The 71,669-nt window shown below is 44.9% G+C and overlaps 2 protein-coding genes across 6 annotated transcripts in view; both read right to left on the bottom strand.

Moving 5' to 3' along the window:
* The window catches only part of Znf407 (zinc finger protein 407), a 380,263-nt gene extending 353,458 nt beyond the window's left edge, over positions 1-26,805 (bottom strand). For 3 of the 4 annotated variants that reach the window (XR_009589730.1, XM_021648769.2, XM_060376981.1), the window contains exons 1-2: positions 26,670-26,805; positions 1,219-5,932 (exon numbers count right to left, since the gene is read on the bottom strand). Coding sequence is in view for 3 of the 4 variants with exons in the window: in XM_021648769.2 (XP_021504444.1) it covers positions 1,219-5,872 (4,654 nt within the window). In the remaining variant the exon portion in view is untranslated. Of the gene's footprint in view, positions 1-1,218; positions 5,933-18,191; positions 19,272-26,669 lie in introns of those variants that run through there. The other variant, XM_060376980.1, reaches the window with a different exon arrangement.
* Positions 26,806-39,491: 12,686 nt separating this feature from the next.
* On the bottom strand, positions 39,492-71,114 carry Cndp1 (carnosine dipeptidase 1). 2 transcript variants are annotated; one of them, XM_021648773.2, is made up of 12 exons: positions 70,916-71,114; positions 65,383-65,508; positions 62,651-62,800; positions 61,142-61,304; positions 58,658-58,746; positions 53,366-53,566; positions 52,169-52,253; positions 49,048-49,208; positions 46,532-46,696; positions 45,243-45,384; positions 41,106-41,253; positions 39,704-39,840 (listed from the first exon to the last, which is right to left on the bottom strand). In XM_021648773.2, the coding sequence occupies exons 2-11, from the start codon at positions 65,467-65,469 to the stop codon at positions 41,123-41,125; spliced, it is 1,374 nt and encodes a 457-aa protein (XP_021504448.2). In that variant the 5' UTR covers positions 65,470-65,508; positions 70,916-71,114; the 3' UTR covers positions 39,704-39,840; positions 41,106-41,122. The 2 variants fall into 2 exon arrangements, with proteins under 2 accessions (XP_060232874.1, XP_021504448.2); XM_060376891.1 differs by lacking the exon at positions 41,106-41,253 and having other exon boundaries at positions 39,492-39,840.
* Between the last annotated feature and the right edge of the window lie 555 nt (positions 71,115-71,669).

Genomic DNA, 71,669 nt, shown 5'->3' with positions numbered 1-71,669 from the left:
CACCATGATTTAGAAAAGCTGTCTATTTAAAATAAAGAATGTATGGCAGGTTTATAGAAACACTGCAGTGAATTTTTACATAAATTTAGAACAGTAGCTTATGCATTTTTAACCAAATATATATAATTTTTAATTTCTCCCCTAACTAAACATTGACATGTAATGTTCAATGTGTCAGCATACAGACCCTAAGTCAGGTGCTACTTCAATAAACAACAAATTCCAATACATATTTAAAAAACCATGTTCACAAATTCTGATCCTTGACTGTAAAATCTTATTGCTGAGACTCACACTTGTAGATACAAACTACATAGTTTTAAATTATTAATATCTTAAGAATTTTATTAGCTGGGCATGGTGGCACAAACCTATAATCCTAGCACTTAGGAAGGCAGAGCCAGGTAGATCTCTGTAAGTTCAAGTCCAACCTAGTCTACAAAGTAAGTCCAGGACAGCCAAGGCTACACAGAGAAACCCTGTCTTGAAAAACCAGAAGAAAAAAAAAAGGAGAAAGAAAAAAATGTATTAAGGAGTTGGAGAGATGGCTCAGCAATTAAAAATACTAGTTTCCCTTCCACAGGAGCCAGGTTTGACTCTAAGGGAACCCAATGCCCTCTTCTGGCTTCGTGGGCATTGCTTACATGTGGCACACAAACATATGTGCACGCAAAACACATAAAAAATAAAGATTAAAATTTGAGGGCATGGGGCGCACACCTGTGACCCCAACACTTGGAAGGCAGAAGCAGGTGGCTCTCTGTGAGGTGGAGGACAGCCTGGTCTACACAGTGAGGTTCAGGACAGCCAGGGCTACATAGTGAGACCCTGTTGCAAAATAAGAGAATGTTACTAAAGGCTAAAAACTACTTAATCTAAAACTGCAAAATATATACTTTAGAAAACTAAACACTTAAGACAAAACAAACGAAAAGCAGTAAAACACAGGCATTTTGTGAACATATGAGGTGGTGCTTTCTGACAGAAGTAAACTGTGTCTACTAATCTGCCTTTAGACTCTATGGCTGAATCACCTCTGGAAACATCAAATGCTGACACTTCTCAGACACAATCAGAACATCACGCAAACAAGAAACATGATTCAGGTAGAAGCCCATAAGCAAATTCAAGTGGGTTTCTTTACTTGTTGGACCCAACACCCCAACTTCATCATTCTCTTGCACTTCATAGGGAACAGGCTCACTCGGGGCAACATACCTGTGTGAGTCCGAATATGAGCCAAGAAGGCCATGGAGTTGCTACTCCGACACATCTTCCCACAATACTTGCAGACATTGCCCTGGTTTTCTTCTCTCTCCCGATTGATCTGCTCAGTGTCTTCCACGATGTACTTATTTACCTCCCGCAACAATTCCTCATGCTGTCCTTTAATATGCAGAAATAAACTCTGCTCAGAATCAAAGGGCTCTGTGCACTTGACACACTTGAAGGTGGCCCCTCCCTCTGGAAGCTCTTCCACACTGGCCTGTTCATTCCTCATATGACCAGCACTAGCCAAATGCTGGTGAAGGTTGCTCTCGGTGTAGAATGATTTTCCACACAGTAGACAATGAAAGTGCTTCTCCTTCGTAGGATGCTTCATGGCAATGTGAACATTCAGTCCACTCAATCCATCTGCTAAGAAACCACAATCGTCACATCGGATTCGTGTGGACTCACCAAAGGAAGTGCCTTCAACTTTCCTCTTCTTCACACCTTGAGCACAGTCTTTTAGGGGCAGCTCACTAACTCTGACCCCTGTTGCCATCAGACCCTCTTCAGACTGATCTACCAATTCACCATCTTCAGTTTTTATTCTAATTATGGAAGAATCAAACCTACCAAAACTGTACATCGTTTGCCCTTTATCATCAATACTTATTATAGTCTCATAAACATCACTACTGTCAACTGTGCCATCAGAGGCTGGGCCATCCTCCTCCAAAATGACAGTTTCCTGTTGTGAATTCACGAGAACTTGCTTATTCTCAAAAATAGTGTTGGCTTGCACCTCTTTTAAATCTTCCATCCTCTGTTCACATCCCACTTTGTTCTGGCCACCAGCATCCCCGTCCAGCTGGCCTTTTGGCATTTTCATCACCACCGGGGAAGCGGATTCAGCTGAACGGCCCCCATCTATGTCTCCAGGGCAGAGGGACTTGTCGAGAACTTCAGCTCCACTGCCCTGTGTGCTGGCCCCCTCAGCTTCCCCATGTATACCTGAGTCACCAACATCGGTCACCATGTCCTGGTTTGTCTTTGCTGTCGCACAGGCTACAGCAGAGCATCCTGGTTCTTCCTCCTGAAGGCAGCCTGGGGAGCTGTGATTAGAGGGAGGGTTAAGGGACACCATCTCCTTGGGTTTCATACTTCTGTCCTTAACAAGGGGCTGTTGCAAGGTCTCACAGAGGGAATGATCTTCGCTAAAATTCGATTCTTCCTCAGTCACAATCTTCACTGAGTCAGGGGCAGAGAGCACTTTAGACATATCTAAATGAGCACGGCCATCTAAAATAGAACAACCCGCAGCATTTCTAGATTTGGGAGTACCAGATGAGTGGTCTGGACTTATTTGAAATTCCTCAGAATTTTGGGAATGCTCCTCCTCGGGTATGATGACACTCCTAGATATTTCTGAAGATCCTGCTTCCACATTTGAGGAGTTGAGGTAGGACTGCCGTCTCATTCTGTGCTTCTCTGTTGCAGCGTGCCTAGTCATCTCTCGGCGAGTCACCGCATAGTAATCACAGGCCATGCAGTAAAACTCGAACTCTTTGGTATGCTTCCTTTTCACATGCAGCTCCAGCGAGGCAGCAGAGTGAGCACTGAACTCACAGTGTAGACATCTGTTGTCCCCTGAAACTGTGACGTCTCTCTGAGAGCACGTGTCATCCTGCTGCAGACAGTCCTCTGTGTCTAGAGGTATCTGTCCCTTTGTGTCAGAGAGACAACTGCTGACTTCTGCAGCTACAGAATGGAATGCACTTCCAGCTTCAACTTCAGGGGCATTTTGATCATCTACCACTGGCTTTTCCAAAGTAGAAGTATCTGCCTTAGCTGACATCTTAGCCTGTTCATCAGAAACAGTCACTGCAAGCGGGGTGTTTTTACATACTTCAAGATTACCCCCTTCAGGGCCAACAATTATATCTGAACTTTGTTTTCCATTGGCTTCTATTTCTACCCGTCCTTTATGTTTCTTGGTAGCACAATGGCGTTCCATATCTCCTTTAGTTACAGTATAATACTTACATACTTTGCACAAATAACTGTACTGGTGACTGTGTTTACGCCTGATGTGCACGGTCAAATTTGTAATACTAGAAGCCAGAAGTCCACAGTGCGAACAAGTCCGAGAAATGCTGCCCTTGGGCCTCCCTCTCTTTGGAGCGGTGGCTACAGCTAATTCCTCATCTTTGGCGACAGCAACAGACTGGGGCAGTTCCTTGGAAGGCAGCACACTCTGCTCAGGACAGGAACGCTCCTGTAACCGCACGCCAACATGGCCTTCGGACCGCCCACTTCCACAACCAGGAGACTCCTCTTTCTTATCATTTGCACCTATACATACCCTTTCAATGCACTCTTCAAAACTTAAACCAATATTGTTTTTCTTAGCATTTTCGAGGTGTTTGCTTCTTTTAATGTGCTTCTCCATTCCTTCTTTGCTCAATGAATAAAGATTACATGCTTTACAAAGAAAGTGATAGTCTTGACCATGGCGAAGCTTTATGTGTCTTGTGAGGACAGTAGAAGACCTTGTTTTATAAAAGCACTTCTTACACTGAAACTGAGGCTTACTCGAATGCCTTACTTCAGTCCCATGGCTTACCCTGGAGTCTGCAGGTTCTTCCTGAGCTGCTTTCCCTGATTCCCCTGTACAATCTTCTGTGGGTTTTGATTCTAAAGTACTTAAAGGTAAAACAGAATCACTGCTCAATGATGAAGCCATCTTTGGTTGAACCACTAAACTATCATGCATCTCAGTTGCTCTGTGCTCTTCTACATCTTTCTCAGACAAGAACAGGTTACAAGAGGTGCAAAAGAAGCCTTGGCCATGCTTTTCCTTCATGTGGTCTCGGAGACTCGCTTCATCGGAGGAACTGCAGGAACAGCACCGGCAGCTGAGGATGGGAGCCATCTGCTGATGCTGGCTACTGTGCAAGTGTTCCTCTAGGTCTCCCGGTGCTGGACTAGAAGAGCTACAAGCCTGACAGTAAAACTGCCTCTCTCTTGCATGGCACTTTTTAACATGAATTTCCAAGTCTGTCTTGTTTGCAGCTTTCTGACCACACTCTGTACAGGTGCACTGTACAGGAATCTGGTGGGCAGCTGGCTTTACTGGCAGGGCATCCAGCTGTGTGGAGCCTGAAAGACAGGAAGCTGCCTCGTCCTGCATCACTTCTGGGTTGTCTGAGGTAGTCACACACAGACTTTGGACATCCCTGCCCATTTGTATTTGATCCAGCATTGGCTGTGCATCGTTTGTTTTCACCTGTGTTCTCAAGTGTTTCATATACATCCTCTGAGTTTCATTTGTACCCCGTTTATTGATTCCTAAAAGGTTAAACCTTTTCTTTGCCTGGCCCTTTAAAGTAAAAGTGCCACTTCGTCTGCGGAAGCTATTACCTAGCATTAGAAGATTTCGCTCAGACCTTGGCCTCGAGGCTGTACTGATATTGATATGTGCTGTCTGGAGGGTATTTTTGGTGGACTCTGATTTATTTAAAAGACCCTCTGAGCTTCCTAAGCCCCCTAGCTGTTTGTTCTGATTTTCAGGATTTTGAGCTATGCCCAACGTACCATTTTCCTCAACTATCTCTGCTTTCCCTGATGAGATATTCCCACATGGCACCATTTTAACAAGGAGCTCACTACTGCCGTGTTCAGAAAGGGCTCCTCTGCACTCTTTAAATTTGTTCCCAGTATCCTGTACTCCTTTTGAATCCTCATTCCTTGCTATTGGTTTAGAAGCTCTTGGTTTTGTTCTAACATTCTTTGTTCCCATGACACAGGCTTTTTTAGGAAAAGGCTGTTTTGTTAAGATCTGTACAAATCCTCCACGAGCAGCAAGATTCTGACGACGAAGGTGTGTTTTGCCAAGATAATGTTCATTCAACAAGTTTTCCTCAGTACACTGAAAGCCACAGAGATCACAGGAAAAGCCTTTCTGTGGCCCGTGAGTGTGTCTGAGATGTGCATGAGGAGAAGAGCTGTGGTGTGCTCTGTGGCTACAGTGGCAACAGGCATTTCCCTTCCCCTGCTCCACATGACATCCCACATGCTCTTCCAAAGCAGAGCAGGAGGAAAATGAACGGCCACACATGCTGCACTTGACCACTGTGTCTCCATTTCCAAAGTTATAGCTAACGCTCATTTCTTCTGCAGGAAAAGGAGTGTGCGTTTCGGGAACAAGGGAACCCATTTCCTGAGCAGGCTCTCTCACTGCATCTGCTTTCAGAGGAAGAGAATCGCATGTGCTAAAACCACAGGATCGGGAGAAGATATTCGGGAGAGCTCTGCCTCCATCTGAGTGGTTCTCTGGAAAGGCCTCCTTTCCCGCTTCAGCCAAATGGACACTAGCTTCCACAGTGCATGAGCCACAGGCACCCTGCTCGCTCTCCTCCAGGGGCTCCACAGCCTCTGTTCTCAGTCGTTTGGAAGCAAGTTCAATTCTGTCTTCCTCTATAGCAACACTGTCAGCCTTGGATGATTCTGAAAAGACCCTTTTGCTTGTAAACTTCTCAGAGGCATTTGTTATCTCATCAGATACAGGCCCACAACTGGCATCATGGGATGAAACGTTTCTTGTGTCTCTTCCCTCCTTAACACTTTCATCCTCGTCATTTTCATGTTTATTCTCAGAATCCATTCTCAATGAAGTCCTGGTGATATTCTTCTGTCAAAGTTGGATTTAACTAGAACTTACAAACTGTAAAAGAAAAAACAAAGACATGATATTAAAACTTTGCACATAAAGAAAATGCAAACCTCTTAGTCTGGACCTGAGGGAGGAAAGCATGATGAAATTAACCTCCATACTTGACTGAATCTGACCCCAAATCTAAAGTTATAGGGAATCTTGCTGGTTATGGTGGCTCAGACCTGTAATCTCAACAATTCTGAGATTGGGACAGCATCACTGCCCCAGTCTAGATTACACAGTAACTACCAGGCCAAGCCAGGCGAGAGAGACAGACAGACAGACAAAGGGAGAGAAAGAGAAAGAAAGAGAGAGAAGGAAAGGGGAAAGGAAAGGGGAAAGGATAGGGGAAAGGAAAGGAGAGGAGAGAGAGAGGATAGGGGAAAGGAAAGGAGAGGGGAGAGAGAGAATAGGGAAAAGGGGAGGGGAGGGGAAGGGAGGGGAGGGGAGGGGAGGGGAGGGGAGGGGAGGGGAGGGGAGGGGAGGGGAGGGGAGGGGAGGGGAGGGGAGGGGAGGGGAGGGGAGGGGAGGGGAGGGGAGGGGAGAAAGAAACGCAAGTGATCAAATCTGTGGGCCACTGTTGACTAACAAAGCAACACTAAGCACCTTTGTTGAGGGAAATAGAGATATTCTCCATGAGCTTCCAAAACTTCTCATGTTTCAATTCTCTGAAACAGTAATTTCAGTTGACTTCTTCTGAAACAGAGAAGCCTTTCTTTCAAACTACATTTTGGCGGACTCCCATTCTATAAATTACATTTTGGCGGACCCCCGCTCTATAAAGAAAACAAACAGTGATGAAGGTCTGGAATGCTTCCCTCCCCCTGCAGCCCCTCAACTGGAACCAAATGTAGCTGCTCTGTCCCTTCCCTAAAGCCAATGCCGCCATAACTGTCCTCAGTATATCCAAGCGTGTAACACCATGTATGTTCTCATCACTGATCACCACCCAGGCTTAATCAATGAAATCAACTTCCCTATCTCAGTCATTTCTGTGCTACCTGAAGATTAATGGCAAAGGGAAATGTCAGTGGCACAAAATTAATGGAGGAAGTTTTGGAAGGGAAGGGAGTTACTGTGACTAAAATGCCTTAAAAATCAATATGATTGATTTTATTTTTCATAACAGTTAAATTAACACATATCATTTTCCATTTATTTTATACTATGATTAAAACTTTTAGCCAAATGTGATTTTATTTGATGTTAATAAAAAGTCAGCAACATATATCATCTCAAAGGTAGTGACATTTTTAACTATTTAGCTACTTTTTCTATAAATGAGAAAAATGAAACCTGTTACTTAAAAGTAGAGAACAAAAAAACAATATGTAAGGTACAGAATCAAATAACTAAAAAATAAATAAGGGAAAAAGTCAGACTTTTATCAAAATTAAAAATTTACAGGCCAAGCCAGACTTTGTCCGGGAAGGCAAGGCTACACAGAGAAACCCTGTCTCAAAAAATAAAATAAAATAAACTTCCAAGGCCAGTACGCTATAATGGTCACCAATTAAAAAGTGTAATAAGCCCCAGGAGTGTTTCTTTTTTTATGTACACATTTGATAAAGCATTTGCTCCTAGAGTATATTCAAAGAACTTTTACCACAATTTCAAAATTAGCAAGGAATCTGATTATTAATTTCTCTAAGAAAAGCACAAAAATGTCCAACAGCACATGAAATGTAAAAAAATACATCATTAGAGAAATGCAGTCAGGATCACAATGAGATCCTGCTTTCAGCTACTAGAATAGATGCAAACAAACAGATCAAAACGAAGCTCAGTCAAAAATGCCAGGAGCACGGCACCAGAAGACCAAGGCAGGACAGCCAGGACAGCACTTGAGTTACAGCCAGTCAAAGGCCATCCGAAAACTTGTCCCTCTGACCTCCAGAGGCTGTGACACTTGTGTACGCACACAAGTACTGTTAAAAGTAGAGGATAAGAGCAGGGAAGTGGTGATGCACACCTTTAATCCCAGCACTCACAAGGCAGAGGCAGATAGATCTCTTGTGTTCGAGGCCAGCCTGGTCAACAGAGTGAGTTCCAGGACAGCCAGGGTGACTAGTGAGACCCTACCTCAGAAAACAAACAAACAAACAGGGACAAGAGGACAGAGCTCTGGAGCAGGGGCTACAGCTTACTGCTGGTGTTCACGTGGCATGCAAAGGGCCCTACATTCAATCCCCGCACTATCAAAAATGTTTTTAAGATGCAGAGCTGTCCCTGAACGGTCCGTAAAGACGCCTCCTGCATGCCCCACCAGCAGTCCACTCCAGAAGCGTGCCGAGGTCCTCCCCACACCACAGCACACCCGCAATCACTGTAACCACAATCCAGAATTCCTGTACAGTAGACAGGAAGCCTGCTCTAGAAGTTCCCACGTGTGGACTCATGGCAAGCACTGTGGGGGAAGGGCTCTGGCCACACTGTGCTCAGCAAGGTGCTGTTGGTCACACGTGACAGCTCCATGTCCCACTGCACTGCTGAATGTGACAAGCTGCAAAGACACAACTCAACTCTGCTGATGGACATCTGAGCCATTTCTTTGTGTTGCTGTTGTGAGTAAACTGCTGGGCACATTCCTCTACATGTCTTTTCAAGAATATGTTTTCATTTAGGTAAATACCGAGGGCAGATGTAACTTTCTGAGAAACTGCTTGACTGATCTGCAAAGCAGCTGTACTAAACTGTCACACGTGAGGGCCAGCGAGAGGGTGTGGGCCTCCTTCGGCTGCAGTCGTGCTAGTGAACGTGTGGGACTTGAACCTGCATCCCCGACAGCAGTCACAGCTTAGGAACCTCGGTGGCCACTGACCCATGTCTTAACTTTGTTATTTTTCTTACTGACCTGGAGAAGTTGCACATGAATTCCAAATGTGAAATCCACGTCAGATACATCTTATAACATTTCCTCCCTTTTCATTCTATTAATGATATTTTGTCTAAAAAGAAGCTCGATGAAATCAGTGCCTTTCCTGTTATGGTTATTTGTGTGTGACTATTTTCTGTTTCTCCATGCTGGAATGTAAACCATGGTTTATTTTATTCACCCGCTAGAACCACCAGACACTCAAATGGTACTGAAATAAATAGTGACTTTCAAACCCGGCACTTGAGAGACAGGAGGAGGAGAATCTCTGTGATTTCAAGGTCAGCCAGAGCTATACACAGTGAGACCCTGTCTCTAAGAAAATAAATGGAATGAGCGCCTCCTTGTCACATAAGAAGAGTCTCACACCTGGGTATTCACAAATAAAATAAAAAATGTCTAGGATGTACTTCAAAAATGTTCAGGTAAGAAATATAAAATAAACTGCTGATAACTACTTAAAAGTGAGTAAAAGACACACAGAGAATCACTATATCATTCTATCAGCATGGCCCAAAGGACACACAGATCTGTGTTCAGAGTACATACTCTGTTGCAGGCACAAATGCAGCCCACACAGTGGCAGAACAATGAAATTCTTGATTGTATTCTATATAATGGCTAAAAAAAAAAAAAAAAAAAAAAAAAAAAACCTTAAAACAAGAGGGAAAGTATTGTAATGTCTGCTGTTTCTCAATTGCTTTTTAAATTAATGAAATAATCCAGCACCTCATTACATGAAATTAACAAAACAAGTAGAACACAGAAAATAGCTGAATAGTTTTTCTAAATCTTTAAAGAAACTAAATCTGCATGGGGCTTGGGGGAGTTTTGTGGGGTTTTCGCTTCTTGGATTTTGGTTTTGGTGTTTATTGTTTACTGAATTTGGTTTGGGCACCACTGCTTTGCTAGGAAAGTAGGCAGACACACAGTTTTACTAACGTCAAGAGGAGGAAGGATTGGGTAAAGCCTTAAATAATTGTATGGCGCTTGAAGGACAGCTCTGGACAGCTCCCACCACACAGCAGTTACAGAATAGACAGCTGATCAACCATCCCAGATGACAGCCACCGCTGCTGAAAACATTAACACTAAAAGTCAGCGCTGGAGCCAGAGACCATCCAGAAGCAGAGAGCCTGATGCAGTCCTTACGTTATCAAGTCTACAGTGAAAACAGAGAGTGAGCACGAGTGCAGTGTTAATAAGTACTTTGAAGTGATGTAAAAGGGATTAAACGGAAATGAGAGTTTATGCTAATATAGGCTTTAAAAATTCATTAGAAAGGTTATTAGAACAAGTATCATATTCCCAGTGGAGATGGGAACAAGATCATCTTCTTTCTTCTTGAAAAATTCAGAGATCACCTGAATACAACAGTTAAAGGGCTTTTTTTCTGAAGTAGATTTTATTCATTCACACAACAAACACTTACTAAAAGCTTGCTATATATCTGAAAGCACCCTGATTCTACCAGCACTAAAGTAAAATATGACATAATCTCCTTCTTGACATACCATCATTTATAAGACAGCCAAAAAAAAAAAAAAAAAAAAGGAAAATAAAACGAAATGAAATGAAATGAATCTCAGAATTCTTCTCTCGGGAGAGTTTGGAGACTGAACAAACCTAGCAGGTATGTAGACTAAGACAGTGGCATGGGGCTCAAAGAGCTGGCTTAGTGGATGCCTGCTGCCAAGCCAAACATGACTATCTGAGTTCAGTCCCTGGAACCACACCTTGAAAGGAGCAAACCAAGTCCCTCAACTTGTCCTCTGATCTCTACACGTGCACCAAGACATGTTTACATGTTCTGCTTTGTTGTTTGTTTTTTAAGTGGCAGCATGTATTACTAAACCCTACCTTCTTCAAGCATCATGTTTCTCTAGACCCAGTCATCCACTCATATCCTCACTGAGTCACAAAGATTTCCAAACACAGTTATAAGGGCCTACACTGGAGCTGAGTGTGGCTTACTGGTAGGACAGTTGCTAGCATGTGCAAGGTTCTAAGCCCAACAACACAGAGACACAGATACACACATATACACATACACACACATACTTTTAAGCAGTTGTTCCTGGCTATGAAAATAAGTTATACATAACTCCTTTTATTGTTTTCATCTTACCTATAATAAATAATAAAGTTAATTTCATCCAGAAACTGTCAAAAATTAAAGTATCTGAGTTATTCTTCATCTTTTAAGGGAAAAGTATATCTGAAAAAAAGAAACAGATTTTTGGGGACAAGAATAAAGCACAGCAAGAAAAGCTCGCCAGCAGCCTTCTGATGACACCTGCTGGCCGCTTCTCCCAGAGTCTCTGGCAGTGGTCTGGAGGAAGCGTTTAGGAGGCAGCCTGCACCTGCTCACTGCACTAGGCAAAGCCCCTGAGGTGCTCCAGCATGCTTACTAGCCTTGTTTGCTTACTACTCACTCCAGGCACTAGTCTTCATGGCTCTGCGTGCCTTCTGTCCTCTCTAGGAGTATCAGGAAACTGCTCAGCTCTTCCATTTCACAGGAGTCACTCACACAGACATAAAGGCTGCACAAGAACCCATCATCACCTTAGCCCAGTCTCCCTCCCTTCCACCTTACCCTTCCTGAACACTCCTACGTAGAAATTGCTAACAGTGTCATGACCTTTCCCTTGAGAAATTCAAAAGAAGATAGGGCCCTGCAGCTATAATCCTACACAAAGCGACACACATGGCTACGAGCTTCCCTGGCAACACCTGAGGAAGAGGAAAATAAAGGAAAGTCTCTCTCTGATCTGCCACTTCAAATCTGCATCAGGATAGACAGTGTCGCCTATGCTAACCCCAAGTCCACCCCCAGTCTGCCTATGAACCCTCCTACTGCTGATGAGCAGAGTGCCCAGCCCTCAGGCAGGCCTTTCCTACCAGAAACACAATGGAAAAGGCGGCACAGAATACAGTCTCTAACCCCATAAGGCAAAAAGAGTACACTTCCGGAAAACCCTTATCGTTGTGTTGTAAAGTGGAATAAATAATTCTGACAACTTTTACTAGCTAGCACTAGGTGCAATTTTCCACAAATGGACATACAAGAGTCAACTTTATTCATACAGAGCTGGTTCATCAACAGTTGGGTCCCACCGACTCTACCTTCTTGCTGTCCTAGGAAACACAACACATTTTCTTGGTTATAATACACAAAGCTCTTTATAAAATTACCCTAGGAAGTGTCTGACGGTTTTAAATCAGTCTACAAATTGTTACTGCTTCAGAAAGCTCAGCAGCTGCCTCTTCAGTCTGATGAGTTGAGTCAACAGCATCTAAGAGACCAAGAACACTGACAGTGAGTGTGCTCTGCCTGGACACTCAGTCCCAAGGCATCCACGCCTCCCACCTAGCCTTCCCAAAGGAGCACAAACGAGATGCCGCAAGAATAGCTGTGCAGCCCACAGGGCGTCTCACAGGAAACAGATATAAGGCTTCTTCTCCAAAGCCAGAGAAAAACTGAGGCCTCCTCCAATCACAAGGGAATGAGCCACCTTGAGCCTACCCAGAGTCATTCATGAGTCCTTCAGATGACAACTCCTACAGAATCTCACTGCCACCACAGGACAGACCTGATACCAGAGTACCTAGCCAAGTTCACTCCCTATACCGGAGCCACAGGAACAGCAGGATAAGAAATGTTTTAGTTCATTACATTGTGACGTCTTGGTTATTGGGCAATAGAAGCCCTTCTCTCTGTTCTGACCTCCTTTTCTGGCATTTTAATGTTGTCCTTCCTACCTTAACAGGAGGCTTCTGTATAGCACAGCAGTGCTGGCACACAAGAGAAGATACGAATGTTATCAGTCACATGAAATGCTTTACCAGGCAGAATTCCTCTTCACTTTGTTTAATAAAATGACATTTACATTTATCTCTCCTACTACCAAAATTGAAATCAAAAACTGAAATAAATCAAGAGTTACTAAGGAATTGCCTAATACTGCAAAGAGGTAGAGCAAACTTTAAATTTAGATTCATACAGCATAAAGGAAATATCTTACTATATCTGGAAAAACACACTCCTTTGGGATGGAAGCATTCTGCCTCAGGAATCAACTGGGCCAACAGCTTGCCTCAGACGTACCAGCAGTAAAGGGTTCATTTCTAGTTAGAGTCAGAAAATTATCATACCCAAACTTGAAAAGCACATGTCTGAAAAGGTCACTGTCCACTGGTTACTGTCACGACACAATTAACATTCACCTACTGGTACTAGAAAGCATTCACACTTTAGGGCTAGAAACTTAGGGCTAGAAAGATGGCTCAAACACCCAAGTTCAGCTCCTAGCACCAACATCAAGTGGCTCAAAACCCAACCTGATATAACTCTAGCACCAAGGGATCCAATGCCTCTGTCCTCTGAATAAACCTCTGTTGCACAAACCCAGATTCAAATGCACCTACCTACACATAATTAAAAATAATAAAAATAGTTGGGCATTTTTATTTTTACTTTTGGTCCATGCCTTTGATCCCAGTAATGAGTGAGGAAGATACAGACATTTTGCTATGAGTTCCAGGCCAGTTCCAGGCCTCTACAAAGTGAGTCCCGGACAGCCAAGGCTACACAGAGAAACCCTGTCTTGAAAAACTACTGATGATGATGATGACAATAATAATAAATCTTCTACAGGCTGAGTCCAAGAACATTTAAAGATAAGTAGGCTGGAACTGTGTATTCCCAAGCCTAGGAATCAGAAGAAATTAGAATTCTCATTTAAATTAAAGTTTATTTCTATTCCAGAGGAAAACCATGCTATATTTCAAAATCTAATTCAATTTTGTCCGGACGTTAAAAATCAAACATTTATTTAGTGCTTAAATTATAATGGAAACAACACCGAACAGCCACACTGATCAGGGTCACCACTCGGGGACAGTAGTACCTACCACTCTCTGAGATTCTTCTCCTTAGACTAGCACTTAGGAAGATGGCTGACAGTGATAGAACCACAAGGTAAACCATACTGTAAAATCAGCTCCTCCCTCACACCTGCCCTTCCTTTGTTAAATCCTTCCCACATGTGAAACACTATTTTCTAAATATGTTTTTCTAAATCTATTCAAATGATACAGTCATTAAATTAACTTTCTGACAACTTTATATCAACTATATCTAACAAATGTTTCATACTCAAAAATTCTACACAAAAAGTTAAAATTAAATGTATCTTTTTAAAGGCATTTTTTAAAATCAATACTGTGGTAGTTTTTCCATCTAGTTATTTGAGAAAAAAAATATATATATATATTGAGCCAGAAATAAAAGGGAAAAGAATAAGGGGTGACTCTGAGTAAAAAATGAGAAAAATTCAATGTCATTAAAAGCACACGTTACTAGTGTGTCTCACAGTATCTGAAAAGGTTGTTTTATTATCAGAGTAACTAATCACAATGAAACCATCTCTTACAACTAAAGACATTATAATGAATTTTCTTTACAGCTACAGAGAAATGGGATTTGCTGTTTCACATCAAATAGAACAGGCTGTATAAATTCTACTTCCTATTTATTGTAAAATATAATTTCATCCATAAAATCAGTCATGAAATATTAAAACTGAAACAACAGAATTTACGTCCTTCACTTAATTTAGTTTAAACGGTCTATTCACTAAAGCTAGAGGTGGGAGGTTACACGCCATGCAGCCGTCTTTTCTCATTAAGTGTTTCCATTAGACCCTTGATTTTCAAGAATTTATAATGCAGCCATTAAAAAAAAGCATTGCATGATAAAAGTTAGTCTATGTTCCTTACATTTTCCCTTCTTCTCTTCCAAAAGCAAGAAGATGAAGCACATTATGCATGAACGCTGAGAGGAGTGGAAGACAGGGAAGCATAAAACTAAAGAAACAGATGACACTGACATTTTTTAACACTCATGAAAAAGAATACTAAGCTACAAAGAGGTCTCAGCTACACCAAATTAGCTGGAGAACACAGGGAAGTTTCAGCTTCTCTGTTGTAACCCAAGAAGGAAGGACTAAGATTCCTAAATTCAATCAAAAGTCCCTTACCAATATGAGCTGCTTAGGCATTCAAACACTATATTTACTGGGTTTTATTCTTAATGAAGCAGAAAAACAGAAATATGGGATTGTGAAAATATAAATCTGGAGACACTATAACAAAAATAAAAGAGAGAAAGAAAGGGAAAGAAAGAGAATGCTGAAGCCACACGGCACACTGCTCTTGCTTAGATTCGTCAGGTCTGCGAGAAGAGATGGAATACAAAGAACTGCAGGGGAAAAAGACTAAAACTACTAATTTTGGAAGAAATCTGGAAAACACTATAATTCCAGATGTCAATAAGCTAACACACCATATAAAACTATCAAGCCTCAAGACATTTGGAATATAAATTATTAGGTACCAAAGATCTGCGTGTTAAGAAAGTATATTTAGAAAGAAGAAAATCTTCAGCTTTAAATTTTTAAAAGAATATAGTTCTACTCAAGTCCATTTATATAATAAGGTTATTTTTTTTCCTCTCAGTGGTGAAATTATAGATAATTCTTTTCTCCAATCCCTGGCATTTTTTTCTATACTTTCCAAAATATACTTTAGAATAGGAGTTGACTAAGTGTGAAGTTTAAGAAAAAAACAAAGTTGCTTCCTGTTATTGAAGTAATAGAAAGTGATGATTGCTATCAAAGAAAAGAGGAGGAAGCCTTTAACTGGAAATATATACTTACAACGATACTGTTCAGATAAAACTCAATATCAAAAGAACACAAATAAAAGCCAAGTGAGGGGAAACATAACTACAGTCAAAGACGTTTAGCTCCAAGCCTGGTCAAACAGCAATAACAGCAGACATTGAGAACTGCCTATGGCTCCTTGGGTCTCATGTAAACATGCTGGTGCTGGCTAGAGGAGAACACTGAGCATGCTGGTCCCCACTGTCCACCCAATGGGACCTGCTGACACCAGGACTGGCCAAGGAAGACACATGATGAACCTGTAGCTCTTTCTACCTAAAAGAAGGGAGATGTTTTAAAAGAAGAATGTTAGGAAGACACAGAAGCAAGATTAAACACTACCAATCTGTTAACTACCTTAGTGAGAAAGCATTTCAATGACTTGATGATGGACAAAGGGATGGATGAATAGGTAGGTAGATAAACGGATTGATGAGAAGAATGTGGTAAAGGTAAGAAGGAAAGAAAAGGGGTCTAAAGGACAACTGTTTAGGATAAAGGGCCAAGGGCCAAACACAAAGGAGGGCTAGAAAGAGGAAGTTATATTGACCAAAAAAAAAAAGATAATAATGTATAAGGCAAGATTCATCAATGGAACTAAGGCTGAGAGAATATTTTGTTATGGAACATAATTTATGCATGATGTTTAAACGGTCTCCTCAGAAGCCAGTGGTTAATTCCAAGGTAAGAAAATAAAATATGCCAGGCACAGGGACGCATGCTTATGATCCCAGCACTCTGGGAGGCAGAGGCAGGCAGATCTCTGTGGGTTTGAGGCCAGCCTGGTCTACAAAGTGAGCCAGGACAGCCAAGGCTACACAGAGAAACCCTATCTCAAAAAAAAAAACAAAAACCAAAAAATAAATAGATAAGAAAGAAAAAAAGAAAGAAGGAAGGAAGGAAGGAAGGAAGGAAGGAAGGAAGGAAGGAAGGAAGGAAGGAAGGAAAATAGAAACTAAAAAAGAAAAGAAAATACAACTTAGTAACTGTGAAGTAAAAAAAAAAAAAAATAAGTGGTACTATCTTGGCTGGGTGATCAAAAGGGGGTAGATGGACAAAATGTACTCCAAGGTGTGACATCATGATAACATCACATTGCCCACACATCAGCCAAGAATAAAAATCTCTGGCTAACAGAAAACAGCAAGCCCCAGGAGTGTTTTGTTTAACGAAATAAAATGGAGAAGGTCCACCCATCTCAAAACTCAGTGTAATGAAAGATTATGGAAATGTTCTAAGTTATAGGAGGCTAAGGAAACATGGAGACTAGATGTAGTATCTGAAGACTAACTCCCGCACTGGCAATGGCAAATGTAATTCAGGCATTGTAGGTCAACTCAAAATACCTGCCAATAACATTTACAAAACTAATAACACTACTGCAGAATTGTAAGAGAACACCTCTATTAGATTCTTGTGGTTTAGCTTGGCATTTCTGAGGCAGGGACTCAGTGCTCAGGCATGTCTGGACGGGAACTCATAGAGATACTCCTGTAGAGATACTCCTGCCTTTGCAAGAGTATCATGTCCAGTTAAGAATATTTTTTTTTTAAGACAGGGTTTCTCTGTGTAACAAAGCCCTTACTGTTCCAGCTCTACAGACCAGGCCGGCCTATAACTCACAGAGATCTGCCTGCCTCTGCCTCAAGCGCCGGGATGACAAGTGTGCGTCACCATACCCGGCTCAAGAATATCTGAATATCTCTGTTGTTAAGAAGTTATCAACCAGGACTGGATAGATGGCTCCGATTGTTCTTCCAGAGGACCAAGGTTCAATTCTCAGAACCCACATGACAGTTCACAACTGTCTGTAACTCCTCTTCCAGGGATCCAACACCTCATTAAGGTAAACATATAAGTAAAACACCAATGCACATAAAATAAAAATAAATTAACTGGGGCTGGAGAGATGGCTCAGAGGGTAAGAGTACTGAGTGTTCTTCCAGAGGTCCTGAGTTCGATTCTCAGCAACCACATGGTGGCTCTATAATGTGACCTGATGCCCTCTTCTGGCCTGCAGGTATGTACATTCAGATAGGGCACTCATATATATAAAATAAATAAATCCTAAAAGACCTATTTCAGTGACAGATCCTAAAATTCTGGGCTAAGGGGTCTCTTCTGAAACTGATACTCTAGCCAAGGACCACTCATAGAGATGGACTGGAACCCCTGCACAGAGGTAGCCTATGGCAGTTCAGTGTCCGAGTGGCCTAATAGTAATGGGGACTGGGATTGTCTCTGACATAACTGACTGGCCTGCTCTTTGATCACAAACACTACCAATCAGTTCTCACAGTGAAGAGAATTACTCTTGCAGGGACCCGAGTTTGGTTTCGAGCACCCAGAGTTCACAACTGCCTGTACCCTCAGCCTCTGACCTCTGCAAGCATCTGCAATATGGGCACAAGCCCAGGTTCTTGGGCATGTGTGCTGAAGCACAAAGCTCAATCAGACCTTTATCTGGATGTGTTTTGCTTTTGTCTTCTGGCATCAACACATATCAATCCTTTAACTAGTGAGCAAAGGTATAAAATTTCAAGGAGAGATTCTGAATGAAGAAAGTCTGCCCTGTAGTAGACATCTATATGCTGACCTTGAGTTTTTAACAAACCTACTTTATTTAGGGTTATTAAATGCTTCTACCTCCCTTCCAACCCCTCAATACCTGGTAGGAAGGAAAGAAGCTGCTTCCCGCTGGGTAGGGTCGTAGGATTCCTTGGGGGGTAATGCCAATATCAGTTGTCCAGAAATCCAGAAATCCAGGTGACCAGCAAATCAGCAAATGGCAAATGCAGCAGCAGGATGAACCAGCAGCAAGCAGTCCTCCTCCAAGCAGCTGCACCTTCTTTCTCTGGGATGTCATATGTATATCCCTCAAAGTCCTCAGACTGCAACTAATTCCACCTGGCAAAGACCACGCTCCACACAAGACACTTAACAGGTGTGGACAAACTAAACTCCCCAACTTGGAATTTTAACAAAAACATGTTTACATATTATAAACCAAAACATCCACAACACCTATATTTTCAAAGAGTTCTCCGGGTGATACTAAAGAGTTTTATTTGGGGACCACTGAGCCTCTCTAACTCTTCGGATAGAAAATATACGTTTATTGTTTATGTACTGGACCATAGAGCAGTAAGGGGGAAGCACGTTGAGGGTAAGGGCCAATCAAAAAACATAATGAAAAAAATGAAAAAAAAAAAACATAATGAACATATTTCACAAAACTATCACACAGGTCTCCAGAGATACTTGTCCGTACCATAATTTGCCATACAAAATTATTTCCAATGTCACACTTTTAGCAAGCATTGCCCTAGTAATACAATAAAACACATAAGAGATACCAGATTCTGTTTCCTGAAGGTTCTGTTGGTTGGTTGGTTGGTTGGTTGGTTGGTTGGTTGGTTGGTGGGTTGGATGGTTGGTTTTATTGAGACAGGGTTTTTCTATGTAGCTTGGCTATCCTGGACTCTCTCTGTAGACCAGGCCTGCCTCGAACTCACAGCAATCTGCCTGCGTTTGCATCCCTAAGTGCTGGGATCAAAGGCCACCACAACCTTCCTGAAGGTTCTTAATGAAAACCATTTGATCTCATTTTTAGAAAGACTATTTCTATTCCCTTCCCTTCAATGACCTAAAATTTTTAAGCTATTTTTAAAACTGCATTACCACCTTACTTTAAATTCTAATGGTCTTATAATTATATTTTAAATTAGCATGCACTCCTTTAACTGATATTCTTCACTGAAAAATAATTGATCCAATATATATCAAATTCTGCTCCATAAGTTACAATCGGCAGAAACCACTAAGGAACTGTGTACTTCCAAAGAAGTGGCTGCTAGTTTCTCGGTTTCAAACACACAGTTCCAGTTACATTTATCGGGGTTCTCTGTGCTGACAATTAGTAACTGGAGAGCATGCTGCGCTTGAGGCACACTTGAGTCAGGCCTGTTCCCCACCCCAAAACAGTCTTTTTCCGACCACTCCTCTAACTGCCTTCTTAGCTTTAAAACTGCTTTCACTAAAAGAAAAAAGCCCCACTGTGTAAGACAAAACCTGACAGTGTGAACATCAAACACGCTGCAAGGCACCCCCAATCAGAGCATGGAGATCACCTAGCTTTCCCAAAAGCAGGTAAGACAAGAGCCCGAATACCTGGACTCTACTGTAAAAGCTGTACTCTATGTGTACCGACAAGGGATCTACTGTAAAAGCTGTACTCTACATATACCGACAAGGGATCACAAGGGATCACATCCTGTCTTAAATACAGACGACGGCTCTGTATGTAAGGTCTCTCAAGGTCTCTCACATTCCTGGTAAAGGACTGAGTGTCACACACTGTAACATTCCCTAATTGTAAATGCTTGACAGTTCTCACTAGTTTGACAATTTTAGCACTTGATTATCAAACAAAAATAGTAGTGCTGTTTGGTTCTAAAGTGTGCTTGATTTGACCATGAATGTTGGAACCACATTTCTTGTACTCCTACAGAACTTCCCAAGCGGTGGAAAAGTGACACCACAACAACTTTGTAAAACAAAACCCCCAGTGTGGATATTAATATGACAAAGGAAAAGAAGGTCATCAAAATCCAGGGGGAAAGTTGGCCAGTGTTGATTTCCCAAAAATGCCACTTTTTCTCAACAAAAAGTCTAGACAGAAGTAGAATGTCCCAAGTTGTGGGGAATGACATGGCCCCGCCGGCTAATGAGCCAGACAGGAAACCTGAGGAAGCCTGCTGTCTGCAGGGACAGAGGCATAATCGTGCTCTGAAAACAAGCCTACCCTAGAAAGAAAGAGTAACTGAGAACAGGAAGAACACCCTCACCAGTCTCCCCCGGCACTCACTCATTCCTACCTTGACCTGCCTTTGCTTTGCTTATTCACCTGTGTGTGATTTTTTTTCTGAAGTGTGCATGGCATTGAACAGCTGGACTGTTCTTCCCCATGCCCACTGCAGGCTGCTGAATTTAAGGCAGCGATAGTAAGAAAGCATGCTGCCAGAGGCTCACTCCGGTCAGGTCGGTTACTTAGTGACACAAAACTTGGCAGTAATGTGCTCAGACAGTGCCTGGAACAGGAAGTGCTCTGGAAGAACTAAGCACCAGAGTCATCAAGACCAGTTTCCCTGAGCACACGTACGAGCAAAGATCTGTCAGACTTCAGCATGACATCTGCATCCCCAGCTAACCTTACTCATAGAAACAGCGCCCCAAGACAGGCATGCAGGTCAGACCACAGGTTAGAGAACACGTGTTACCTCCCAGTCTTCCGTGTCAACCATCCCTCCCTCCTTTCTAAGACCATCGCTCTTAGAAAGGTAACACCAACCTGATTCCCTTTCTTGTCACTTTGGTGTTTCCTTTTTCAGTGTTGAGTATGGATCCAAAGCTTTGCGCATGGTAGACAAGCACAACCCAGAAATCTACATCCCAAGCCTGCTTTTCATTCATAATGTCTGTATTCTTAACATTAATGCAACTTTGTTCTGTGCTCCTGAACTTTAAAAACTGGGGGCATGGGAGTGATTGTGTGCAATCTTCCACACCTCAACATGTACGTTCCTTTAGTTCGAGAGAAGGTCTTCCCAAGATGCCTCTGGCAGGAAAGGTTGTCAAGGCAGTGAGGTATAACTGGCCACAAGCCTTATCATCCCCTAAGCCCCCAGGAGTGCTGGGATTGTACATGTGCACAAATGTGCCTAGCTACATTTTCTTTTTTTTTTTACACGACTCCAGGTACTCAGGAAGTGTTTTCCTGGGGCATTGCTTTTCAAACATTACCATCAGCAGAGTTTCATGCTGTTAGCCCAGTTCTTGGGACACAGGCAGATATCTCTTTGAGCTTGAGGTCAGCCAGGCCTACATAGAACACTCCAGGCCAGCCAAGGGATACATAGTAAGAGCCAGTCTCAAATTAAAAAAAAAAAAAAAATTTTAAAGCATCAAATCAAAATCTTCATTAATGCTGGGACACAATTTAGCACCACTGCTGTGAATAAAGACTAAGAGCATTAACATGAAGATTCTGATGGTAGAGGCAGAATTTTGGGTTCAAGGTCAGCCTAGGTTACATGACAAGATACTATCCACAAAACCAACAAAGACTCCGAGTCAGAGAGTACATATAGCCCCCATCACTACCAACTTAACACTCACACTGTCTTAACCTACTTATTCTAGGCCAACAATATTATCAGGCCTTTTACATTGTTGCCAACCTAAAGTCTAAATTACACAGCAGTATGGTCTTCTAATTACTAAACAACTAGAGCTTCTTTATATTCATGTTGTATATAAAATACATATTTGATTATTTATCCATTTTTCTCCTATTTGTTTTTAAACCGTGTGTGTGAGAGAGAGACAGAGACAAAGACAGTGGGAGGGAGAGAGGGAGGGAAATGGGGAGGGAAGGAGAAGAGAGGAGGGAGAGAGAAAATGGGCACGCGTGTGGAAAGGTCAGAAGGCAACTTCCGGAAGTCAGTCCTCACCTTCCACCTTGCTGAGGCAAGTCTCCACTGTTTCTGCTCCTGTTGTATATTTCAAACTAGCTGGTCTGCAAGCCACCTGGCAATCCTCTGCTGTCCATCTTATGGCAGGATCCCTGAGTTTTCACATAGGTTCATCAGGCTTTAGCAGACACCACTCTCACCTGCTATCTCCTTAGCTCCAGCTTCCTATTCTTATTGACTTGGGCTGCTTGTCCTTTCAGACAGTATCAGCCTTTTACCAGTAATACGTACTGACACATTCAGTTCTCTGTTATGCTGCCGGGTCATTTCTGGAGGGGTCTTCTTCATATACCATCATCCACACTAACACTGTCAATCATACTACTTAGCTTTTCTCTTGTGACCTGTGCCTTCTGTGACTGTCTAAAGAACCTCAGGCAGTCATGCAACTACTGCCCTGGATGCCCTTTTAAATATTTTAGTTTAACCTTCAATATGTGAGTCTTATCAGCCTGTATGTGACTGTTTCTAGTTACATAAATTAGAGATGCATCTCATGATAAATTTCTATTTGCTAATGAGTACACACAAAAACTGTAATTTTAAGGTATCAAAGTGGCGTGAGCCCGTGAAGGCTGTTGCCAATTTGGGCCGTTTCTGACCACTGCATTTCCCAGGGTTTTGCTCGGCTATCCTGACAGTCTCCTGACTTCCCTGCCCAATTTAGGGTACACTCTGCCCCACAAGACCCTTCCCAATTCCTGTCATAAACTGAACCTACCTCCTCATGGGCTCTTACCATACATTCCTACAATGTATTTGATAACAAAACTGTGCCCTCCCTGGAGCAAAGTGCCTATAATCAGACTTCTAAGGCCTTAAAGAACAAAGTTTAACTGCTAGACGAGTGGATGCTAAGGTGCTGTGGAAGCCAGGGTGCTGGCCTAGTGACTACAAATAGGGAGGGCTGTGCAATCACACTGCTGGGCTGGAATCCTAGCACCGCCATGTAAGAGCTGCATGGAATTTCACAAACTCCCTACCCTAAATTGAGTGCACCACGTGGATAAAATGTAGTCCCCAGCTCAAAGAATGTGCTGGAGACTAAGTGAAAGTATGAAAAGTGTTCAAACAAACTAAGAGCTCAAAACATTATTGTTATTTCCACTGAATTCCATGTTGATTACCCTTATTACTCCTTACTACCAAGTCCTTACTATTGCAGAAACTTCCAGTTTTCTGGGGGATACACAAGAGAGCCAAGCTACTAAAAAGTAACAGTACATCCAGAAAATAACCAACTTCAAATTGAGACTCTCCATCCACGTCCACCATCTCCCCAAAAGATCACTCCTCCAGAGCTGCATGTGGGAAAGTTCCGCATGTGATTACAGGAAGCCTAAAGTTCCCTTATGCTTTGATACAACCATCAATTTCTGTCGTCCTTGCAGCTACTTGTTGGTTACACTGTAGGTAGTTACAATGTGTAAATAGTTAAACAGAGTTGTTGGAACCATAATCTATTTACAATAGAGAAAGGGTATAGTTGTAAGAGAATGAAAACAATAAAAGCCACTTTTCACCAAAAGAAATCTTTAATACAGATAAAAGTACATATACACATAAGATATAGGCTGTGTTCTATTTGAGTCTGGAATGCCCCCACATGCTCCAGCTTTGACTTCTTGGCGCCAGCTTGTGGCCTTATTTTGAAGCTTGGAACCCTTTAGGAAGCAGAGCCTGTTGGGCAGATGATCAGCAGCAGGAGCAGGCCTCTCCAAGTTACACCTGCCCAACTCCAACTGTTTTCTCTGCTTCCTGGTCCACAGCACATGCTCCCATGCTCCCACTGTCATGACTTGCACCTACCCTTCAGCTCTTCAAAGCTAAGAGCTAGCAAACTTCTCCCCTGGCGGGTGGGGGGGGGGGGGTTCTGACAGATATTTTGGTCACAGCCAATGCAAAAGTAACTTTAAAAAAAAAAAAGGAGCAAAGAATTGAAGTAATCATTGTAAGGAACCTTGACTCTGCAGAGGTAAGGCTCCTGGACCTGGTCTGCAAAAGGAATGTGACAGAGTCTAGAAACATGAGCTAGAGATGCTCTAGAAAGTTCCATGGAGAATACCAGGCACTTTTGCTGGGATGTTTAAAGAGCAAAATGTTAACAGAAACCCAGACAGTAAAGACTGCATCAGTGGCCTTGCAGAGGACCAAGATCCACTCGGTGTAGACTAGAGCTCATTCTTGCCACTTCTGGCTCTGCCAGCTCCTAATACAGTGAAGGAACAAAGCAAGTCCAGCAAGCTAACTGGTAACAAGCCATGCTAAAGTTTCTTACTTTGGAAGTTACCTTCCTATTTTGCAGGAATCCATTACTGTTTTTGAGAGCTGTCTCTCATAGAAACTAGGATGGTTCAGCCAATCTTACGTCCTTACTTAGAACTTTAAACATCACAAATATGCAGAGCCAGAAGGAAGTCCATCCATTCTCCTCCCTCTCCTTCCCACCGCAAATGGCAGAAAAGACTCAAGAGTCTATCAACAAAGGTGGCAGCTTCTCCACTGGAAACTTTGTCAGTAGCAAAATTCTAACCAGACTACATACAGGATGCAGCCTGGGCTATTGCTTCAAACACCATTCTCTCTTTAAACACCTGCCCCTTTAATTCTGAAAGCTATCTACTTATCTTCCAGGATATGCTCTCCCATTTAAGTCAGTCACAGTTACCAACCAAGAGCTCGCCCTCAGAGAACACTGCCTCAGCTCTGGACTGCGCTGCCAGGGCCAGCCACTGTCTAGTCTCCACTCCCCATCCAGAAGTTTCCTTAGTGCCACAATGGGCACGAAGCAAGCAGGCAAACATTTCCTGAGGGAATTCCATAGCTGGGAAGATAAGGTAACTCTGTTCAAACACCACCTTGCACTCCTGAACACCCACTATCACTTACTGCCAGAGTGTCAAGTATCAGCTGGAACCCCACAGCTAACCTTACTCAGAAGTTTACAAACTAGGATTCTTTTCACCTAATTAGTAAACCATGTTCTTAACTGGGAAAACTAAAAAGAAAAAAAAATAGGATTCTATTTCACTAGAGTTCTCCTCCAGTGAGAATTTGGGAATTCTAATTTGAGAAAACCATCCCCGTGACAAAGATCGTACCTACTAAAACTCAAATGCCGTTTCCTGCAAGGATTCACCTCCTGCCGGGCAAGTAGGTATAACTCATCTGTATTTCCAGATCTCTGTTCTTGCACTTACAAGACACATTCATTAAAACATTGGTCTCTCCTAAACCACCTAAGTAAACATTACTATTCCAGCACCTACAACGACGGCAGGAAGTGCCGCTTTTCCAGCACCCAGAATGACGCGCAGCACAAACAGGAAGTGCCGCTTTTCCGGCACCGAGAATGATGGCCGACACAAACAAGTGGGCTTCTGAAGCGAAGACACCTTGCTTTAGCAACAAATCCACCCTTTGTGCTACCCTGTACCTCTTCTACAACTCTAAAAAAACTTTAAAAAATTTTAATGGAGCTAGTCTTTGCTGTTGTAAGCAATTATGACAGCTGCTATCCAGAGCTTGGCGTGTGCCCACAGGAATATTCGTTATTTGTAACAAAACTTAGTAATGAACATTTGAAAGTGGACATTAATCTTGTTCGCATTATTTAACGGACGTATACTGGAAGTAACTGCTACTATACAAGGTTTTCCTGCTTTATGAAATGGGCAGAGTATGTTCAACTGACAGGTGGTCTTCGAATATTTCCTAGTCAGTGTTTTGTTTTCAAACGGACTAATATTCGACTAAGTAGGTACATACTGGGACTAGCCCTGTCAAGCACTGGCTAAAAAGTTATAACTCAAGTCACCATTAGGGCATGACCTCCCAGAACATAAGAAATCCTCACGGAGGGGACGTTGTCACAAACGCCAACTCCACCAAGAGGCCCTATTCCAGAACTCTTCAACATAAACGGGCCACAAAAAACCTAACACAGCCGACAGGGGTCAGCAGCTACTGCTCCCAACGCCCAGCAGACTGAACATCAGACAGAAGGCCAGCACAGCCACGCGACGCTCCCGAGGCGGCCAGAGTAAGCCCACTGCCAGGCTGCCCGCCGTCGAGCGCGGCGGTGGCCCGAGGCTCCCGACGGTCGTACAGCTCCCTGGTACCGGCGCGGCGTAACGGAAGAAGCGCGAGTGGCAGCGGCTCAGGCAGGGCACCGGGTGCTCAGAAGCGGCGGCCCGGAGGCTCGGCCGGGAAGCGGTGCCTCGGGGAGGGCGCGGGGCGGCGCCGGGACGGAGAGGGGAGCGGCCAGCGTCGGAGGCCGGCTGTCACGGCGCCGGCCGGGGGCAAAGCCTGCCCGAGGGGTCCGACGCGGCGCGAGGCGGCCGCGGCACCCACCGCGGCGGCGCGGGGCGGAGGGCCCGGGCAGCGGGACGTGCGCCGCCGCCCGGCGAGGGCGTGGGTCCCGGCGTGCGGCGGGGCGGCGTCGGGCCCGGCGGGGAGGGGCGGAGGCGGGGGAGGGGGCGGGAGCGCTGCCGGCCCGCGGGCTCCCGGCGCCGCGCCACCCGCCCGGGCCGCGGGCCGCCGCCCCCGGACCCCGCGCCGACGCCGGGCCTTCCCCGCCCCCAGACCCCCCGCCCCGCCGGAGAATAACTCACCTGTCTGTCGGGGAACTCGCTCCTGCTCGGCCCTCTGACTGACTCCTCCGGCTCACCGTCTTCCCTCTGGGAGGAAGGGGCGGGACTTCCCGTTTCTCCGTTGAGCCACTTCCGGCGGTTCCCTGGGCGACTACGCTGGATGGAGCGCAGAACACCATAACCGAAAAGGAAAGGTTTTACAATTGCCTTGGCTAAAAACACAAATTCACGTTGTCTTCTTTTCCCTGAATGGCCGGCGGCTTGGTGGGTCGACTTCTTTTCAGTTCATCAGTACTTTCCGGAAGTTCCTACCGGAGAAAACAGGAAGTTCCACCCTCCCTGCTGGAAGGGAAACGGAAAGCCTAGAGAGTCAATCTGTAGGGCAGAAGTGGTAGGGCTGAGTGACGGCCTGGTCTTCTTGGGAGGATACTCCGTCTTCCCGAGGATGCTCAGCGGACCCTCACCGCAGCACCCGGCGTCCTGTCTCCATCCCTGGAACCCGAGGGCGGGGCCGGGAAGGGCAGGGGCGGGGCCTGCGCCAGGGCCTTCCTTTATATCTGGTCCCCAGAGGAGTCAGCTCAGATACTCTGGTGTTCTGTGAAGGCTGTGCGTGGCAGTGCTACCCCAGATAATGAAAAAAGACCTCCGACGACGCCAGAATAGGGTATCTAATGTGTTCACCCCAGGAAACCGTGATTCTAAGGAGTTCCTGAGGGTAATCTAGTTGAATTCTCATTGTGAGTCACATATACACGGTAGGGAACTGCATCTGAAGGAATCAAATAGCCGTTTTTAAGATGACACAGCTAGAAAACGTGAAACCTAACTCTAAACTCTAGACAGCCTTTTCTAGTCTATAGTGCTGAGTCACGTCTCGTGACCAAAATTGGCTTACATGTCTGCTCTAAGAAAGTACAGTGGACTGGGTAGGGTGTAGCGCTCACGTGACCCCTGGCTCTTCAATTTCTACATTTCCTTCAGTTAGCCAAGCGGAAGCAGGACTGGTACGTAAGCAAAATAAGGGACCAAGAGCACGCCTTTAATCCCAGCACCCCGGAAGCAGAGGCAGGTAGATCTCTTGAGTTCGAGGCCAGCCTGGTCTGTAGAGTAAGTTCCGGGACTACAAAGAGAAACCCTGTTTGCCAGAAACAAGTGAATAAATAAAATAAGGAAGGGGGTGGGTGTTGGGTGGGAAGCTGTGTTACTCCTGCTCATCCCTGTAACAAAATGTCAGAACACCTAATAAACTTCAAGGCTCTTCCCTTAGTAACCCCTTTCGCCTCCACAACTCAAAAGTTCCACAACCTCCTGCAAGCACTTCCACCAGCCCGGAGAGAAAGACACAGCACATGAGCCTCTGAGGATCCCTTCAAGCTCTAGCCGTAACAGTCAATAAATTACCACCTCAACAGGATTGACCATCTTCGTGCCTATATGATTTTAATATATTTCATCAGAGAGGTAAAATTAGGTGCAAGGACAATGTGACATCCAGCATTATCTGACGATTTAAGACTAGAGAGGTAAGCCAGGCAGTGGTGGTGCACACCTTTGATCCCAGCACTTGGGAGGCAGAGACAGGCAGATATTTGAGTTTGAAGGCAGCCTCACCTACATAGTCAGTTCCAGGGCTACCTATAGTGGACATTTCCTGGTAAGAAACTTAAATATCAACAAAAAGGACTACACAAGTCAGTTATGTGTAGCTAGAAGCACTGATAGGCCAACTTCTAATTATTCTTTCCTCTAAAACAGGAAAAAAGACACAAAGCACAGAGACCCAGATTGCAACTCTAATCTCATCAACCAACGCCTTTTCCTTATGTAATAGATATAGACTGACACAGAGAGCCTAATAAAAAACCATGAAATACTCAGCCCTAGTCAAGTATGGCATCACACGCCCTTAATCTCTGAATTTGGGAGGCAGAGATAGGGAGAGCTCTGTTAGTTAAAGCCCAGCAGCTGAGGCAGTTACTCAGACAAACCCTGTGGGGATGGGGGAAAGGAGAAGGAAGAAAAATAAGGAAGGAAAGAAGGAGAAATGTTCAACCCTAAATGAAACACCCATAACGTACTTGGGAAGGATTAGGTGTGGCCTTGTTGGAGAAAGTGTGCCACTGGGGGGTAGGCTTTGAGGTCTCAAAAGCCATGTCAGGCCCAGGCTCACTTTCTGCTGATGCAGAGCACTCAGCTTCTTCACCTACAAGGTGCCAGTGCCTCCATGCTCCCTGCCATGATGATGATGAACTAAACCTCTGGAACTTAAGCAAGCTCTGATTAAATGTTTTCTTCTATGAGCTTGTCCATGGTCATGGTGTCTCTTCACAGCAATCAAAGGGAGCAAAAAATGTGTAAGAGCCAGGGCTGGAGAGGATGGCTCAGCGGTTAAGAGCACTGGCTGCTCTTCCAGAGGTCCCAGTTCCCAGCAACCACCTGGTGGCTCACAGCCATCTACAATAAGATCTGGTGTCTTCTTCTGACATACAGGTGTACATGCAGACAGAACATTATATACATAAAAAAATATTTTTTAAAAAATTTAAAATCCAGAGGATGGCTGCAAGGAAACTGTTTTCTGAACACAGATGGACAGTTGCACACATGAACTCACAGCAGTCATGACAGCATGCACATGACCTGTGCGGGCTCAAACCAAACCAAATTCCAGCCTGAAGAGATGAGGTGGGCACAAGGTCCCCTGAGGTTGACACTTGTAATAGCTGGAAGAGAGAGCCTGTTTTCTTTTGTTGTCTTTCTTTTGTTCTTTCTTCCTGTTGTTGCTGTCAATAAGAAATTTACTTATTAAAAAAAAAAAGAAAAAACCCAAGTGGAGCATTGTCCAGAAAATTATAACGGCTTTACTTATAATTGTCATAAAGTTGAACTGTTGAAATGTGTTCAGTGAAACATTTTGCAGGTGTGAATGCTCTGCATCTTGTATTTATATTAAAAATTCACTCACACAAATGGAAAACTTTTAATAGCTGATTTCTGTCCCCTATTTTTCCACTCGCAATCATATACTTAGGTACCTTTTGACCCCATGGAAGAAATATGTAATTTTCAGAAATACTGATAACAGGAAGAAGAGGGAAAAAAAATTTAGAATGAAACGTTTCCCCTCATAGTGGACTCTTAAGCACGTTCTCCGCATATGCGGCGTACTAGCTGGATATCTTTTGCCTAAATTGTTACACATTTGGTATGGACACACAAGGTGGTTGGTATCTTCAAAAAGGCCAACCAGATAGGCCTCACTTGCCTCCTGCAAAGCCCTATTAGCTGCACTCTGCAAGAGCAGATTTGTTTTGAAATTCTGAGCAGTTTCTCGCACCAGACTTTGGAAGGGGAGCTTGCAAATGAGAAGCTGAGCAGACTTCAGATAGCCTCAGATTTCCCGACTGCCACAGTACCAGGCCTAAAATAATGAGGTTTCTTTAGTCCTCCAGAAGAGGGCGCACTCTTGTGAGTGGCTTTTGTAGCCAATTGTTTCCAGCGTGCTTTACCACCAGTGGATTTAAGGTCTGTCGGCTTTGTACCCGCCATGGTGTGGGCATCTCCTTACTTTCCTCCACAATAACTATGATCAAAGTACATTGTACAAATTTTCCCTTCTCATTTTTAAAATTTTTTTTTTACTTATTACAATTTATTCACTTTGTATCCCAGTTGTAGCCCCTCCCTTGTCTCCTCTCAATCCCACCATCCCTCCCTCTTCTACTCCCATTCCCCTCTCCTAGTCCACTGATGGGGAGGTCCTCCTCCCCTTCTATTTGACCCTAGCCTATCAGGTCTCATCAGGACTGGCTGCATTATCTTCCTCCAGATTTTTTGACTAATAAAAGTTGCCGAAAAGGAAAACTGAAGATGAAAAATTAATAAAAACTAAAGTATTTATAAATGTAAAAATACCCATGAAAATTGATAAAAATAAACATAGTATATCAAATGCCCATTGTGTAATAGACAATACTAAATGTCCTACGCATGTCATTTTGCTACAATGAAGACTTCTCATTCCTGCAAAGGAAACACTTGTGACCACATCTGACCAAGGTGACAAGTATGGAATGACATGGAGAAAGTGACAGGAGGCAGCTCTCCACAAGGCGTCCTGGGTCAGGAAACAGAGGGAAATGAATGCTGGCCTACTTTCTCCTGTTTGCTCTGCCCAAGGCAGAACCGTGGCCTTCACCTTCAGTCCGGGCCTTCCCTCTTTGATTAAACCTTCTTGGAAACACCCCCGCAGACACACCCAAAGGTGTGTTTCTATGCTGATTTTAAATGCAGTTAGGTTAAATGAAAACCACCACACCAACACTTGTCAACATAAGAACACATTGCTCTAAGTCATAGCATTACAACCTTGGCCCCTCAAGTCTCATTTCATCTTTTACTGTAGAATTCATGTACTCCATCTCTAAAAGATCCCATAACATTTAGCAGTCTCAATGTTACTCCAAGTCCAAAGTGCTTGTGGGCACAGTGGCACACACCTTTAATCCCTCAGGAGAGGCAAAGGCAGTTGTATGTAGCTCTGTGAGTTTAAGGCTATCCTGCTCTATTCTATATTGTGAGTTCCAGGCCAGCCAGCCAAATCTACACAGTAAGAACCTACCTCAAAAAAGAAAAAGAAAAAAAAAAAAGTCAGTTTCTGAGACACAAAACACTTAACTAGGCACCTCATGAAGTGAAACTACAAGTTTCAAACTTTCAATAAACAATCAAAAAGAATAAGCATTCTTCTTTGGGGGCAGGGCTTCTCTGTGTAGCCCTGGCTGTCCTGGAATTCCACTAGCCCAGGCTGGCCTATAACTCACAGAGCTCTGCCTGCCACCTCTGCCTCCAAGTGCTAGGAGCAAAGGCGTGGGCCACCATACCCAGCTTAGAATAAACATTCTTACATAGGAATCTGAAAAGATAACATGCGTATCTAAAACAAAACATCTCTGGATATTTTTAGAACTATTTTGCATAGGTATGTGCATGTCTGTGCATTCACATCTATATACATACGTGTATGCAGGTACATGTGTACATGTGTGAAAGTATATTTGGTGCATTGCTGATTGCTCTCTGTATTGTGCTCTCAATAGGCAGGGTCCCTTGAGGAGAATGACCTTGAATGTTTTAGAAACAGACGTTTTTAGTTTACTTTGTATGTAAGAGTGTTTTGTATGTATGTATGTATGCACATTATATGTGGTCCTGGTACGTGAGAAGGCCAGGAAAGGGCCCTGAAACTGGAGTTGTGATTATTGTGAGGTACCACGTGGTTGCTGCTTTAGCACAATGTTCTTATCTGTTGAGACATTTTTGACCCTCCTACATGCTACCAATTTCTCTTTTTGCTTATGTGTTTGTTTTTGTTTCTCAAGGACTTCTCTGTGTAGCTCTGGCTGACTCACAGTGTGAACCAGGATTAAAGGGTTAAAGGCATGCACGCCCACTGCCCTGCTGCACGTGCCTGTTTCAGTGTGGCTCTGGGCAGGCCCAGCCAGCATCCCACAGACTGAGCCTCCGCCCCCTCATTTGGATTTAATGGAGTTACTAATATGGCTGTGGTAAGCCTCTCGCTGTACTAGTCTTCTCTGTGGCTCACTGCAACACTCCTCCACCTCTGTTAGGGTCCTATTGCTGTAGTAAAACATCAAAGCAACTTGGTGGGGGGAAGAATTTTTTTCAGCTTATGCTTTCATATCACAGCCCATCGCTGAGGGAAGTCAGGACAAAACAGGAACTGAAGCAGAGGCCAAGGAGGAATGCTTCTTACTGGCTTGCTCCCGGTGGCTTGCTCCCCCTGCTTTCTTATAAAACCCAAGACCGCCTGCTGAGGGGTGGCACTGCCCACAGCGAGCTGGGCACTCCCACCGCAACCCTCAGTCAGGGGGAGGGGCTCTTAACTGAGATTCCTTCTTCACTGACTCTAGCTTGTACCAAGTTAGAAACAAAACAATCCAACACAGCAACCCTCTTGGAAAATTTTTGCCTATAAAAATCCTAGCAAAAGATACAAATGAGTATTGATGTAAATAAGGCCTGGTTATTAGAAAAAACATGTTAGATCAATGTTCACTTCAGAATTTTTCTTTGTGTTGTGGTTAAAGATTACGAGTGTTCTGGGATGTGTACTCACACATTTGGGGATAAAGTGGCATCACGCTTGCCATGTCTTTTTGAATAGTTAAAAAATACAAATAAGGGCCAATTAAGATGGCTCAAGGAAAGACACGTGTTATCCGAGATGGACAGTCTCAGTTCAATCCCAGGAACCCATGGGAAAGGAGAAAACCAAACTGCCCTCTGCCCTTCATACAGAGTGGGATGTACATGCCCAAACTTTCTCTCTTTCTTTCTCTCTCTCACACATACACGTACATAAAAACAATAAATAAATAATTTTTTTAACTTATTTTTATTTTACTTTTTTTTAGTTTTAGTTTTTCAAGACAGGATTTCTCTGTGCACCCTTGGCTGTCCTGAACTTGCTTTGTAGACCAGGCTAGCCTCAAACTCACAGTGATGTAAAGGCATGTGCTACCATGCATGGCTACTTTTGGGTTTTCATGATAGAGTTTCTCTATGTGACAGCCCTGGCTGTACAGGAACTCTCTTTGTAGACCAGGCTGACCTTGAACTCTCAGAGGTCTGCTTGCCTCTGCCTCCCAAGTGCTAAAATTATAGGCACACACCACCCAGATTTGAAGACTTTTTTAAAGGAGGATATTCGGCCCAATATTCTCACATCTCTTTTTTATAATTAGGGAAAATACTTTGTCAATCACAGGCCAGAAAGCTTTTCTGAAGTACTTAAAAGTCCAACATTGTTCATGTTGGACCACATCTTCTGTGAGATTTGTTTACCTGATGACAGGTGAGAGAAGTGGTGGAAAAGATGCTCGAAAATTGGCAGAAGTCTTGAAGATATCCCTTAGGAATGTTCTTTCCTACCCTGAGGCTTGGGAGAGAAGAGTGTGGCTCCAAGTTCTACTTTAAAAGGCGATATGATATGATATGATATGATATGATATATAACATAATATAACATGACATCATAATGATATAACATGACAATGTAATACAATATAATATAACACAACATGGTATAATATGACACAATATGATATAACAACATAACATAACATGATATATTATAACACGATATAGCATAACATACTATAAAATGACAGTGGCTCTTCTTTCAGAACCTTGCTCCTCTCTTTTCACCTGATGAAGTATCCCAGATCTTTGCCTTCTGGTTCTGAAAGTGTGGGTGTAACTAGACTTTAAATAGTGCCATTTTTTTACAATAAAAATTTACAATTTGAGAGGGAGGCTGGTCATTCCTGTGACTAATTTCACGGCATCATCTAACGTTTGAGATCCATGTAACAGTTTTGCTACCCAAATGCCCACTTACAATAACAGTGTGAATGTGTATGCTAAACACCCACACTAGAATTTTAAAGCTTAGCTCCTTCTGAATGTGTTTTGGTGAATTTCAATGTGGGAGGTGAGATAATTTAAAACTTCATATTTTCTACTATGGTGAAAGGCATAATTTCTCTGACATGTTTCTTTTCCCCCATCTAGAATAAGGAATTACACTAGAATAATGTTTTAAAATAAGATTTGTCGACATAATGGCATTTTTTCCTCTCCACTTCTACCCAAACTAAAATAGTTGAGGAGCATTTATTTACTTATCATAACTGTTAAAAAATTATAGTCATTACATCTACCATCACTTTTCTTTATAAAGCACATCATTTCATCACTGAAAATCTCTTGTGTTCCTGTCCTTGTGCTCAACCCATTAGCAAGGCTTTTGGAGCTGAGCAGAGTACAAAACACGTGCAACCCAGCCTCTGCCTCCCAGGGTCTCACCTTCAAGAGGTGTTCTTCATCACTGCAAAGTGGAAGGCAGTCTGTCTTATATGCTAGGGAATCTGCAATATTCAACATGAATTTGCAGACTTGATCAAAGGGCAGAACAAGCAAGTGGAAGCCTTTTCCCCATGGTTTGAGTTTTCATGTTATGAGAGGCAGCGGCATTAAAAATCAACAACTCAGAGTCAGAGAGATGGCTCAGAGTGCTGGCTGCTCTTCCAAAGGACCTGGGTTCAATTCCCAGCACCCACACAGTAGCTCACAATTGTTTGTAACTCCAGTTCCAGGGGGACCCAACACCCTCACACAGACATTCATGCAGGCAAAGCACCAATGCACATACAAAATAAAATGAAAAAAAGTTATGCTACATCTAACCATTGGCATATTAACATAGAGGCAAACATTTCACATTCTTTTACATAGTCAAGATGTAAATGTACCTTAATTCATTAGCCATTACACATTCAAAGATACTATTTAAAATGTTTTAACATTTGGATGTGGAGAGCTGGTTCGGTGGTTAAGGGCACTTGCTGCTCTTGCAAAGAACAGTTCAGTTCCCAGTATCTGCAGACAACTCAGTCTTTTGTAATTCCAGCTCCACGGGATCTGATGCTCTCTGCTGACCTCTACTGGTACCCGAATACATGTTTGTGAACATACAAGACAGATACAGTCACACACATGTAAATAAAAAGTCTTTAAAGTATGTATTTCACACAAAATTCACTTACCATTAAACATCTAAAGTAGGGCAGTGCCCTGATTACTAAAATGGCACCCAAGCATTCTTTGGTTTTATCATACAACAGAGTTTGTTCCGGGCATTGCTTGTAGGAGAAACTGCTCACGGAAGTCAGAAATCAAAGAGCACAACATTGATTTCACTTTTCGAGTCATTCTTATTTCCCTTCTAGGAAAGCTGATGGCCTCTGAGTCTGGGTCAGGTGCTGTGTGTGGAGTTTACACGGACATAAACTCAGCCCAGTGTGTGGCCCTGATGAGTGGGTCAGCAGTCTTGCCCAATGGGAAGACTCGGCAACATAACTCTTTGATTTCTTGGTTGGTTGGTTGTGAAATCTGCCAATTTTGAGATGTTGCCACTCCATTGGAAAGCGCTTAGCACCTTGTGAGGCTCCTGTCTCAGGGGTCTGGTCTACGTTGGCTTCTCTGTGGCTGCTGAGTTAGAATGGCCTCTGTTGGGTGATTTGTTTCTTTCGAGTTGGACAAGATTACTGGTGTCTTAAATCAGAGTAGCTGGCATGACCCATGGGAGACCCCTGTGGCTCTCCAGCAGGAGGTAGGGCCTAAGAACATTCCTTTAGGGAAGGCAGAGGCAGGAGGCTCTTTGAGACTTGCTGGCTGGCCAATCTATCTAAATTTTGGGTGCCAAGTTCAGGAGAACACCCTGTCTCAAAATATAAGGTAGAGAACAACTGAGCAAAACACCCAGCAACACCACCCTCTGACCTCTACATGAATGCTCACAGATGTGCGCATGTACCTGCACACACACACACACACACACACACACACACACACACACACACGTGCACAGATGAACCCACAATTACAACTAGACTGATGATAGCTTGGCAGGTAAAAGTGCTTGCTGCCAATCCTGATGAGCTGAGTTTGGTCCCTGTGTTGGTTTGAATAGGTATGTCCCTCGTAGATTTATTTGTATGAATGCTTGGCCCAGAGAAAGTGGCGCTATTAGGAGGTGAGGCCTCGATGGAGTATGTGTGGTCTTTCTGGAGGAAGTGCCTCACTAGGGAGGCCAGCGTTGAGGTCAGACATGCTCAACCTACCTGCTGCCTGCAGACCCAGATGTAGAGCTCTGAGCTCCTCCAGCACCGCGTCCACCTGCACGCTGCCAGCCTCCCACCATGATGACAATGGACTAAACCTTTGAACTATAAGCCAGCCCAAATGAACTAATTATAAGTGTTGCTTTGGTCATGGTGTCCCTTCACAGCACTGAAACCCTAACTAAGACAATCATCTAAATCCACATGATAGATGGAAAGACCTGACCCCCCCCCCAGTTATTCATGTAGTAGCACTCACGTGTACCCACACATTAAGCTGTCATCTGAAAAATAATGAGGAAAGAGGTGAGTGTGGATATCTCCGGAGAAGGAGAAACAGAGAAGGCTATGAGACCACTCTTAGCTGTTGAGGAACTGGAAGTATTAGAAGAACAGGGTTATCCAGACACAGCTAGGAAGGGAGGGTATGAGGCCAGCAGAGTAAGTGGAGGTGATGGTGGGCAGACCCTTTTTTGATGCCAAAGATCATTCTAAGATCACACAGCTACTCCGGAGTCGGAGTCTCCTGCTGGATCCAAATGACAAAATATGATGTTGTGCAAGCAGAAAACAGGAAGGGACCTTTGTTATAAAAAAAAAAAAAAGCTGCAGCAGGACATGTAGCTTTTGACTGGTCTTTTCCTAGGACAGCTGTGAAGGGAGCTCCAGGGCTTTGCCGTTATCCTAGCCCATGGCCATTTACAAAGCTGCAGCACTCCAGAGAGGAAAGTCACGGGTGAGCAGAAGTTTCCGCGACTGGTGGATGATTGAAACGGGAAAAAGGATGGGGGATCCGGCTCTCAGGAGAGAAGACCACCTGAGCACCCAGATAATACAAAAACCATGGACATGCTGGGTATACCTGGTGAGAGCAAGGAGAGGAGGGCTGGAGCAGAAGCTGTGGGTGCCCTGGCTCACTCCCCTCTCCCAGCTCGTCTGCAGAGACATGGCAAGGACGCTTGCACAGTCCCGTGGACACTCAACAGGTTTCCAGACTATTACATTCGATTTTTTATGAAAGCAGTATGAAACACAAATATTCCAAGTCCTTCATTTCCTCCAGTGCATCGATACTGCTCAGCTGTACTCAGGAACCCCTAAGCTTCACAATAGTGACACATTAGTATACTACATCTCCTAGCTAAGCTGGATGGGTTGTCCTCTTATAATGCAGTAAGGATTACCTGACTGACACTGTGCTGTGTGAATGAGAGTGCCCCCAGAGGCTCACATACTTGCATGCTTGGTCCCCAGTTGAAGAACAGTTTGGGAAGGATTAGGAGGCGTGGCCTTGTTGGAGGCCTCACCCTGAAGGTGAGCTTTGAGGTTTCAAAAGCCCATGCCAGGCCTGTCTCTCTCTGTTTCTCTCTCTCTCTCCAGATGAGGATCTCAGCTTCTTCTTCAACACCACGCCTGCCATGAATGCCACCAGGTTCGCCACCCTGATGTTAATGCAGTAATGCTCTAGAACTTGAGCCAACCTCAGTTAAATGCTTTCTTTTGTAAAAGTTGCCTTGGTCATGCTGCCTCTTCACAGAAGCAAAACCTCTAAGACAGAATGTTACAAGATGCCCCAGGATAGGATATATCGAATGATCACTTAATGACATTTTTGAAAACAAGTATTTTAGTCCAATTTTTTGCCTTCTTATGACTGGTTAGTTGGCCTGTCCAGGAGCTGGGAAGGTTTCTTACCCCTCTTATGTGTAATGAATGTTAATAACACTCTTTTTCCTGAGCCCTGCTGCAGCCAGGCTATGGAAGCCACGTGGCTTAGGGTGGGGTGGAAAACTGGAAGAGGCTCACTCTGACCATGGCTGGCAGAGAAACATGAACTCAGGACTCGGGCATGGCAAGACTGGTATTTTCTAGGTCCAATTTTCGATCCACCTCCCGCCAATATCTCTCCTCTCCTGTTTGTTGAGTAATCAGCTGAGACAGTGCTGGTCTCATGGAAGCTGCAGAGAGGAGACTAAGAGAATACATTGTTCTTTGGTCTCACTGATGGGCTAGACCAGCCCGGCAGTGAGCCCTTGGACTCTGACCACTGCCTGTCCCCAGCGCTGGGGTTACAAATGCTTGCCAATGCACCTAGCTATAGTGTGGGTGTTGCAAATCAAAACCCAGGTCCTCATGCTTGTGCAAGCAAGCGTGTTGCCCACAGAGTCATAGCCTCAGCCACCATCTTTAAGGTCATACAGAAATTTGAAAAGTGACATTTCAATAGCTAGCAGATGGCAGAAAGATGAGGGAAAACATGTTATGGGTTGTTTTTATTTGGAACCAATAAGAGAAACATTTAAAATAAGCCTTCAAATTCTTCCCTATTAATGTCATTTAAATAATGAACTTATAAAGAATGGCTTATTTATATACACTTGACTTTAAAAAAAATTAACTTTTTGTAGTATTTGCACCGTCGAGCCCAATCAAGCCAAACAAGCTGGTTAGCTAAAATGTTTAAGGGATGCAGATTTAGCTGAGGCCTTACCTTGAGACTGTCTTGCTGATGTCAGGGTTCATTAGCTCACTTTCTAACACTGGTGCTACCAAAAGCTTCTGGCAATGTGGGTTCAGTCACTGAGCAAAATTTCAATAGTGTGAGATCCTATCACAGTGAATTCCGCTGCTAGAATGGTGGATATTCGTGTGTGCAGGTCGGGGCTTTCCTGGCGGGGAAGGAAGAGGAGGGGCGGGCTTTCCTGGCAAGGAAGGAAGAGTGGTAATCTAGGAGCTGAGCAGGCAGCATCAGTCTCGGCAAATCTGAAGAAGTTTGGAAGTAAGGAAAAACTCATCTTTTTTGCACAAGGATTCCAGACGGCAGGAAGGTATGAATAGTGATCACTTCGCTTCGGACTGTTGGAGAGACTGGAGAGAATAAATGAAGGGAAGACAAGTTAATACAGAGACATGCCCTGGTAACTCTTCTGAAAATGAGTCCACGGAGAAACTGCAGCCCGTGGTGGAAGCCAGCACTCGCCTTATTAAACGAACAGAGGCAAAGGTGATTCAGGTCCAGAGACCTCAGTTGCAATGATTGGGCACCGCAGCTCTTCAGGGTCTGAAAGGCAAACTGGAGGTCTGAGCCACTGGGATTGAAAGTGAGAATCTGACAGGCTGAGAGACGTCCGGCTTGTGTTAGAGGGCTGTTACCAACCCAGTCTCAGCCTGTGGCACTGGATTTGGGGGAGTGAAGGTCCAGGTGGCTGTGACTGTAAAAAGGTGAGGGACAGAGGGAATAGTAAACCATTTCCAACATCGCTACCTTTCAAATGTTTTATTTCTGGTCCAAATGTCCCAAGACATGTGAAATGGGAAGGAACAAATACGTCACTGGATCCACGTTTTCTGTTTCCAGCTTTGCCCAGGGCCTGATGGGGGAGTTGTGCCGGAGCACACTGGAAGGTACTTGCTGTCATGAGCGCCGCTTTGACAGCTCCAGAAAAAAAGCGGCAAGTAATTTGGACCCCTGGATGTAGTTGCACCTAACAAAAATGAAAACAAGGAAACACATTTGCATCCACATGAAGAAGGGAAAGCACCCAACCATGTCCACAGAGAAATTGTAAGTGTCATAAATCCAACTAAAGTACTCAGCATGCTTCTGAGATCCTAGGACCAAGCCATTTGGTAAACCCAAAAGAAAAATGACTTTATTATTAGGAAGATCTCCAGATGTGCTTTCAAATGACAAATCCTGGGTCTGGAGAGATGGCTCAGCAGTTAAGACCACTGTAATTCCAGTACAGGAGGCAGAGGCAGGCGGATCTCTGTGAGTTTGAGGCCAGCCTAGTCTACAAAGTGAGTCCAGAACAGCCAAGGCTATAGAGAAACCCTGTCTCAAAAAAAAAAACCAAAAAAAAAAAAAACCAAAAAAAATCATAATAAATAAATGGAAAGAAAAAGAAAAAGCGAAAGAAAAACAAAAGAGCACTGGCTGCTTCTTCAGAAGTCCCAGCAACCACATGGTGGCTCACAACCATCTTTAATGGGATCTGGTGTCCCCTTGCAGGCATACATGCAAATAGAGCACTCATATAAACAAACAAATAAATAAATAAATACAATGTTTTCTTTTTTTTTAACTGACAAATTGGAGCTGGGTGTGATGACACACACCTTTAATCCCAGATAATTAATCTTGGAGTTAAACCGGAAAAGGCCCCATTTCTCTTTTTTGTTCTGGCCCCTCCTTAGTGGGAGGATCCCTGGAGAGCCATGCCCCACCTGGCTTTCTTCAGTTTCTTACCTTTGACATGACAGAGACTCAAACATTCTTGTTTCTCATTAGTTTGGAGATTTATATAATCTGTTGATCTGTTCATATCAAGCTTTCCTAAATATCCTTTGTTATGCACCAAATGTCACAGCCTCCAAATCTGTATGTTGAAACCCTAACCAGCTGTGTGACAACATTGGAGGGAGAGCCTTCCAATGAGATGATTAAATTTAAGTGATGTCGGGGGATGCCCCATAATCCCCTGGGGCTGGTGAATTTATAAGGGAAGAGGCACCCGAGCCCCTTGCTTGCCTCCAGCAGGACCATCCCTTCCTCTTCATAACTCCTCTCTCCTCCTCCTGGCCGAGTTGCCAGCGGCCTGGGATGAGCTTAACCTGGTATTCCCAGCCTACGGAACTGGGAAGAGACGCCTCAGGTCTCTAAGCCACCAGGTGTGTGGCTGGCCAGCCTCACACAGGCAGGGGGCAGGCAAGCTCCAGTGGAGCTCTCTGCCGTCATGGGTCATCTCACCTGTTGATCTTCTCGTTCTAAGCGTGCTCTCCGTCATCCACAGAGCCCAGCGGGAGCATCATCACACTCTTTTGTGTGATGTCCTGAAATATTTTAGCAAGTGGAATGGTTGACCCGTCCTGGATCAGATCAGGGTCGACTCCAAACACTAAAGCACAGGACAAGAAGGCATTAGCGTAAATCATCCTGACAGGGCTGTGCGTGCAGTGCAGTGCTTGTCTCTATCTCTCTGGGGTCTTGTCATGTAGCTGGTGAAGAATTCACTACAAAGCCCAGACTCCTGTCACATGAAAAGTCCCCTGCCTCCCAAGTACTGGACTTAAAACTGCAGGTGACCATTCTTGGATTAAGATTTTAGTTGTGAACCGAGGAGAAAAGCTTGGAATGTAGAGAAATCACAAACGTGGCACACACGCACTTCTCTACAGCGCCGACTCTGCTCTCCTCCCCTAAGCATCTAACATAGCTATGGCGCAGCACCGAGGACCAGAAAGTCAAAGACCATGCTATGCTTTTCTTTGTTTCTTTGATTTTTTTTCTTTTTTCTTTTTGGAAATGGCTTCTCTGTGTAGCCCTGGCCGTCTTGGAACTAGCCCTGTAGACCAGGCTGGCCTTGAACTCACAGAGATCCACCTGTGTTCTGAGTGCTGGCATTAAAGGAAGGAGCCAGGGGTACCTTTTATCCACTAATGTAGAAAGAATTTTCCTGGGAAGAGGTGAACAAACATTTACTCATTCTAGCCAAGGCATCAACAACCTAAGAAAAACAATTCCACCCAAGTCTAGTTTTGTGTCCTAATGAGTCCAGCTGGTATCAAATGCAAGAATATGGGCAGCTTGCAGGTAGCAACACCACCAAAGAAAAGTGTCTCCTTACACCAGGAACTGGTGACATCACGTCTCCTCACGGAGGAATGTGGCGTCTTACATCCTCTGTGAAGGTTTTCGTGTGGCCTGCCTTCTGCTGCAATTCCTCCTTTAACAAAGAAACGTTAGTCTCTCTAATACTGTGAGGGTCTTCTGCTGGTAATTAGAGTTGTTCAGACTTCAAGAGAGAAACTACTGTGTCGGGCAAAGAAGACAAAGTTCCCTAACAGATAACTGCACTCCAGACTAATAATATTGCGCTCAGCTTTCCTTGTTTATATTCTTGGATCTGACTGAGAACCCCACCCAACCTTGTCTTGTTGCCTCTTCTTAATCTTTTCGACTCTGTGAAAGTTTTCTCAGGATTTTCTTGTCTTTCACGCCCTCGTCCCTCTTCCAGGGTACCAATCAGCTGTTTTACAAGATGGCCCTCAGTGTGGCACAGTATCATATGTTCCCATAAGTGGAAGATGTTGTACATATTTTGACAAGATTCAACATGATATGTGTACATCCCGTTATTCTAGTTTTGCTTCTGTTGTGATAATGTTCCAGACAAAGACAGTCTAGGGGAGACAGGATGATGTCACTTTACAGTTCCACATTTCAGTTTGTCACTGTGGGGAACTTCAACCAGCTAGTTCTGTCACAGCCAGAGTCAAGAGGAGAAGGAAGTGAATGCACACATGCTCACCTGCTTGCTCAAGACCCCCTGCACAGGGAGCAGTGCCACCCACAGCGGCTTGAGCCTTCTGCATATCGAGGAATTAACACCCCGCCCACTATTTCCACAGGCCAACCCAATCCAGGCAATTCTGTGTGGAGACTTTTTTTTCCAGGTGATTCTCTCTCCATTGCGTCACGTTGACAGCTTAAGACAGTCATCACATCCATGAATTAGGTAGTGTAGAAGTGGAATTGTGTGGTGGTTGTATGCTAACACGTATAAAGATAGCTTTCCTCACCTATCATCCTAATGCATTATCTTTTTTTTTTTCTAATTTTCAAGGTACCTCATGAAGTACTTTCAGCTGCTGCCCTTGATACTAAATAGAGACAGCTCTGAGAAGAAGTTGCCAGTGGTGGGGTAGAAATGGAAAATAAAGAAATGAAATACAGCATGCCGCCTCCTCCTTTTTTTTTTTTTTTTTTTTGAGACAGGGTTTCTCTGTGTAGCCCTGGCTATCCTGGACTCACTTTGTAGACCAGGTTGGCCTTGGACTCACAGCCATCAGCCTGCCTCTGATTGCTGGGACCAAAGGTGTGCTTCAGCTCAGCCGGCTGCCACCTTCCCTTTTTAAAATTAGACTTAGGTGTCTGGGTTCTGTGCCTGCTCCTCTGTGTGTGCTCCATGTTCAGGCCTGCTGACAACGAGGGTCAGCAAGGTGTTGAAGCCTCTGCACCTGGAGGTACTGATGGTTGCAAACCACCATGCAGGGAACTGAACCTGAGTGCTCAAACTGTCTCCAGCCCCAAGTCACCTCCTTGAGACTCACAAAGGCAAGTGAGAACGTGTACAGAAGCGATGGGCCTCTCGGCAAATGGCTCTGTAAACTTTCATTTCCTCTGGAGCCTGGAGAAGGATGTTGTGAGGGCAACAGGGAGTTCCAGGTAAGATGTATCCTGTGCTCACAATCCTGTGTCCTGCGTGGTAGTCACTCAGCATAGACCAAGAAGTGTCCTGTGCATTCCAGCTGAAGTATTTCATAACTCTTCACGGTATTTACCTTTGCTGTTACAGACACATCATTTCTCAGCGGCCTTCAATTGCTGTCCTGACTCTTCTCCTTGACATATCATTAGCAAAATATCTGTTAATAATAGGACCATTAGGAATGATGGTAAAGAGGAGATGGCTCTAAATCTTGGATTTATTCTGTATTTTTTTGAAGTCTGAGTACCTCAACCCCAGAAGAGAGTTTGTGCTTCAAGAAGGTCTGGGCCAAGCTTGAGAGATGACACGGTGGGGTAGGAGGACTTGCTGCTCTTCCAGAAGATCTTGGTTCACAGTCCACACAAGGACTCACAACCATCTATGACTTTGATCCTAGGGGGTCTTCTGGCCTCTAGTTGTTGCACATATGCAGAAAGAGAACCCTCTGTTGCATGATATTTTATCCCATTGTGAACCCTGAGATCGTGAACTGGAAAAACCTGTTTCTTGTTGTGGTGTGGCTCAGCCCTAGAAACCATTTTTAATTTAAGAACTTTCTATAAACAAAAGCTAAATAAAGCCAGCCATTAGTCAAGAGGTAGAGAAAGCAACCAGATGACATAAGGAAACACAGGAAGGAAGAACATTGAGTTCTTCCTCTTCCATGTGGAGAGGGAGAAGGGGCTTTTTCCTCCTGAGATGTTGGCTGAGGAGGAAGAACAGCTGGGTGTTTTCTCTGCCTTTCTGAGTCAGCAGGCTGTCACCCTAGTATCTGGCTTCTGAGTCTTCATTGATAAAAATCAGACAAGTGATATTTCTGTTTTTTAAAAACAGGGGCCCTCCTACATGGCAATCTCAAATTAGGCTAAGAGATTGTTCATTCTGCTTACAGCTAATACAAATAAATTTGTGGTCTTTCCCAGGAGTCTCGGACTGCATAACAATTTTCTCTGTAATCTAGTGATGGCACTTGTGAGGCCCACAGGAAGCACAAGTAAGAAGCAGCCTGTCTACATAATACTGTGCCCTGAATGATGGTTAGTCTTAGTTGTCAGCTCAACTGGGTCTGGAATCAACTAAAAGGGAAGCCATGGGGCACTTATTTGAAGGATGCTCTGATCGGGTTATCTGAGGTGAGATGACCCACCCTAAATGCGGGTGGCACCCGCTGGTGGCTACTCTGGTGAAGGAGGCATAAGGAGGAAGCTTTGGTTTTGCTTGCTTGCCTTCCCTCCTCCTGGCAAGTTCATCAACATTGCTTCTGCTCTCTTTCACTGCTCTCAGAACGCAGCTCCTTTGGGCTTACCAGGTGGACTGAAGGCACAGCTCTCCAGGAATGTGCCAGGTGTTCTGCCCCAGGTCAGCACCAGCCGCACAGACTAAGCAGCTCCTGGGCCCTTGGCCTCTCCACTGTGAGGCAGGCATTGTTGGAATGCCCAGACTATCATGAAAGGCAGACAAATGAACTCCCTTTTAATACATACTTATGCCATTGGTTCCTTCCCTCTAGAAAACTGCAACTAATGCAATTTGGATAAAGAGGACAGTTGCTACTTGAGTTTGACAAGTGTCTTGGCCCCATTGCAAATGTGAAGCAGAGTGTCCTCAAGTCTCACCTGTTCTGACGGCACTTCGTGCTGCGAGGTACTGAGTGTCATTGATGTTTGCCGTCCATGGGCGGAGTCCTAGCACCATGGAGATGGTCATCTTGTTGGAACTGTTTCTTTCAGAGAACATGGCTTCCAGGTGTTGTTTCACCTAGAAGGCGACACTGTCAACAGTGAGAAAATGCTGGGTCTTCCACCAGAAACCAGTGGAGAGCCAACCTCATGAGTGGGTGCGTGTGGGTGTGAGCCCTTAGTCACCCACTGCGACAGTGAGCGGGGCTTGTCCAGAGAGGAGGTGTGCGCTAACTACCCCTCAACCCTTGTGCCCACACAGCCCGTGATCCAGAGTGGTATGCTCAAAGTTAGGGAACCTAATTTAAATGCAGTCCCTCAGTGGCAATGTCCTTGGAGTTTTCTGTTTGTGTGGGTTTTTTTGTTTTTGATCTAGTTGCACTCTAGTGAATATTTGGGGGACTTTATACATCATGGAAAATTCTGAAAAAATGGGAGCAATTCCAAGCTAAACAAACTGCTTTACTCCTATCCAATGGCTGCTGAGGAAGACCTCCTGGGAGGCTCCATTCATTCAATCAGCTCGTATTTATTATCATCAAGGTGCAGGGATGGGCCTTCCTTCGAATGAGACAAGGCGTGTCCTGCCCTTACAGAATGTGTAAGACAAAGCAGCGGTGTTCCAGAAGAAGGAAAGAAAAAGGGGGAGTGGCAGATTGGAAGGGGAAGGAGATGTTTAGAGTACAATTAGAACACAATACCAGGAAACGGGAAAACAGAACTGAGAGACTGGGGAAGGCAGTGAGCTATCTCCTCAGCTCCCTTATTCAAGAGTCCACTTTCTGTGAAAGCCATTTGAGGTAAATTAATAATGGGCTGATAACGCAGATGGATAACGCCTTCCAGATAGTACTTCCCTAACAATGGCTGCTTTTAACACACCAATTTCAAACATCACGAGATAACAAATGATTGGGCTTGAGATTTTCTGGCTCCAGCCAAGCGTAGTCAGTTACCCACTCCATCTATGTGTAAAACCAATCTTGCCTTTATAGCTGCCATCTAATTTTTAAAAATATTCCCATCATTGCAACCGCAAATGGCAATTTCTCTGACTTCTGTAATTGCATGTGTAATTGAGGAAAGAGATTTGCGCTGAGTGAGACTGATACTGGTTTCCTGACATTTGCTCCATTCTCTATATTGGGAAAAAGGAACTTCAGTAATAACACAGAACTGCTCAGTTTTCCATGGGGTGTGGGACCGAGAAACGGTACATTTCTTACCTGTGTCTCCACCACAGACAGACTCATGTGCGGGACCAGTCGGATTGAAAACTTTCCTATAACTCGGCTGGGGATGACTGTTTTAGCTCCAGGCTCATCAAACGCACCCTCGATGCCATGGATAGAGAGAGATGGGTACCTCCACAGGTGTGCCAGGAGTTCCTCCTAAACCATGCAAAGAACACGTGACTAACATCCAGCTGAGGGCTGGGCTGGGGCTTGGGTGTGGAGAGTACTTGCCTAGCACACACAAAGCCCTGGGATCCATACCCAGCACTACACAATCTGGTGGAAGGTGCCTCTATCCCAAGCATTTGGGAGGTGGGGGCAACAAAATCAGGAGTTCAAGGCCATCCTTGGCTCCTTAGTGAGTATGAGACCAGCCTCAGTTAGATAAGATCCTACCTCAGATTAAAAACAAGCCAGTTATGGTTGCACGTACCTTTAATCCCAGCATAGAGGCAAGCAGATCTCTGTGAGTTCAAGGCCATCCTGGTCTACATAGTGAGTTTCAGGTCAACTAGGGACACATAGTGGAATTTGCTCTCAAAGTAGATAGGTAGGTAGGTAGGTAGATGATGGATGGATGGATGGATGGATGGATGGATGGATGGATGGACGGACAGATAAACAGGCAGGTGGAAGGAAGGATTGGGACTATAGCTCAGTAGTAGAGCACTTGCTCAGCATGACAAAGCCCTAAACTTTTTCTTGAGTGTGCACTCTGTGCTTTTCCTCACAGACACAAATGCAAGAACAGAGAGGGGAAACATGAGCCATGGGCCCTGTTCACAGTGAAATAAACTTCAGCTGAATTAACTTGCTTGTACCTCCAGCATCGAGGTACCTGAGACCTGCTCATGACAAGTTAATTAGCATTAAGGTGACTATATCTGGAATAATAATACAGGCCGAGTTTCCCTTCAGCACATGAGGCAAAATGGCTGTCTATGCTGCTGCTCTACCCGGAACTTCTCCCTGTCAGGGGAACAGGTTCAGAAATTGAACCCAGGATCCATGAGATGACTCTGTGTGTACAAGCACCTGCCACTGAGTCTGACAGCCTGACTTTGGTCCCCAAGCACAAGTAAGACAGATGTGGGGCACACATCTGTAATCCCAGCACTCCTCCTGTTGGAATAGAGGCAGGGAGGAGCTCGTGGGCCAGCCAACCTGGAGTATACAAAGAGCAAAGTCAACAAGAAGGCCCTTGTTGTAGAAGGTTAAGTTGCAGGCAGATTTGGCATTTGTTTTCCTCAGGTCTAGATCAGCCCATCCTGGGGAGCAGTTGGGACAGTGCCTCAGCGAGATGGAAATAGAGAACCAACTCCTGAAAGTCGTCCTCTGGCTCCACATGTGTCTCTCACAAACACGCACACACACACACACACACACACACAACATTAATAATAATAATAATAATAATAATAATAATAATAATAAATGATGGATAATAGTTTAAAAAGGAACTGGATCCAATCATAAATTTCTAACCAGTGCTATCCACTGATAACGGATGTAGCAAATTTCATTTCTCAGAATTCCTTACCTAAGCCTTCAGTATTTAAGCCAGCTCCTTTCTAGTGTATTTGCACAAACTTAGCCTGTTGCAAGAACTACATTTCCAGAGGAAGCCCTCCGCTTGCAATCAGCATGGGTTTGCTGGCCTGCGGATGCCAACACCTGCACAGGAAAGTATCTTCGTAAAGGTTTAGTTTTATTAGTTTATTTAGTTTATGTGTACGTATGACTGTGGGGCAGCTGGGTTGTGTGCACATGGATGTAGCACAGTGCCTAAAGGGGGGAGAACAGGGTGTCCTATTCCCAAGAGCTGGAGGGACAGGTGGCTGTGAGCCACCCAAATTCGTGCTGCGGACTGAACTCAGGTCGTCTGCAAGAACAATACATGGTCTTAACCACGAAGTCAGCTCTTCAGGCTGCAGCAGATAAAGTATTCTTAAAGAAGGTGGAGGAGGATGAAGAGGAGGAGGTGGAGGAGGAGGAAGAAGAGGAAAAGGAGGAGGAGAAGGAATAGGAAGAGAAACTTTAAATTCTTCAGGAATTTCTGCTCTGATTCTAAGTTTCTTCACAGCCCAGGGGAGGGAATGCTCTGGCTTGACCATCAGCCCTGAAAGGTCTTGGGAACGCCTGAGAAAGTGATCCATTACAGGTTTTGGAGCTGTTGTCTCAGATGGCAGCTTCTAATCTTTGAGCATTCAGAAAGTTCAGCTCCTTGACAGACAGTGGAATGGGATTTAAATTAACAAATGCCTCAGAGAGACCTACTGTTGAATGAGTCATTATTCATGGTTAGACGGCTGAAGCCTGTCCCAGCTGCTCCCCAGGACGGGCTGATCCCGACCTGAGGAAAACGAATGTCAAATCTGCCTGCGACTTAACCTTGCACGTGTTCTAAGATACGCAGACCAACACCGTGTGGTGTTGATTAGATGCTTGAAGAACACGATTTGGGAGCAGCATTCCTCCTTCGGATCATGTGTACAGTCTGGTTATACCTTGGTATCAAACAGAAATTTCTCAACTTGGCTGCTCTTCTGGTATTCTTCTAGGTCCAGATCAATATTCTCATACATTGCTTTGTCCTCCTCTGTAATAGGAGCCATTTGGTCATAGATTCCAGGAATCAGGATGTGGCCTGATGAGTCCACCAGACTACCTAGGGAAGAGGTGCAGAAGTTACAAGTGTGCCAGGGCTGTACTCTGAGAGCCAGGCCAGGCAAGGCTGTGACAAAACTCTCTTGACTACCCCCAGGACAGACCCAGTGGCAACAATTTCCTTCTCCCAAGGGGTTGTGGTTCCAAAGTTCATCCTGAGTCAGACATCCCCCGTGGCTACCTCGCCAAGGACAGAACTGTCAGCCATCCCCTGTGGCTACCTCGCGAAGGACAGAGCTGAGACAAGCCAGCCTCATGCTTGCATTTTATCTCATCCTGAGGTAAAATAAAAGAAAGGAGAAACCAGTCTAGTAAAAAAGTTAATCATCAAGAGAGGAAAAAAAAAAAAAAAGAATTTGGTGCCAAGCACAGTGGCGCATGCCTGTAAGCCCAGCACTCAAGGAGGCAGAGACAGGCATATCTCTGTGAGTTTGAGGCCAGCCTGGACTACAGAATGAATCCAGGACAGTCAGGGCCACAAAAAGAAACTGTCTCAAAAAAACAAAAACATAAAATTAAACTAAAAATAAAAATAAAAAATCATCCATCCATGCTCCAAAATATGAGGTTGTAATTATCTGAATTCTTAAAAAAAAAAAGCTTATTTTGTTCTTGCTGAAGTTATCAAGCACAAGATACTGCCTGTGTATAATAACACTTAAGAAAAATTAATACATCAATAATAGATTATGTAGCTAGTTGGATAACAGAGAGAAGTATAGAGATGGACATAGATGGTTGATATATGATAGATAAATGATAGGCAGATAGATAGAAAGATGGTAGATAGATAGACATGATATATGGATAGATTGATAGATATGATATGATGGATAGATAGAAGATAGATGATACATAGGTAGGTAATTAAATGTTGCTTATTATTTCACTGTTAAATTTTAAGTTTGGGTCATGATGGAGGAAGTGTTAAAGATACTGATGAGGACTTTGATCAGGGCAAGCAGGCTACTTATACTGCCTGGGACTGCCAAGGCTGAGGGGTTTAACATGCAGGATCTGGACAATTCATCTGTCCAAACAATGGACAGTTTACATAACAAGCATAGTGCCCGATGTGTCAAACTGAGGTACTGTGTAACTTGTGAACATAAAAACAACAACAACTGCACATTTGTGAGCACCCCCACAGGAGGACTTTGGAAGAGGCCACTGCAAGAGAGGCCCCTCAAGTTTAAGTTTCTCAGCTTTCCAGGGACTCTACCTAGCAGCATTGATGCTGACAAGAGTTGCCAGGTAGGTCAAGCCTGGGAAAATTCCATCTCTGAGAAAACCTCTGTTTGCACAGGCTAGTCAACTGTCAGGAAGTCAGGAGCAGAGGTTCGGTGAACTGCAGTCAGCAGGCACATTGGCACCTGTGTGCCACACCAACCTTGCAAAGTGATGCCAAGTAGCACTCAGATATTTGGCACTATCAACTCTAAAGTCCTTCATGAGATAAGAGCTGTTTTCTCTGGCCAGGGCAGACCATTAGTCATCTCTGACGTTCCAAGCACATCTACTGTATCCTCAAAGTAACGCTGTGTGTGGGCTAGTTTATGTTAACTTGACACAAACTACCATCCTGTCATTTGAGAGGAGGGATACTCAGCTGAGAAAATGCCTTCTGAAGATCTGGCTACAGGCAAGCCTCTGGGGCATCTTCTTAATTAGTGATTGGTGTAGGAGGGCCCAGTCCATGGTAGAAGGGGCCACCCCTGGGCTGGTGCTCCCTGCCATAAGAAAGCCGGCTGAGCACTCCTCCCTGGCTTCTGCATCAACTCCTGCCTCCAGGTTCCTGTTCTGTTTGAGTTCTGGTCCTGACTTCCTTCGGTGATGAACAGTGATGTGGGAGCATAAACCAAACAAATCGCCCACCCCAAGTTGCTTTTGCTCCTGGTGTTTCATCACAGCAAGATTAACCCTTAAAACTTACTAGGGATACATGTAATGCTGCCCTTTGCAACTGAGGAAATCAGAAACTAAACAATGTAAGTAACTTGTCCAGTGCCGTCCAGCTTTCTGGCCACAGCTGGGCACTCCTACCGAGAACCGCACGGTGCTTGTGTACTGAAGGCCGGGCTATCATCAGGCTCCACTTACGGCACAGAGGCTGATGGGATAGGGCCTTGCTCCTGACATCACTTAACCCTGTTCTGATCTGTTGCCACTTGCTCATTTATCTACAGTCAGAGAGTCCCCTGTGTTACCCCATGCTCTAGAAGCACTGGAGGCAGCCAGGGATGGCTGCTCTAACTCCCTCACCTCTCTACATTCTTGACTTTGTGTATGGCCAGCTATATCAGAATATCCAATAAAAGAAGGTTTGTGGGGCTAGAGAGATGGACCAGGCAGTGAAGTGCTCACCATAGAGCATGAGGACCTGCATTTGCTAGCTTAAACCCATGTATAAAATACGGACACTGTGCCAGGGGTCATGACACACACCTACAATTCAAAAACTCTAGAGGACCAGGCAGGCAATTCTCTATGAGTTTGAGGTCATCCTGGTCTACACAGCAAGTTTCAGACTAGCCAAGGCTGAATGGTAAGACCCTGACTCAAAGAAAAAAAAAATCTGGGCCCAGTGGCATGCAGTTATAATCTTAGATTTGGGGAGGTGGAGAGAGGAGGCTCTTGTAGCCCAGTTAGCTTAGCCTAATTGGTCAGCTTTGGGTTCCAGTGTCTCAACCTGAGAAAGGAGGAATGACACCCTGGGTGGACTTCTGGCCTCCACATGCATGCACACACACAGGCACACACTTGCGTACTACACACATATGCATGCATACAAAGTAAACAGTATTAAAATAAGTAACAAATAAATAGAAGATAACTAAAAGCAGCGCATCACTTCACGAAGAGAAATGACATACCAAGCGGGCTTCATCAGTTTTTCTTTTAGTACAAACCTTCTCAGAGCCCAGGAGAACAAACAACCAATGCTCAGGGATGAGTTATTACCTAGAAGAGCAACCAAGTCAGCCATTGGTTCGTTGAGTACGCCACCAAAGGTGCCTGAGTGGAAATCTTGCTTTCCACACTTTACCTATAGAGCAGATCAAAGAGAAGAGGCTTACCCACCACCACGCTTCCTTGGTAAGAATGTATATTACACTTTCAAAAATATATAAACATGAAAGATGTTTCTATCTGGTTCATAACATTTATTTGTTTGTTTGTCAAGACAAGGTCTTACTGTATAGCTCTAGCTGTTTTGGAACTCACTAGTTAGACCAGGCTGGCCTTGAACTCAATCAGTCTTCCTCTGTCTTCTGGGAGTTAGGATCAAAGGTGTGTGCTACTGTGCCTGGCTGGTTCATAACATTTAAGTCTCATAAGGCCTAGGTTTGGATATTTCCATCATGTCACTAGTAAATTTTCATCCTGTTATTTAAGGAAACTAAAGTGGCTAACTAATGATCTACCCTGGTAGGACTTTTTTAAAATTACAATTTATTCACTTTGTACCCCAGCTATAGCCCCCTCCCTTGTCTCCTTCCAGTCCCACCTTTCCTCCCTCATCTCTTCCCTCGTCCTGCCCCCAGTCCACCGATAGGGGAGGTGTGGCTCCCCTTCCATCTGACCCTAGCCTACCAGGTCTCATCAGGACTGGCTGCATTGTCACAGGAAGGACCTTTTGTTATAAGTTGTATATACTTTCATAGGTTGCCTGTGTTACTGAAAACAATTGAAAAGAAAGAATAATCTTGAGCTGGCGTAAGAGGACTGCACTAAGTTTTAAGACAGGAAACTAAAGCTCAGGATAAAGGTATCTACACAAGGCTGAGTGTCACAGATTGATGCTTCTGATACCATCAGCCTTCTAATGCCTCTCAACCATAGCACTGTGGTTCCCGGCCACTAAGACCCGCAGGCACACGACAGGGAATGAATGCAGCCCAGCATCTGTCCAGGTAGTCAAGTGTGTTACTCCTGCCTTCACATCCTATACCCACAGTTCCAAAGGGAACTTCTGGGACTCTAAAAACAACCTTCAAGCGTACACACTCTAAGATTCCAGGAGTTTGTGAACCACACCCCTAGGCCCCACGGCTCTGTGACTGCCCAGACTGTGACCCCAAATAAAGCTTGCTGACATCCTCTTCAAGGTCCCCAGTAATTCCTCCATCCTGCCCACCGACCCTCCACAAGCAGTACCTCCACCATGAAGTAGCAGTTCCCACGGGTTCCGTAAGTGAGCGCGGGCTTCTTCTGGCTGATCCATAGGTTGTCTGAAATCACAATGTAGTCCACGCTGGAGAAGAAACGGTCCTTTTCTCTTTTGACAAGTTCCTCCAGGGCAACAGAACCAGCTTCTTCCATCCCTTCCAGGATGAACTTGATGTTCACGGGAAGATCCTGCATTAATAACAGAACAAAGAGATTGTACAATATGCCCAAGCAAGGTTTCATTTATAAGCTGTATTAAATACAGATACCTTAATACTTTAATAATCATCTATACTCAATGTATGGATTGTTTACCTTTCCAGCAGCTCTATTTACAGCAGCCAAGGAGAAACAAGGGTAAGGCCAGCAGATGGATTTCCTTTGATTTACTACTAGGGCAAAAGACATCCATACTGCGAAGCTTGACTGTGCTTCAGTAAGCTGGGTGGCAAGATGGGACGAGAAGGGGCAGAACAGAGGCATCCTTCCCTCCTCTCTCTCTCTCTCTCTCTCTCTCTCTCTCTCTCTCTGTGTGTGTGTGTGTGTGTGTGTGTGTGTGTGTGTAAGATATGTGTGTACACAGGTGCACATGTATGTGGAGGCCAGAGGGCTATGTCTAGTGTGTCCCTCAGTTATTCTCCAGCTTAATTTTTGAGGCAAGGTTTCTCACTGAATCTAGAGCTCACCATTTTGGCTACACTGACTGGCCAGAGAGTGAGGGGTCTTCCTGTTCTCCAAGCACTGGGGCTCTAGGCACGAGCACCTTTTATAGGGTCTTTTTGATTTGAACTCAAGTCCCAATGCTTGTGTAGCAAGTACTTTCCCAGCTGGGTGAGCTCCCCAGTCCACCTGAAAAGTGTTTTTGAATAAAGGTTACGATTACAAATTGCTCTTTGGTTCCATAATTTTGAGCATGATAGAGGAAAGCCCTTTCCCTTGAAAGATTGTTAGGCCTCAGGGTAAGTCTTCTTTCCAGAATGTTATTTCTCAACTGTTCTGAAGGACCTGCTTTCTTTGTTCCTCGAAGGCTTTGATCTTGCTGCAGAACGGATGGATCTTGTGGTTTTCACTACAGCATGCTGGGCATGGAAAGCCTCCTTTGAAGTTTTGATCCTTTCTATCTGAATACTTTGTGTATCTTTGAGAGCACAGAGAAGGATTTGGAGAACTCTCACAGTTGTGTGCTGAGAAGGGACGTGGTGCTATAATGATAATCAGCCTAGGGAGTAGGTCTGGGCTGCCACGGAGCAGAGACAAGTACAGAATGGGAAGAGCCCTGTGCCTTGGGAAGAAGTGACTGTTGGTCACCTATTTGGATGAGGGCGATGGGGAGTAGAATTAGCTCCCTGGTGCCAATTGCAGTTTTGTGTACCCTAGGAAGATGCGCTGAAGCTCTGAATTGTCACAGTCAGACATATTTTACTAACATTGATGAGCACATGATTGCTGAGATGGGTTGCTATAAAGAAAGAAAAGCCCAATCGTTTGATTTTACCAGTGAAGACTTAGGAGTCAGATGCTGGGTGAAAGCCTACCAGCTCAGAGAGGCAGAGAAAGCACCTTCCCCACTCAGCTCACATCCCAGAAGGAAAAAGTGCTTCCTACTCAGCTCATGTCCCGTGGGGAAAAGCCCCTTTTCCTTCTTCATGTCAGCTTAGAAACACTTCAAACTGAATGTCCCTCCTGTCTACTTCCTGTGCATCTGTCTATCTGTCCTCTGAACTTTCTCTCACTCTCTTTTTTATCTCCATGCTCACTTCCTGTCAACCGGTTGCTTGCTCTGACTCTTGACCTATGGTTAACTGTATTTAAGCCTGTTTACAGAAAGCTCTTGGATTAACGGTGTGTGCTAGGGCTGAGCCACACCACAACTAGAAACTGGTTTTTACAGTTCACAGTCTCAGGGTTCACAATGTGATTAAGTATCCCCCAATAGAGATGTAGCTAAAGAAATGCTCAGCAAATCATATTTCAGAAGATGTAAATCAGGGCTAGCAACATGCTTAGCAGGTAAGGGTATTTGCCTTCAAGCCTGATGACCAGAGGTTAAGCGCTGAGACACACTTAGTGGAAGGAGAGAAACATCCTGCAAGTTGTCACCTGACCTTCATATACATGCCTGGCACATGCTCCCCCTCTGTACATGCTCTTCTCTCTCTCTCTCTCTACACACACACACACACACACACACACACACACACACACAAATGAAAAATGTTCAACAATTAAAAATAGGGGCTGGAGAGGTGGCTCAGGTTAAGAACAGTGGCTGCTCTTCCAGAGGTCCTGAGTTCAATTCCCAGCAATCACATGGTAGCTTATAGCCATCTACACTGAGATCAGTGAAGGTACCCTCTTCTGGCCTGCAGACATAAATGCAGACAAAACATTATATACATAATAAATAAATACGTCTTTAAAAAAAAAGATGCAAACCAAATTGACAGTTGCTTAATGTTGGACCAGCAGCCAAAGTCTGTATGTGGTCAGCTCTGCAGCTCAGAGGACCGGTACAACCCAGCATGAGCAGTGTCACTTCTAAGATGAGCACAGGCATTAATAGTGAGATGATTCGTGCTGGGGGACCTCTCTTTGATTCTCCAAGAGCCAGAAGGAAGCGAGGGAGGGAGAGGAAAGGAGGGCTGCGGTCACCACAGGATCTTTGCAGTGTTGTTTCTTTGTATTTGCTTAAGACAGTGTCTCTCCCTGCAGGTCCACTCCGGTCTGCAGCCTCCTGATTCAGCCTCCCAAGCATGGATTCCAGGTGTGTATTACCACTCTGGCTGAAAATATCTCTTTATATAAATTCTCCCACAACCCTGTGTGGTGGAAATTCTCATTCATATGGAAAATGAGGTTCAGAAAAGTTAAGAGATGTGTTCAAAGGCAATGGCTATTTCTTATTTGCTTGTGATTATATAATGTTCAGAGCTAAACTTAAAAAGCAAAGCACATTGTGGCCATTATACAGTCATTTTCTGATGCAAATTGGTTATCACACATGAGAAGGAAGGAAGGAAAAGGAGGCGAGCAGAGGAAAGGGGAGAGAGAAGAAAGGGTAAGAAAACTCAATTTCATGGAACTGAACAGAAGTGAAAGAGGTGAGAAAATGGGTAAAGGGAAGAAAAGTGGAGGGGAAAAACAAAACAAACCAAAACAAAAACCAAACACAAACACAAACACCCCTTTACAGTCTTATATAGGCCTAGAATGTTTTCAGCCTCTGAGTCTTACTACTGAATAAACTTATACTTTCTAACATCTGGCTGGCTGGTTCAACTCAGCTGTTCTGGCTCAAAAATACCTCTCCAGGCTAACTGGTTCAAACTGGCTTCTCACTGAATTGCTCTGCTTGGAAAAACTGCCTCTGAACTCCATGAACTGAGCTGCACAAATGGGATGGAACCCCACAAACTCAAATGAACTCCACTGCACTCAACTGAACTGTGCCAAACTGAACCCCCCTCTCTCCCCGCATGGCTTGTAAGTAGCCTCTTTTCTGTCTATTCTCATGAGAGTTGGGCATATGCTATCTCTCACACATTAATGATTCATCACTTTGTCTGCCCCTCAATCCAAGGCCATTGTTTGGGATTAAAGGTGTGTACTAAGGGAGTGTCTGTACACCATCTGGATCACAGAGACATAGGCCTTTGGATGTAATCCCTTGCTGGAGCAGCCATGTTGCTGGATTAAAATTTCTCTACAGGTCTGCAGCTGTAAAGGGAGAGGGACCTTCCTCACAGACAGGTGCCACCACCCTTGATGAGTGGAATCAAGGGCTAGGCTTCCCGAGATATGCACTGGCTATTACTGCCAGAGTGCTTAGGACATCTGGACTGGCTGTTTCTGGGCCACATGGAACTATGTAGCAGAACACAGTGTTTAAGCTCAACTTTCTGAATCAATGTATCCATTTATATAAAATGAAATCTGAGGTCTAGATGTGTGAAGCCACACAGCAGATTCAGTCTTCTTTGGGAGTCCAAACACAAGAAAGGAATGACTGGAGAAAAAACCAAAACATCCTTGCCAAACTAAGAGGCAAAGATGCATCCGGACCCGCCAACAGTGAGCTCCTATAGCCAGGAAGAGTGGACCGCCTCCTCAGAGCTCCCCCAGCCTTGCTTCCGTAACCCTGTGGACAATAGCCCTTCTTAGGGAGAGTACCTAGGAGACGCAGGCAGAGGCTCGGGTCACAGAGGTTTGTCTAGCCACGTGTATCACTGTCCATTAAGCCATGCCTGTGATAATGAGGAAGTGAGGAATGAAAGGAGGAAACAAGGTTGGACTTCTTCCTGAATGTCATACCCATAGACACTTCAGGGTCATCATGGGTTTGTCATGTTTTAGGCTGTGTGTGTGTATGTGTGTGTGTGTGTGTGTGTGTGTGTGTGTAGAGTAACTCAACCATTCATGCTTATGTGAAAATCAGAAGTCAACATCAAATCTTATTTTGTTTTGTTTTTCTGAGACAGAGATTTTCTGTGTAGCCCTGGCTATCCTGGAATTCACTCTGTAGACCAGGCTACCCTCGAACTTGCAGAAATCCACCAGCCTCTGCTTCCCAGAGTACTAGGATTACAGGCATGCACCATGGTGCCTGGCCAACATTAACTCTTTTGATCTATTGTGCTCCATCTTATTTTTTGAAAGAGTCTCTCACTGAACACCCGTTTGCCAAGGCTGCTGGCTAGCAAGCTCCCAGGATCTGCCTGTCTCCTGGACCCTAGTCCTGGAATTATAGACATGGCTCCTCACCCAGCATTTTACAATGGGTGCTAGAGACTCAAGCCCTAGTAGGTACTGAAGCACCAACCAGCACTGTATTCCGTGGTGTGTGTGTGTGGTGTGTGTGTAGTATGATATGGGGGGGGGCATGCACATGCCACAACACACATGTAGAAATGAGAGAACAGCTTGAAGGGGTTGGTTCTCTCCTTCCACCCTGTAGGTCTAGGGCTCAGAAGGACACAGGCTCGGCAGCGAGTGCCTTTCTTTGCGGAGCCAACACAGCAGCTCCGTGTTCTGGTTTTGATGTGGTTGGTCCTGCAGGCTGGAGTCCAAGCTTCTAGGATGACTGCTGTCTGGCTGGGGTGCTCTGAGTACATTCCCCAAATTTCCCAAGCTTTGCTTTTCTCTTTAAAGTGGCTGTGACGGTAATACGCACTCAAGATTGCTGTGTGGAAGGTAAGTCGAGCAGTGTGCTGAGGACCGGGTGCACAGCTCAAAGCATGTTCACAGCCACCGCCCTCCCTCTCAGCACAGCGGGCCACCCACCTGTCCCAGAGCTCGGAAGGCGCTCACAGCATTAACCCAGGCCAGCACAGGGCCCTTGTTGTCTGTTGCTCCCCGGCCGTAGAGTTTTCCTTTAAAAATGGAAGGAGAAGATGTCAAAACAGTGCAAGCATGTCTGTGAAGTTACTAAGTTACGTGAACTCAAGTTCTGAGCTTAAGGAAAAGCTGCACCTGTGTTAGAAATTCCTACAGGGTCAGGCAATTGAGCTTTGTGATTATATTACTTAAAATATTGCAGACCAAAGCCGAGCATTTTAGGATAGAACTGTTTGTCATCTGTATCTGATCTGAACCTCCTTATGTGCTGGGAGCCAAAGCTATCTACTAAAGCCAAAGTCAAACAGTGAACCAAAGCTATCTAGTGGAGACAAAGCTATTTACTGAAGCCAAAGCCAAGTAGTGAGCAAAGGTCATTTAGTGGAGACCTAAAGCTATTTAGTGAAAGAGTTACCTAAGACCCTAAATCATGAGTGATAGATTGTGAGGACATCCGTCTGTTAGTTTTAGAGCATCCGTGAGATAGCTTAAGAAAACATCCTTACGGTATCTTGCAGGTGCAATATTTAACCCATGAAAGCACTCTTCCTATCTCCTGCAGTAGTAAATTAACCTTCTCCCCTTTCCTGCCTTCTCCCTATATAAGTTGGGTAAAAAATTTTTAATAAATGAGGCTCTGATCAGACAAACAGACTTGACCTTCATTTCTTGTGCTTCTTGTCCCTTCCCCACCATTCCTTCCAATCTCCTCCTTAGGAACCCCGTTGAAGCCCTGCGGGTCAGGGCACTTATGATCCCTAAAGCTTGGAGAATGTGTGAGTAGACCCTAAGTTCCACCAACTCAAAAGCAAACTCTGCCATCAGAGTTCAGACGGTATCTGAAACCTACACAGATTTTTTTTATGTGACCCATGTATGTGTATTTGACAAAAGTGATGACTTCCTTTGTTCTTTGACTAATAAAATCTCATATGACCACTTCCACGTAGAACATGTTATTTTGAGAAATGTGAATCTGTGTTCCTGGGCCAAAGTCACTTATATTTGTCTCCAGAATATTCTACCATCTAAAAATATTTTTAAAAATTTTACTTATATGTATGGATGTTCCTTTCACAGGCTGGTATGCCAGATCAAAGGCCGGAAACGGGTGTCAGGTCCCCTATAACATGTGGTCCTGAGCTGTGGGTGCTTGGAACTAAGCCCAGGCCCCTGGAACAGCAGCTACGCGCTCAAGCTCTCAGCACTCCTCCAGCTGCAGAATAAACTACCTCTTATTCCCTTTGAGATGAGGGCTGGTTTGGGATCAGTAGCTAAAAATTTATGAGTAATAATTTTAACGGTAATTTCTAACATTCCAGGTAAAAAAATCTTTCTCTGAAATTGCAAATTGTTAGGTGTGGTGGTGCACACCTGTAACCCAGCCTTTGGAAGGTGGCAAGAGCTAGTTGAAGAATAGACCGGGAAAAGTGAGACACTGTCTAAAAAACAAAAGCAAAACAAAGAAAACACAAAGCATAAATTCTTATATACAACACCAGTCACATAAAAGAAGCTAGTCTAAACACACACCATTCACCAATCTTAGAAGAACTTAGTTGTTTTGTTCAAGTTCCTTGCTGGCCCCTGAGGGCTTGCTGAACAGCACATAGCATCGTTTCTCGTGCTGACATTTTTTTATTGGAAGAATAATGAAATAGAGATGTGTGTACATCTCTATTGACTTTCCTTCTTCTTTTCTTTAACAAATTCAAATTCAATCTGCCTTAAAAAACAACTGTGACCTAGACAACTGTTTCCACTGGGCAAGAGCTCACCCCCTGAGGGGCACAAAGGCACAAAGTTCATTGTGTCTTTCACAAATGTAAGGAAATAAACTTCACGGACATGAAAACAGGACTTCTCTCAATCCCCCCATTCTCTGGTGTGTGTGTGTGTGTGTGTGTGTGTGTGTGTGTGTGTGTGTGTGATCAAATCTAGGACCTGGTGTATGCAGGACAAGCATTTTACTATTGAGCTATATGTCTTTTCCTTCCTTCATTCCTTCCTCCCTCCCTTCCTCTCTTTCTTTCTTTCTTTCTTTCTTTCTTTCTTTCTTTCTTTCTTTCTTTCTTTCTTTCTTTTTCTTTTTTCACTTTTCCTTCCTTCCTTTCTTCCTTCCTTCCTTCCTTCCTTCCTTCCTTCCTTCCTTCCTTCCTTTCTTTCTTTCTTTCTTTTTCTTTTTCTTTTTTTACTTTTTATTTTGAGATATGGTCTCACTCAGTTGCTCAGACTGGCCTCAAACTCAGTTTGAATCACAGGTTTGGCTTGAAATTGTGAGTCTTTCTCCAACCTCTGGAGTAGCATGGTATAGTCCTCAACCACCTAGTTCTGATCATTTTCAACCATAGCTAAAGACCGGGACAGTCTTTGACTCTGTGCCCAGCCTGCACTATGAACATGCTCCACCTAGAACCAGAAGACACTGACCATCCACCTCTGTGAGTGTATAGGGGTCTGTGAGCCAGCCGTCCTCTCTCTGGGCTGGCTGCACGTCCAAGTGCCCATAAAAGCATACCGTGGGCTTCTTGGCATCATTTCCCAGCTCAGCCAGTATGGTGGGAGGGATGCGAAGACTCTGCCCATCAGGCATCTGTGGGACAGTGGGTCACAATATTAAAACAAAGCAGACAAACGAAACCCTGACAAGGAGAACCCATTCTTCTTCCAGAATGTCCGAACAAGAGTCCTGTCTACTCTACCCCCGAGTCCCTGTAAGGCAACATGACATTTCTAAGCAACCCTTTCTCCATCTCTAAAACATATACAATGGCTGGCTATGGTGATGTGTGTCTTTAATTTCAGGACTAAAGAGCCAAGGCAGGCAAAGCCCCATGCCTTTGAACCAGCCTGGTTTATAGTGTGAGTTCTAGGGCAGCCAAGGCTGCATGGTGAGGATTTGTCTCAAATAAACAAATAAACCCAAAAACCAAAAACAAAAAGTGTATGCCATGATACACTTTTAATAGCCATGTGAAGCAGCGCTGGGATTATGATTATCAGTAGTTATTAGATATCCAATACCAAATAACGCACTGTCTTTAGAAGTGTTCGTCAAGAACTCAGACCTCAAATGGCTTAAAGCAGCAGATTTGCCAAATGCTGGAAATCTTTGATGATTCTGAAGTTCTCACTGCTAAAACAGGAGACATTGGATGTTTTGATACAGCTCTGCCATCCATGGTAGAACAACAATGGCTCTAAGCAATGGTCATGTGCTGGCTGGTTTTATGTCGACTTGACACAAGATAGAGTTATCCAAAAGGAAGGCACCTCACTTGAGAAAATGCCTCCATAAGATCCAGCTGTGGGGCATTTTCTTAATTAGTGGTTGGTAGGGGAGGGCCGGCCCATTGTGAGTGAGCTGCCTCTGGTCTGATGGTCCTGGGTTCTATAAGAAGTCAGGCTGAACAAGGGAAGCAAGTCAGTAAGTATCTGCATCAGCTCCTGCTTCCATGATTCAGCCCATCTGAGTTCCTGTCCTGACTTCCTTCAGTGATGAATGGTGATGTGGCAGTATTAGCCAAATAAGCCCTTTCCTCCCCGGGTTTCTTTTCGGTCACGGTGTTTCATTGCAGCAATGGGAACCCTGACTAAGACAGGCTCCGAGGAAAGAACACACTCTTCAACTCTTCTTTCAGGAAGCTGCCTGTGCTTGCAAGAAAAGGCAATGGACAGAACCAATGGGGCAGGTCTCCCAATAGCAAGGTGACCCACGCTCATGGCCTCCATTTCATTCTTAATCTGCCCCAGTCCTGCCATGACCAGAAGTCCACAGCACAGTCTCATTTTGGACTGGGTGGAATGTTTCACTCTGTGGGAAACCTGGACTCTGTGGGCATTGGAAAGATGGTCTGAGTGAGTCCTTCCCTTGATACCACCTAAGGAAGGCATGGCCATGGACATGGTGGGCCCTGAGCTGGAAGGAGCCCCTGGCACCTGCTGAGAGCCCAAGTCTACAGAATTCACTCCAGCTCCCAGCTGTCGGAGCTTGTCTGCAGCCAAGGCCATCATCCGGAAGAGCTCCTGTCGGAGCCGAGGCACCGGCTGCACAGAGTCACTCTCAATGGCCACCCACTCCTTCAGGGTCTGTGAAGAGAGACAACAAGGGAGCAGTGAGGTGGGCACAAGAGCCCTTCAGCTGGGTAGGGGCTGATGGGAGACAAGCCCCTAAACACACTTTAGTTCATGGAATCCTACTCATTAACACAGTGGCTTTCAAGAACAGGGAGTGACACGATATCCCAGTCAGAAAAGCTTGCCTCATGAGCGTGAGAACCCAAATTCAGTCCCTCGGGGCTGACTCTGTAAAACATAATCTGGACACTGAGGCCCACACTTGTAATCCTAGAGCAGGTAAGGCAAAGACAGGTGGATCCCTGCGGCTCAAAGGCCATCCAGCTGAGTCTATCTGAAAAATCAATAAGACTCTGGTTTCAAAACAAACTAACAACGAGACAAAACAAAAAACGTCAAATTGGACAGCACCCGAGAAAAACATACACCATTGACCATTGGCTTACATGAGTGCGCGCGCGCACACACACACACACACACACACACACACACGATAGATGACCAGAAGTATCTAATACCAAAGATGTGGTAGGGTAGGTTGAGAGAATGCAGTCAGCCCTTCCTTGCACTTTTGATCCTCTAGGCAGCATGGCCAGGACTAGAACTCCTCAATGTATGAGTTTAGTTACCCAACCTGCCTCAGCCTGTGGCATCACATGGCTTTGGGGACTCCTCAACCTTTCCACCTCAGGTTTTCAGCTGCAAGGGAGAAGTGGGGCTGGAGAGTTGGCTCAGTGGTTAAGAGCAATTGCTGCTCTTGCAAAGGCCCCACACCCTCATGCTGACTCACAACTCCATGTAACTGCAGAGCATGGTATCTAGCACCCTCTTCTGGCTCCTCAGGGTTCCTGAACACACATGGTACACATACATTCAAACAGGCACACACACATGCAAATAAATTAATTAACTTTTTAGAAGAAGAGGATGCTCCCTAATTCCACATGGACAGGTGGCCACTGTGTCATAGGACTCAGCAAACATTCACTAAGGATGCCCACAGTGGGGTAATTTGAAATCATCACCCATGGTCTATTGTCAGAACCAGAATTGCTTAAGAAGAGACTTTTTGGTACTGTGTAAACTGGAATAACTGAGAGCTGTGAACTCTCCTTTCTGCCTCAGAAGTGCTGGTATTCAGGTGTGCCCCACCACGCCTGGCAGAGCATCTCTGATTTTAATGGGAAATGGCATCTGTTTTGGATAGCCAATCTTGACTGCTTCTTCCTTTAGTTTGATTTTTCTTTTGTGGTTAAAGCATCTACATTTTTTTTTTTTATCCCAAGGGAATTTACTCAAGGAATACTAGGTTTTACATTTTCCAGCTGGAGTGTGAAGGGAAGGAGCTGCTGACACTCCCCCATAGTGAATGGGAAGTTTGAGGAGGCTGGAAGAGGGGTACTCTGCCTGAAAGCCCACACTGCCCTCGGCACCCATGAGACATGGTGTCTCAACAGACTCTGGAGATTCTGCTTGAATTCTGGAAACCCAAGAGCTGGTTCTGTCGGGTAACTAGGATAGAGGATGAAGGATTACATGGAGGCCATGTCTAGAATGTTGGCCTGGAAGTCAGCTTTGCGCCTTTCCCATGAAACACAAAGGCTTTGTTTCTGTTCACAGGACAATCTCCTTAACATTGGCCAACTGACTGATGCAACACTGGGGGTGTAGAACGTGAAGTCTGGTGACACTAAAGGAGGCTCTAGATGAACCAGCTTGGTGTGGGAAGTCAAGCACACCAATGCTCACCGCACCTGCAGGCCTAGCACCTGGGAGCTGGGGGCAGGAGGGTCAGGAACTTGGGTCATCCTCTCCTAGGTGATGAGGTCCGGCTAGCCTGGGCTACATGTGATGCTGTCTCAAAACAACAAACAAACAAAACAGCTGCCTGAATAGGTGTGGAGAAGGCTGTGGTCACGGGCCCAGATGCTGACAGAGCACAGAGTGGACAAGAGACAGTAGAGAGGGGAGAGGGAAATTTCCCCGGTGAGACATAAGAACCTGCCCCTCCTGCTCCTCCCTCCCCTTCCCACTCTCCCCTCTTTCTCCTTTCCTCCTCCTCCTCCCTTCCTGCTCCTCCTTCCCCTCCCTCTCCTCCCCTCTTCCTCTTTTCCTCCCTTTCTCCCCTCCTCTCCTCCTCTCCTCATGTGTAAAAAGTTCTCCTGTTCCATCTGGAATCTCTGGGAACCAGGGAATATTGTCAGTGGGCTACTTGATGGACTAGAGTAATCATGATCTCCACAGAGGTGATGGGACAGGGACAGAGACAGAGACAGCCAGGGACAAAGAGTGTCTTTCCAGAAGCTAACCAAGGGTTCTCTAATGAGCACTGATTTTCTTTTCCTGAGGCAGGGTTTCGTTGTGTGGCCTAGACCAGGCCGGCCTGGAACACAGATCTGCCCGCCTCTGCTGCCCAAGTGCTGGGATCTAAGGCGTGCACCATCACCTGGAGAGCACGGAGATGTTAACCTAAGAGGCCATCACCATTGTGAGTGGAATCACATTGCCAGGCACGAGATCCCACACCTCCCAGTGAACTGACACCACTGGGTTCTCAGAGGAGCAACTGGAGCATCACAGGCAGCTGGTCCTACCTGCACAAACTCGTCCTGGTGGAGGTCGATGTACTGGAAGAGCTTCTCCAGCAGCCCAGAGCAGGGAGGGGAGAAGGAGGAGGCCATTCCCTGCCCCAGCAGCAGCAGCGCCAAGAGAGATGAAGCCTGTGGCCAATGACAATCAAAATTAGCTCCAGGGCTGGGCCTTCCAACGCTTTCCTATAGCTGCTCCCCAGTGCTGCTGCTTGGTGAGAGTCCCGCTGAAGTGACCAGAGACAGCTGAAGCAGAAGTGTGCGTCTCCTCACAACTTTCCCCAATGCTTCCTTTTCAAAACGAATGGATTTTTAAAAACATATACACATATATACTTTTTAAAGGCTAAATTTTAATTTAATTATTAAAACTGTTTGGGTATGGGTATTTTTCCTACAAGTTGGTTGTGTACCTAGAGCATGCCTGGTGCCCACGGAGGCCAGAAGGGAACATTGGGTACCATGATACTAGAGTTACAAAGGGTTGTGATCTGCCATATGGATGCTGGGAATTGAACCTGGGTCCTTTAGAAGAGCAGTCAGTGCTCTTAACTACTGACAAATTGTCCAGCATGTCATTTTCTTGGAAAACTTTATACATGAATACTTCATCTACATCACTCCCTCCCTTCCCTGCTTGCCCCCCATCTCCTCCCATGTCCCCCCAACTCTTCCTGGAAATTTCACATCCTCCTCCTCCATTTTCCTCCTCCATCCTATTTCTCCTCCTCCATTTTCCTTCTCCCCTCCTCCATCCTCCTCCATCTTCCTCCTCTATTCTCCTTCTCCCCTCCTCCATCCTCTTCCTTCAGCCTCCTCCACCTCCTCTTCCTCCTCCATCCTCCTCCTTCAGCCTCCTCCACCTCCTCTTCCTCCTCCATTCTCCTCTTCCATCCTCCTTCTCATCCATCTTCCTTTTTCTCCTCCTCCAGCCTCCTTCTTTTTCTTTTGTTTTTTTTTTTTGAGACAGTTTTTTTTTTTTCTGTGTAGCCCTGTTGTCCTGCAGCTCACTTTGTAAACCATGCTGGCCTGTAACACAGAGATCTGCCAGCCTCTGCCTCCCAAGTTTCCAATGCTGAGATATTAAAGAGGCATGAACCGTCAAAGGCTTATGCTATGCTGCTTTTTTTTTTTTTTTTTTTTTTTTTGAGCCAGGGTTTCTCTGCATATCCCTAGTTGTCCTGGAACTCATTCTATAGACCACACTGTCCTCAAACTCAGAGATCCACCTGCCTCAGCCTTCCTTCTTTAATTATTATGGATACATTTATACACACACACACACGTAAGTACACACACATCTTAGCGATTTTTATATTGCTGAGACAAAACACTTTGACCAGGCAACTTAGAAAAGAAAGCATTTAATTTGGGGCTCATGGTTCCAGGGGTTTAGAGCCTGTGACAGTCATGGCAGGGAGCATGGCAACAGGCAGAGCAGGCATGGAACAGTAGCTGAGAGCTTACATCTGGTCCACAAGCAAGAGGCAGAGAGAGAGAGAGAGAGAGAGAGAACACTAAATGAGAATAGCCCCTTTGGGGGTCAAGGACCCTTTCACATTGGTTACCTAAGACAACCAGAGAATACAGATATTTACATTATGATTCATAGTAGTAGCAAAACTACAGTTATGAAGTAGCAATGGAAAAGTTTATGGTTGGGGTCACCACAACATGAGCAACTGTATTAAAGGGTCACAGCATTAGGACCCTGCACTAACTGTTCTCAAATATAATATACCAGCCTATGGGGACCACCTCATCCAAACCGCCACAGCCACAGCCACAGCCACACACACACACACACACACTCTCACCTGCCACTCCCTGTATCCTGGCTCTATGCTTCCCTCCTCTCCCTGGCCTCTACAGAGATCCTCTGCACAAACCATTGAGCCACTGTTCCTCATCTTTCCCAGTCCTCTAATTAGTCATCCCCACCCTCTGGCCACTCCTGGGGAATGATTCTACCCAGATGTCCTTGGAACTTTAGGGAAAAAGGTCCTCCTTGGCCTGGACATGATTCCATGTCAAACTGAACAAGACCACACCTGGGTGACACAATTAAAACCTGTCTAAAGCATAATAAAATAAAACAAGACACAACTCAGCAAGGGTGCCAAGATATTACAAATGAGGGAAAAACAATACAGTGTTTTATATGACTAGTGCCTGAAATCAGATAGTAAGTGCTGGTGGGGCTTTGCAGAGGCTGGCGCCATCATAGGCTGCTGGTAGAAATTGTTGGGCCTGCAAGATGGCTTAGCGACTAAAGGCTCTTCCCACAGAGTCTGACAATCTGAGTTTGAGTCCTTGGACCCACACAAAACAGAAAACAAAACCAAAAGAAAACCAAAAGAACAAAAATCCAACCCATTCCCAATCATCTGACCTACACACACACACACACACACACACACACACACACACACACACACACACACTGTGGCATAGGTGCCCTGTTCTCAGTAAATAAATAAACATAAAAACAAAAAGTAAAATGACGTAGTTTCTTTGAAGAACAGTCTGGCCTGATGTGGTTGTGGTACACACCTTTGAACCCAGGTCTTGAGGCAGAGGCAGAGGCGGGGCAAGGACAGATCTCTGTGAGTTCAAGGCCAGCCTGGTCTACATAGCAAGTTCCAGGACAACCAGAGCTATATAACAGAGAGAATTTACTAAAAAACAAAAACCAAACAAAAGTATTGGTGGAGTTGGGGTAGTTTAGTAGTTAGCGCCTGCTTTGACAATATAGTGCTGAAAGGAATAAGCCAGACATAAAAAGGCTATTTATTTAATGCTTCCTCTTATAGAAAAGTCTAGGACGGATCAACACGTGAAGACAGGAATAAGACGGGTACTTACCTAGGGTGAAGAAGGCAGTGACTGTGAGTGAAGAAAAAATTTCCTTTGTGAGAATGTTCTAAAATGGATTGTGGCGGTTCAATGATGTGAATAACTAAGACAGCTGAGTGGCGTGTTCCGGGCTGAACTGTAAGATATGTGCATTAGAGCACGAATGTAAGCTAACTGCCATACACATGACCACTGGCTTGAGTATTGCTGAGTGTGAGCAATGTGCCAGGGAAGGGAGGCTTAAAGTTAAGGGGCCAGTGAGCTTTGCTCTTGATGGGAATTGGACCAGCAGGTGGCACTGGTGATCTGTCGATGTCCCTCCTCAACCTAGACATAGCTGGTTCAGCTAGATCCTAATGCCAAGTAGCAAATGAACCAGGGTTGCTGCCCATAAACTTAAAAAAAAGGGGGGGGGGGGCGCTCAGAGTACCAAGGAAAACTCATGTTGACTCTTTGAGACACAAAATGCTATTGTCTTTCCCCTCGGTTCTGGGAATTGACCAGGGCCTTGTACCAAAAAGCTGCATCTCCAATCTCAGACAGAAGAATTCTTGGCAAGCCATTGTCTAGATTAACATTTGATTTTATTTCTCATCCTGTTGTTACTAAGAGGATTTTAATTAAAATATTTTAATCTCTCTGAGAATTTTATGTGATGTATTTTAATAATATTCACTCCCACTCCTCCTCCTAATTTCCCCCAGATCTGCCTATCTTCCTTACCTCCCCCCAGACTTTTTTTTTTTTTTTTTTTTTTGGTTTAGGTTTTCAAGACAGGGTTTCTTTGTGTAGCCTTGGTTGTCCTGGACTCACTTTGTAGAACAGCCTGGCCTGGAACTCACAGCGATCTGCCTGCCTCTCCCTCTCCAGTGCTGGGATCAAAGGCATGCGCCACCACACCAGCAGGCTATCTTTTTTTAAATAATCCACCCAGTCCAGTTTGTGTGGCATTGTGCATCTGAGCATGGCAGACCACCAGGCCCTACCCTTAAAAAAATTGCCTCTTCTTCAGAAGACATCAGCTGCCCACAGTGCCTCAGTAGGGTGGAGGCTCATGAGCTCCTTTCCTTCCGTTAAAAGAAAAACTGATGCTTAAAAGAAGAGAGGCTGGACAGGGTGGAACGGGCCTTTAATCCCAGCACTTGGGAGGCAGAGGCAGGTGGAACTCTGTGAGTCTGAGGCTAGCCCAGTCTACAGACCAAGCTCGGAGTCATTCAGGGCTTTGTAGTGAGACCCTGTCTCTAAATAAAGAAAATAAAAAAAGAGTCTGAATGGAAAGAAAAAGGCCACAGGAAGAGAAGGAAACAGCACCCAAATCTCTGGGTGCAAGGAGTGAGGTTTCAGAGTTGTGTGCAGTCAGTCCCTCTGTCAGGGACTGAGGCAGCCTTCCTACAGAAGCCTGACCAGCTCCATGATGGGCTCCATTTCCTGCTAGACAGAACAACCTAAGAGTTACAGGAAAACCACAGTGAAAGGGCAACCAACCAGAAACAGCAGAGGCATCTGGCCTGGGGAGGACAAGGTTGCTTAGCTACCTGTTTGAAAGGCACCTAAGTTCTGACCGGAGTCACAGAGTCAGGTAGCCTCCATGCACCCACCAACCCCAATCAGAGTCATGCAGCCAAGTAGGAACTCCCCTCCTGGCTTTAAAAGGGGCATTTGAACTCCCCACTTGGCCACCTTCATGTTGGGGAGGTGGTGGCTCCAGCACACTGGACTCTACAGAATAAAAGCTCTTTGTTGTTTGCATGCTACTGAGTCTGGGGTTGTTCTTTTAGTGTATTCTGGAGCCTAAAGGGGACCAGGGTCTGTCGCTGGGGAACTAACTGGAAGCTGTGGTCCTGACGGTTGGGCAGATGAAGGAGATTGCTGGTACAGTCTTCACTTCCTTGCACATTCTGTCTTTCCCTTTTCCTTACAGAGCTGGAGAGAGCCTCCTGCTATGCATTTGCTCCAGGCCATCAAGATAGACATGGGCAGTGACAGCCTGTTCTCCCCACCCTTGGATGAGACCCCAGGCACTACCTATTGGCTGTCCCCTCCTGTTTCTTGATCTCTGCTTGTTTTCTTGTGTTATAGTCATGCTGTGGGGTTCTGGGACACAGGCCCAGCCTGGCCTCTTCAGCTGACCGTCTGGAGCATGGGTTTCTGCCTGATAGTGCTGCCTGCAGCTGCTCCCCTCCTACGGACACTGATGGGCACCCGATTGCTCTGGAAAGCCTGAGCTAACTGACTGCCAGGTGCCAGCATTTCTTACCCGGGGAAGCCTGTTGGAGGCCATGTATCCTGGTCCGCACCAGGTTCCCTGCTACCTGCTAGGGAATGAGCAAATCTGGTTGCAGGCTCCTGCTGTAGAGTTGTCTCCGTATCTCACAGAGCCATAGACATGGCCCCAACTCCACAGGGCTCACTTCTCCCCAGAGTACTCTCGCTCTGCCGTGCCAAAGCCGGAGCTTTGCCCATCTGCTGTGGCTGTGTACTCAGAGCACTTGCTACCTCTATCCATCTGTCCGTCTGCTCACAGCACTAAAACTCTTGTAAGAAGCTTCTTCGCCCAGCAGTCCTGCTTAGTGTCCCTCTTGAACCTGAACCTGAGACCCTTCAGTGTCCCATTTGCCAAACAGAGGTTGTCTGCAGAAACTTCAGCAACAAAGACAATTTAGGCACCACAGATTTTACTTACCAAGGCCCCTGGAGTCCCAATGTTCCTGTGACAGAGGCTTCTCTGTCCGGTTTCTGCTTCAATGACTTTATTATTACAGGGGGAAAAAACCTGTTTTATTAGCCTGCTTTTTCACGGTGATTGATTTAAAACAAAATACAAAGGAAGAAAACAAAACCCTCATTTTTTTCTGGATTGTGTTAATCCCAGCAGAACCGGGTCCAAGGAAGGCTGCAGAGAGGAGGGCAGGCACCCTGGGCCCTTTGGGCGGGGCCTCCTGCAGGCGGCAGCCCTCCCTCAAAGTGAAGGCGGCGGGTCTGGAAAGCAAAGCTCCCTAGAAAAGTACAGGCGGCTAGAACCAAACAACCCAACAAGTTGACAGTCCTGACCCAGGGATTGGGGACATTTTATACAAGCGTTTGCACTCTGACCCCGAAAGGCCAGGCTCAAGAGAGACAACAGATGTGTAAAATTTACCATTTATCAGGATGTCAAGAAGTCTGCCTGAGCCCTCAGATGTAAACACGCACATGCGTTGCCCTGGAGATAACACTAATCCATACTTCCAGAAAAGATTCCCACTCCCCTCGGCCTGCGGACTGAAGCCAGGGCAGCTCCGGAAAGGCCTCGGAGCCAGGGCTCTTGTGTTTTCTCTCTTTACGTTCTCACAGCACAGGTGAGGCAGGCAGGTGAGGCAGGCAGGTGAGGCTTTACAGTAGCTCACGGGCCAGTCAGCAGGTTGTTTCAGTGATTTCTCCAGGCCTTTCTGTTTCAG

This window comes from Meriones unguiculatus, chromosome 2, assembly GCF_030254825.1.
Source record: "Meriones unguiculatus strain TT.TT164.6M chromosome 2, Bangor_MerUng_6.1, whole genome shotgun sequence".
In the NCBI taxonomy this organism is placed as follows: domain Eukaryota; kingdom Metazoa; phylum Chordata; class Mammalia; order Rodentia; family Muridae; genus Meriones; species Meriones unguiculatus.
Note: the sequence above shows the minus strand (reverse complement) of the source record. Positions and strands in the feature narration are given on the sequence as shown.

Bases quoted from the DNA above. Each gene is read 5' to 3' on its own strand.
- Cndp1 (XM_060376891.1), bottom strand. From the start codon at position 65,469: ATGGCCTCCTCCTTCTCCCCTCCCTGCTCTGGGCTGCTGGAGAAGCTC. The intron at 62,801-65,382 runs GTAGGACCAGCT...CTCTCTTCACAG, and splicing joins ACCAGGACGAGTTTGTGCAG to ACCCTGAAGGAGTGGGTGGC. The intron at 52,254-53,365 runs GTACTGCTTGTG...TCTGCTCTATAG, and splicing joins ACTGCTACTTCATGGTGGAG to GTAAAGTGTGGAAAGCAAGA.